At 55.3% G+C, this 70,484-nt stretch overlaps 3 protein-coding genes across 4 annotated transcripts in view; 1 reads left to right on the top strand and 2 right to left on the bottom strand.

Annotated features, from left to right (window-relative positions):
- LOC133344082 (hairy/enhancer-of-split related with YRPW motif protein 1-like) overlaps window positions 1-4,647 on the bottom strand; it is a 9,339-nt gene extending 4,692 nt beyond the window's left edge. The window contains exons 1-3 of the mRNA XM_061554031.1: window positions 3,922-4,647; window positions 1,712-1,790; window positions 1-74 (exon numbers count right to left, since the gene is read on the bottom strand). The exon at window positions 1-74 is cut by the window's left edge and continues 10 nt beyond it. Coding sequence (XP_061410015.1) covers window positions 1-74; window positions 1,712-1,790; window positions 3,922-4,001 — 233 coding nt within the window. The 5' untranslated portion in view covers window positions 4,002-4,647. The remainder of the gene's footprint in view (window positions 75-1,711; window positions 1,791-3,921) is intronic.
- A 24,754-nt stretch (window positions 4,648-29,401) lies between these two features.
- RNF217 (ring finger protein 217) lies at window positions 29,402-45,511 on the bottom strand. Of its 2 annotated transcripts, XM_061554029.1 has the most exons (6): window positions 44,264-45,511; window positions 39,006-39,338; window positions 38,261-38,428; window positions 37,588-37,789; window positions 37,033-37,104; window positions 29,402-35,835 (listed from the first exon to the last, which is right to left on the bottom strand). In XM_061554029.1, exons 1-6 carry the CDS (start codon window positions 45,068-45,070, stop codon window positions 35,765-35,767), a joined length of 1,653 nt encoding a protein of 550 aa, XP_061410013.1. In that variant the 5' UTR covers window positions 45,071-45,511; the 3' UTR covers window positions 29,402-35,764. The 2 variants fall into 2 exon arrangements, with proteins under 2 accessions (XP_061410013.1, XP_061410014.1); XM_061554030.1 differs by lacking the exon at window positions 37,033-37,104.
- A 15,121-nt stretch (window positions 45,512-60,632) lies between these two features.
- The window catches only part of LOC133344080 (circumsporozoite protein-like), a 12,091-nt gene continuing 2,239 nt past the window's right edge, over window positions 60,633-70,484 (top strand). Inside the window, exons 1-4 of the mRNA XM_061554028.1 lie at window positions 60,633-61,192; window positions 62,639-62,806; window positions 66,060-66,164; window positions 69,771-70,484. The exon at window positions 69,771-70,484 is cut by the window's right edge and continues 2,239 nt beyond it. Coding sequence (XP_061410012.1) covers window positions 61,162-61,192; window positions 62,639-62,806; window positions 66,060-66,164; window positions 69,771-70,372 — 906 coding nt within the window. The 5' untranslated portion in view covers window positions 60,633-61,161 and the 3' untranslated portion in view covers window positions 70,373-70,484. The remainder of the gene's footprint in view (window positions 61,193-62,638; window positions 62,807-66,059; window positions 66,165-69,770) is intronic.

Below are 70,484 nucleotides of genomic sequence, written 5' to 3'. Positions count from 1 at the left end.
AGGGCGCTGGGCACGAGGCGTCGCAGCTCGGCAAGGCTGCTGTTGATGCGATCCCTCCTCCTCTTCTCGATGATCTGTGGCGAGCGCCCGCAGAGTCGATTGAGCGTGCGATCCAAGGCCGTGATTATATAATAAATATTGGGGGGGGGGGGAGCCACATTCCCCCCCATATTCAAATATGCTCAAAATGTCCCCCCAGTATATTGCTATAAAACAGATTTCTGTTTATATGATTGTGGTAATGTTTGTACTTCCCTAATCTCTGCCATTACATACAATGAAAGAAGAAAAGGTAAAAAATAAAAAAACAGAGTAATGTAATACAATACACTCTTAGACATTATTGTAAAAAATAAATAAAAAGTCCATCCTAAGTGTTAGTGAATTTTGTAAGATTTTAGACAGGAAATGGCAATAAATTCGTTCGGGGGACAACCAGACCGCCTGGAAGATTTGGTCCCCCCCAATGTTGACTCCATGGCTACGGCCTTGGTGCGAACAAAAGCACAGATCCCCCTTATAGACTCAAAAGACCGTAGGGGCAAGTGCTGCTAGCGAGTAGGACCCATGAGAGTCGGCACGGCACACAAGCGAGCGAGTGGTGTAACACTGGCAGTAGATGGTCATCATGTGAGCGTTCTGTGTAGTGGTGAGTGGGTGAGCTCTGTGTAGTGGTGAGTGAGCTCTGTGTAGCTCTGTGTGGTGGTGAGTGAGCTCTGTGTAGTGGTGAGTGGGTGAGCTCTGTGTAGTGGTGAGTCGGTGAGCTCTGTGTGGTGGTGAGTGAGCTCTGTGTGGTGGTGAGTGAGTGAGTTTTGTGTGGTGGTGAGTGGGTGAGCTCTGTGTGGTGGTGAGTGAGTGAGTTTTGTGTGGTGGTGAGTGAGCTCTGTGTAGTGGTGAGTGAGTGAGCTCTGTGTAGTGGTGAGTCGGTGAGCTCTGTGTGGTGGTGAGTGAGCTCTGTGTGGTGGTGAGTGAGTGAGTTTTGTGTGGTGGTGAGTGGGTGAGCTCTGTGTGGTGGTGAGTGGGTGAGCTCTGTGTGGTGGTGAGTGGGTGAGCTCTGTGTAGTGGTGGTGAGTGAGCTCTGTGTAGTGGTGAGTGGGTGAGCTCTGTGTGGTGGTGAGTGGGTGAGCTCTGTGTGGTGGTGAGTGGGTGAGCTCTGTGTAGTGGTGGTGAGTGAGCTCTGTGTAGTGGTGAGTGGGTGAGCTCTGTGTGGTGGTGAGTGGGTGAGCTCTGTGTGGTGGTGAGTGGGTTAGCTCTGTGTAGTGGTGAGTGGGTGAGCTCTGTGTAGTGGTGAGTGGGTGAGTTCTGTGTGGTGGTGAGTGGGTGAGCTCTGTGTAGTTGTGAGTGGGTGAGTTCTGTGTGGTGGTGAGTGGGTGAGCTCTGTGTGGTGGTGAGTGGGTGAGCTCTGTGTGGTGGTGAGTGGGTGAGCTCTGTGTGGTGGTGAGTGGGTGAGCTCTGTGTAGTTGTGAGTGGGTGAGTTCTGTGTGGTGGTGAGTGGGTGAGCTCTGTGTGGTGGTGAGTGGGTGAGCTCTGTGTAGTGGTGAGTGGGTGAGCTTTGTGTAGTGGTGAGTGGGTGAGCTCTGTGTGGTGGTGAGTGGGTGAGCTCTGTGTGGTGGTGAGTGGGTGAGCTCTGTGTAGTGGTGAGTGGGTGAGCTCTGTGTGGTGGTGAGTGGGTTAGCTCTGTGTAGTGGTGAGTGGTGAGCTCATCCCTCACCCCTCGCCGCCGCTTCCTTGCCATGTGCTGGGTGCTGCAGGAACCGCTCTTGCCAGGGGAGTCGAACTCGTGCTTGGACCTGCGAGATCCGGAGCCACCACGCGGACATCACCATCACTACCCCATCACCCACACCACAACCCCTACCACCACGCGGACATCATCACCACCATCACCACGATCATCAGTACCCTCACCACCACCCCCACGACCACACGGACATCACCACATTCACCACCACCATCACGACCCCCATCACCTCCACCACCATACTCCCAGCATCACGAGCTTCGCCTCCATCAAAACTCATAAACGTAATGTTGACTTGCTCACGCTTGCGTGTGTATGTGTGCAAGAGTGTGACCGTGTGTGTCAGTGTGCGTGACAGTATGTGCAAGTGTGTGTGATAGTGTGTGTCAGTGTGTGTGTCAGTGTGTGTGCAAGTGTGTGTGACAGTGTGTGCAAGTGTGTGACAGTGTGTGTCAGTGTGAGTGACAGTGTGTGCAAGTGTGTGTGATAGTGTGTGTCAGTGTCTGTGTCAGTGTGTGTGCAAGTGTGTGTGACAGTGTGTGCAAGTGTGTGACAGTGTGTGTCAGTGTGTGTGACAGTGTGTGCAAGTGTGTGTGATAGTGTGTGTCACTGTGTGTGTCAGTGTGTGTGCAAGTGTGTGTGACAGTGTGTGCAAGTGTGTGACAGTGTGTGTCAGTGTGTGTGACAGTGTGTGCAAGTGTGTGTGCAAGTGTGGGAAGCGGCAGTGTGGTGGTGAGCGCTACGCTGCGCTACGAACCCGGCGACCCGGGTTCGATTCTCGCTCACGGCCACCACCGGTGACGATTGTCTCGGTCCTCCAGGATGGCTCGACTCAAAATGAGTCCCTGGCGGCGCGGCGTGTAGTAAACATCGCCACTCAGGAGACAAAGGCGGCCGGACGTGGTTTTGGCCACCGACCCCCTCGTGTGCCGTGCCGGCCTTTAGATGCTCGCTAACAGCACTTGCCCCAAAAGTCTTTATATACGGGGGATCTTTGTCCTTGTTTGGAGATGTGATAATGGTAGTAATAGTGGTAGTAGTAGTGGTGGTAGTTGCGGTAGTAGTAGTGGTGGTAGTAGTAGTAGTGGTAGTAGTGGTAGTAGTAGTGGTGGTAGTAGTAGTAGTGGTAGTAGTAGTAGTGGTGGTAGTAGTAGTAGAGGTGGTAGTAGTAGAGGTGGTAGTAGTAGTGGTAGTATTAGTGATGGTAGTTGTGGTGGTAGAAATAGTGGTGGTAGTAGTGGTGGTAGTAGTAGTAGTGATGGTAGTTGTGGTGGTAGAAGTAGTTGTGGTAGTAGTGGTGGTAGTAGTAGTAGTGGTAGTAATGGTGGTAGTAATGGTGGTAGTAGTAGTGGTGGTAGTGGTGGTAGTGGTAGTAGTATTAATGGTAGAAGTAGTAGTAGTAGTGGTGGTAGTAGTAGTGGTGGTAGTAAAAGTGGTGGTAGTGGTGGTAGTAGTGGTGGTAGTATTAGTGGTAGTAGTAGTAGTGGTGGTAGTGGTAGTAGTAGTGGTGGTGGTAGTAGTAGTAGTGGCGGTAGTAGTAGTGGTGGTAGTGGTGGTAGTAGGAGTGGTAGTGGCGGTGGTGGTAGTGGTGGTGGTAGTGGTGGTAGTAGTAGTAGTGGTGGTAGTGGTGGTAGTTGGAGTGGTGGTGGTAGTGGTGGTGGTAGTAGTAGTGGTGGTGGTAGTGGTGGTAGTAGTAGTGGTGGTGGTGGTGGTAGAAGTGGTGGTAGTGGTGGTAGTTGGAGTGGTAGTGGTGGTGGTAGTGGTGGTGGTAGTAATGGTGGTGGTAGTAGTGGTGGTGGTGGTAGTAGTGGTGGTAGTAGGAGTGGTGGGGGTAGTAGCAGTGGTGGTAGTGGTGGTAGTAGTGGTAGTAGTGGTGGTAGTAGTAGTGGTGGTAATAGTAGTAGTGGCGGTAGTAGGAGTGGTGGTGGTGGTAGTGGTGGTGGTAGTGGTGGTGGTAGTAGTAGTGGTAGTAGTAGTGGTGGTGGTAGTGGTGGTAGTAGTAGTGGTGGTGGTGGTGGTAGAAGTGGTGGTAGTGGTGGTAGTAGGAGTGATGGTGTTGGTGGTAGTGGTGGTGGTAGTGGTGGTAGTAGGAGTGATGGTGGTGGTAGTGGTGGTGGTAGTGGTGGTGGTAGTGGTGGTGGTAGTGGTGGTGCTATCCGAGTCGCCCCCCCCCCACTCACTCCAAGTCGTCTCCCTCCACGTCGATGCCCTCCTCGAGGTCGCTCTCAGAGGAGCTTCCTCCATCGCACGTGCGCTTCATCCTGCTCCTCCTGCTGCTGCTCCTCCTCCTCCTTCTCGTCGTCGTCGTCTTCTTCTTCTCGCGACGAGAGCGCTCCTCGTGTCTCTCGTCGCCCTTGCGACTTCCACCCGCTCTCCCTCTCTCGCGTTCTCAATCAACACACCCGTTCATCTCTCTTCATCACCTGTATGTGTTTTGTTTCGCACTTCATCCATGCATCTGCGTATTATGCCCGCGTCTCCGCGAATGTTTATGTCTCTCTGTCTCTCGATATATCTCGCTGTCTTTATTTATCGATCTATCAGTCTATCTAAATTTTCTCTCCGTCAGTTATCTCTTCTCTCAGTCGGCAACATAAACAGCCCAACAAGATACATCCGGCGTGATGAAAAGCTGCAGCAGCAGCAGGAGGAAGCCCTTTCTCTCTCTCTCTCGTTCGGGACTCGCCGCTCGCCCGCGTCTCCTGGCCCCGTCTCGCCTCTCCGAGTCATAAAAATAACAATCCCTGTTCTGTCCCACGCCCACCTAAAACTGCCCGTGCCCGTACCCCCCTCCCCGATCGAAAACAAACAAACGCGCGCTGCTGCCGCTGCTGCTGCGCGCTGTCTCTATTCACTCAAAGTCATCTCGCTCGCGACTCTGCCGCGACTCTGCTCAGGATCACGCGCGGGCCGCCTCTCCTCCTCCTCCTCCTCCCCCCTCTGGCTCCGTCTCGCTTCGTGTCGCTCTCCCCTCCTCCTCCTCCTCTCGCTCAGCCCCGAATCTCAGCCGCTTTCCCACGGAGCTGTCAGCCCCGCGTCCAGCGAGGGGGCAACCCCCAATCCACCCCACCCCCACCTCGTTCTCTCCATCCTCCCTCCATCCCCGTCTCGTCAACCCCTCCCCACACATCGCCGCCCGCCGCCGTAACAGCAAATCCTAACCCCCACCTAGCCCCCCCCCCCGTATCTTAGCTCCCACCTTCACCTAGCCCCCACCTTAACCTAACACCCCCCCCCCCAAAACCTAGCCCCCACCTTAACCTAGCTCCCCCAATAACCTAGCCCCACCTTAACCTAGCCCCCCCAATAACCTAACCCCACCCTAACCTAGCCCCCCCACCCTAACCTAGCCCCCACCCTAACCTAGCCCCCACCCTAACCTAGCCCCCCCACCCTAACCTAGCCCCCCCACCCTAACCTAGCCCCCACCCTAACCTAGCCCCCACCCTTATCCCCTTCACGCGAACTCGTGCTCCCCATTATTTGACACTAAACGCCGCCGCCGTCTCCCCCTCCTCCCCCCCCCCTCCCTCCTCCTCCCCCCACCTCCCTCCTCCCCCTGCGCTCGCTCTCTTGACCCCACCCAGGACTCCCACAGGGGGTGGTGTGCAGCCTCACGCACAAACTGTCACACACTGTCACACGCCACATAAAGACACACGCACACACTGTCACACACACACGCACACGCCACATAAAGACACACGCGCACACACTAAAACACGAGTCAATGATCCCGTTAATGGGTAAGTGCTGACCAATGACCAGTGCACTGCACTCCCTCCCTCCTCCGCCAGAACAGGGAACTTCCCTTCCACCCGAACCCACGCATCCTCTATCCACCCCTCATAAAGACAAAGATCCCCCGTATAGCCTTAATAGACTTTTGGGAAAAGTGCTGTTAGCGAGCACCTATGAAGGCCGGCACGGCACCCACGCGACTACTAATTAGCGTTGCACGGCTGCCGCTGCTGTGGATTATAATCCAGCAGCAGCCGCCGCCGCCGTGCAACGTTCACCACAACTCCTCACCCAGTAGCCCCCCCCACCCCCCACCAGTAGCCCCCCCACCCCCCACCAGCCCACCCACGCCAGCTGAGCGGTGACGTCACCAAGAGGTGCTCGCCGCTCGAGGGCGTGGGAACGCGCGCTGGCGCCGCGCGCCGCGTGCACGGGGGGGGAGGGGGGTACAACCCCCACCCACCCCCACCCACCCCCACCCACCCCCACCCACCCCCACCCTCGGTCACAGGGCCGGGGAGGGAGAGAACGAGCGAGGAGGGAGATGGGGAGGGAGATGGTAGACCTCGGAGGACCCGCAACATTCCAGCTCTTTTGAGAATAAATAAAAGTATCTGTTCGGGGGCCACGCGACGAACATGACTCTCTGTGGCAAGGCGGGTGGGTCGAGTGCTGCTCCCTCCCTGTGTGTGGACCAGGGCGGTCACCTGAAGAGCAATCGGAAGTCGTTGTGTGAGACCCGCGAGGCGCACGGCACTCCAGGTGCCGCGGGAGACGCCGGGCGGCGAGGGTGAGACGCCGGGCGGCGAGGGGGAGGAGGAGGAGGAGTTGTTGCTCCAACGCGGGCACGATCCGCGCTCTCAGCTCAGCCTCGCACCGCCTCCACGCGACGAGTCGCTCCGTGATGATGAATCGTGACCGGTCGTGACCCAACAGTCACCTCTCCTCCCTGCGCTCTACCCCGACACCCCCAACCCCCACCGCCGACCCGTGGCCCCCTCCTCTCCCTCCTCTCCCCCGACTCCCACCACCCGCGCCTGCCTCCCTCCTCTCTCTCGCTCATGCATCCTCTCCCCTCGCTCCCGCCCTCTTTCTTTTCACCCTAATGCCCTTCACCCCCCCCCCCCCACCATGCTCAACGCTTAGACCCCCCCCGTCTCGTGGTTGAATGTGGGGGCTCTAGGGGGAGCTTGGCTCACGCCGTGGGAGGCTGCGGGGGCTGAATCGAGCGGGAGCCGCCCGGGCTGCGTCCCTCCCGCAGAGAGGAGCGGGAGCAGCCCCGTCTCGGGCTGCTCGCCGCCTCCCCCTCCGCCCCCTCCTCTCCCTCCTCCTCCTGCTGCTGCTGCCCCCACGCCCGTCTAGGCGCGGCTGTCTGCTGTTTGTAATAATAATAAATAAGTTAAACGCACAAGCGATAAACAATTAACCGCAATGTGTTACTGCACTGCTGGATGAAGGCCTCCCGGCCCATGTTGTGTGTGGTGCCGGGTCCTAGCGGCGGCTTGCGGCGGAGGGCGGGTTGTTTGACCATACTTCTCCACGCTGGTCATGTGGCAATGTTACCATGATTGGGGTTGCACGCAGCAGCAGTCATCATCACCCTGACTGTGACAACTGGGAATGACGCTCCTGCAACAGTCACGAGAATCTGGTGGCGAATTGGTGGATGAGCGAGTTTGCGTGGATAGCGGCCTCCACTTCCAGAGGGTCGCCCACGGAACTCGGAGCTTCCGTCGTGACCCCAGACCATCACGAGTTGCCCTTCCATTTCACGATCACTCCTCCTCCACCACCTCGCCACCAACAGCTCCCACGGTTCGCCACTCAGTAGCGGCGAAGTCACCTCGGCACGTGTGCCATCCTAGGCGCACTTTGAGGCCACATGAGGTGTCGAAGGGTCGCTGGCAGGAGGTCACGGAACTGACCCAAATATCATGGGTGGACTGACTAATAAGACTGGCAGATGCACCAACTGTGCTTCCTACTGTATCACCACCGACATCCACACCAACATCACATCTATACTAGACGGTACTACCTCCACCACACCACGATTACACCACTAAAACAATGACCCGCCTTATAGCCTCAACAGACTGTTGGGGCAAGTACTGAAATAGCGAGGAGCACCTTTGAACGCCGGCGCGGCACATGAGGAGGTGGGTGGCCAGCACCACGCCCGGCCGCATGCACCCCCTCCTCCACCGCCACCACCCTACCCCCCTGACCACCCCCAAACCATCCCCCATGCACTCCCCATTCACTCTCCTAACCGCACTCCCACCGCTCCCCTCGCCCCCCGCCCCGCGCGCCGCTGTCCCTGGGTGACGGGAAGGAAGTCATCTTTGCTTTCTCACGCTCACTCTGTTTGTCTCGCGTGTGTTTGTTTGTTTATAGCCAGCGTGAGTGCGTGTGTGTGTGTGCGCGTGTGTGTGTGCGCGTGTGTGTGTGTGCGCTTGTGTGAGTGTGTGTGTGCGCGTGTGTGTGTGTGCGCGTGTGTGTGTGTGAGCGTGTGTGTGTGTGCGCGTGTGTGTGTGTGAGTGTGTGTGTGTGCTTGTGTGAGTGTGTGTGTGCGCGTGTGTGTGTGTGTGTGCGCTTGTGTGAGTGTGTGTGTGCGCGTGTGTGTGTGTGCGCGTGTGTGTGTGTGTGCGCGTGTGTGTGTGTGAGTGTGTGTGTGTGCTTGTGTGAGTGTGTGTGTGCGCGTATGTGTGAGTGTGGGTGCTGGCCACCCACTCCCTCGTGTGCCGTGACGGCATTCACAGGTGCTCGCAAACAGCACTTGCCCCTAAAGTCTGTTGAGGCTATACTGGGGATCTTTGTGTTTGTGTGCTTGCGCGTGTGAGCATGCGAGCGTGTGGGGGGATGTTTGTGTGTGTGTGAGAGAACATGTGAGCGTGTATGTGCGTGTGTGGTGTCTTTGTGTGTGTAAGTGAGATCTTTGTTGCGTCGTGAACCAGTGTGTGTGTGTGTGTGAGTCGGAGAGTGAGTGAGTTGGTGGATGAGCGAGTTTGCGTGTGTGAGTACGTGAATAGGTGCGTGAATGTGTACCTGTATGTGTGAGAGATAGTGCGTCTGAGTGAATGAGTGGGTGAGTGTGAGTTAGTGAGTGCGCGTGTGAGTGAGTGTCTGACGAGTGAGTAGGTGAGTGTGAGTGGGTGGGTGAGTGGTGTGTAACGAACGTGTTAGTGAGTTCGTATGTGAGCAAGTGAGTGGGTGACAAGTGAGTGAGTATGGGCGACTCATCCATCAATCTTCACTCTGACTACAACACTCCTCCCCCGACCGCCCTCCCCCACCCCCCTTGGAGCACCCTTCAACTGCAGTCACGCTCCGTCTCACGCCTGTTGACACAGCCTCCTCCTCCTCGAGAGAGAGAGAGAGCTCCACCCGCCGCACGCACCACCAAGCGGGGTTACGGGCAGGTGAATGGCCGGGGCAGTCAACACGCCTACGCGGGCCTCGCTCTGCTGATGAGACGCGTTGACTTGCGCTGAACTAACTGCTCCTCAAAATTGTGCGGCTGATGGGATGTGTAAAGCAATACTTGACACATATTCATAGACGGACAGATACATGAAGGGCACGTATCGTCTGCCTATTTCTTTCTTGTTTTGTATTCCCCACAACGACAGGAATGATTATAATCAAAATCATTATTTCTGTGATCGAGAGCTTTGCGTCGTCGAACTAGGACACACATCTAACAGCTCTGGTTTGGCAGCAGTGGTCTCCCTCCAAATCAGCCGAGCGGCATTGTCTTCACACCAGCCGCGTCGCGCTGTGTGGAAGCGACCTGGCTTGTCGCTCCACACGAAACGTCGGGTCTTTCTAGCCACAGTCATACCCTCATGTATCTACGCTTGCAAAACGTGGACCCCACTAGTTGAACATCTGCGCAGATTTTAAATATTCAGTCTGGCCTGCGTACGATCCATCCTGGGTTTAATCAAGCTGGCTTGTGTGACGGGCTCACAGAAGATTGAAAGGTCTCGACACAGACCCATCGGTGAGCGCCTCCGACAGGCAAGGCTGATTTGGCTGGATCATGTAGCCCGCATGCCCAGCCACCGCATGCCCAGCCACCGCATGCCCAAACAGCTTCTCTTCGGCAGGAGAGAGGGGGATAAACGGGCGTGGCACGGTCTGGAGAAGAGATGGACTGACGTGGTACAGGAGGATGTGGAGCTGAGTGGAATTGCTGATCACTGGTGGCAGCGGATGTTGCTGTGTGAGTGGATGAGTGAGGTGTGTGTGTGTGAGTGGTTCTGCGAGTGAGTGGCAGTGCGTGGTGTTGGCCACACCACCCGCCTTGTGCACCGTACCCGCCTTAATAGGTGCTCGCTACTAAGAGCACGTGTCCCGGTAGTCGTTGTGGCTACACTGGGTGGGGGGGGTGTCTATATTGTATGAAGCCGAGCGGAGTCTCCGGACACTGAAACGCCATCCGCACAAGTCAGGAAGGGAGGGGGGAGAGTGGGAACATCGCCGCGAGGCCAGGATCGGTGTCTTCTGCGGGGCCGACGATGTGAACTCGCCACCCGCATTTGTATGTGCGTGTGTGTTTATGTGCGTGTGTGTGTACGTGTGTGTGTGTGTATGTGCGTGTGTATGTGCGTGTGTGTGTGTATGCGCGTGTGTGTGTATGTGTGTGTATGTGCGTGTGTGTGTGTGTATGTGCGTGTGTGCATGTGCGTGTGTGTATGTGCGCGTATGTGTGTATGTGCGTGTGTGTGTGTATGTGCGTGTGTGTGTGTATGTGCGTGTGTGTGTGCGTGTGTGTGTATGTGCGTGTGTAGGTACGTGTGTGTGTGTATGTGCGTGTGTGTATGTGCGTATGTAGGTGCGTGTGTGTGTATGTGCGTGTGTAGGTGCGTGTGTGTGTATGTGCGTGTGTGTATGTGCGTGTGTAGATGCGTGTGTGTGTGTGTTTGGAGCGGTAGCGTATTGATTAGCAAACTGCACTAGGAACGCGGCGACCCAAATTCGATTCCTGCTCACGACCAACAACAGTTACGATTATCTGAACTGGTCCTGGGCCTCCCCTACGTAGGCTCAGCCTCAAATGAGTACCTGCTACGGTGTGTAATAAACATCGCCACTAGGGAGACAATAGCGGCCGAATGAGGTGTTGGCCACCCACCTCCTCGTCTGCCGTGCCGGCCTTCATAGGTGCTCGCTAGCAGCACTTGCCCCAACAGCTCGTTAAGGTTACACGTGGGATCACTGTGTGTGTGGAGTGGTAGTTTAGTGGTTAGCGCGCTTCGCTACGAACCCGGGGAACCCGAGGCAAATATTTCATAGGTCGACTCAGTCTCAACTTAGTATTTGGCGCGGTTTGTACAGTACAGTACCAACACAAGGGAGACAAAGGCGGTCGGGCGTGATGTCGGCCAGCCACCCCCTCGTATGCTAAGAGCACTTGCCCCAACAGTTTGTTATATACAGGGGATATTTTACTTTGGAGAGCGTTAGTGCAGTAGGTAGCGTACTGAGTTTTGAACTCGGAGAAACGAGTTTTATTTTCGCCCACAGTCAATATCGGTGACGAACACCCCCCATGTCGACTCAGCCTTAAATTAGCACCCGGCGCGGTGTGTAAACATCGGCGATGGGGCGATAACGGCGGCCGGGCGCCGCGCCGACTTTTACAGGTGCTCGCCAACAGGCAGCACTTGTCCCGACTACTTGTTAAGTCTATTCGGGGGATCTTTGTCTTTGTGTGCGAGTGTGAGAAACACGCGAGGGGCGCCGCGCCTCCAGTGCAAGCCGCCTCGTAAATTCCTCCGCGTTTAACGTCTCATTGGGCCCTTTCACAGAGACCGACGCGACAGCTCAGCTCGAATTCCCATAACAACCCCACTGGCTCTCCACGGCACCCACCCACCACCCACAAAGTAATCCACCCACCTACCAATCCACCCATCCACTAATCCAGCCACCCACCTACCAATCCACCCATCCACTAATCCAGCCACCCACTACCCAGACACCAATCCACCCATCCACCAGCCCACCATTCAGCCATCCACCCATCCACTAATCCACACACCCACCAATCCACTCATCTACTAATACCCCACCTATCCACTAACCCACACACCAATCCGCTAATAAACCCACTAATCCACCCATTCGACCAACCTAACAATCTATACACCCACCTACTGTACTAATACCTTGATGTACCAAATCACCCACCCGCCAATCCACCCACCCACACATCTACGAATCCATCTACCTACCAACCAATATATTCACCAGTGAGTTCACTCATACATAAACCTAGCATGTCCAACAGCACTGAATTGTGGTTCTCTTGTTTTAGGGTCACCATCACAATACGTGTCCGGACTACCAGCAGCAGCAGTAGTGATGTAGTGAGAGGCGACTGTGGGCCGGTCTCGTCCTCATTAGGACTCATCAGTAATGCGTGCCATAAATGCCACCCATCCACTACTCCACCCACCTACAAATCACAAATTCCCTCATCTCAACAATCTACCCACCAATACATTAATTATCCCACCTCATAACCAATGCACCAGCCCATCACCCATCCACAAAAGACAAAGACAAAATCCCCCGTATAGCCTTTACAGACTGTTAGGGCAAGTGCTGTGAGCGAGCACACCCATCATACATACATACACATTCATCAGATAGAATGACGCGCACATACACACAGAACAATCTCTTTCAACGCCTGGACACCGACTGAACCACACACGCAAGGCAGAGAGTTCACGTCCCCACACCTCACGACGATCGCAGACCATATTTATTTATTTGTTGTTATTCATCGATGCCTCTGCGCACTGCTGGGTGGACAGAGACGGCGGGATAAACAAAAACACTGCCCCATTGTTTCGAACGGCCGCGCCGGCTGATGGACTCGAACCGGCGACCTCTGCATTGCAAGTCCAGCGGTGCTGCTGACCACTACTCCACCACCACCACTGTGGCAGCGACAAATTTGTGTTTGATTAGCAGAATAGATGGAGTAGGTGCCAGGCTGTCATCATCATCGCCAGCCATAATCATCAGTCCACTGCTAGAAGAAGACCTCCTCAAGTGGCGCGTCCTTGCGTGTACACATCTGGCAGTTACCCAGCATCGGTTGAAGTAAGTCTGACTCCGAATGTCGAAACAGGCTCTCAGGTGACTTTCGTTGAACCCATGGCGAGTGAGTGGTTGAGCGCGTGTGCTGTTGTAACCTGCAGCTCAGTGTCTGTCTGATAGCACGGCCGTCCATCGCGGGGTGCACGCGTACGACCTGCAGGTTGAATAGCTGAGGTCAGGGGCCCTCCATCGAGTGGGGAGGGGGTGGGGGCCCCTGGCGCCTTCAAACTAAACCGGAAGTATTCCATCTGACAGCGTGGCGGCTCTCCCAAAGCGCCGGGGCCCCGGGCGGTCGCCCCGATTCTTCTCACCCTCGGGACGGCTCTGTGACTGCTCGTGTCCTCAACGTGGGTGCGCGTGAAACGATAGGAAGGGGTGGCGGGGTGGCGTCCCGCCCCTGGGGAAACTTCTGAGGGACCCCCCCCCACCTCTCCTCCCCCCCACGTCTCGCCGGAAGCCATCACCGCGTGGCGAGATGAACAATGGGGGAGCTCAGAGGTAATGGCGCGTGACGCCACGGGCTCGCGGCGCGGCGGTGGACGCGGATTAACCCGAGGAGTCAACTCGCGACACCAGAGAGTTGGAGTTTATGCAATTGCGTGCGTGTGTGTGACCTGGGTGTTGTGAAACACAAAGACAAAGAGCCCCCGTATAGACTCGAGCAGACTTTTGAGGCAAGTGCTGTGAGCGAGTAGCACCTATGCAGGTTGGCACGGCACACGGGGGGTATTTGACCGGCACCACGCCCGGCCGTCGTTATTGTCTTTGATGATTTCTCACCGCACCTGAGTCGACCTAGGGGAGGCCCATGACCATTTTCAAATGTAAACGGGAACAGTGGCGCAGTTGTTTGCGCAGTGCGCTCCAAACCTGGCCACTCGAGTTCGATTCCCGTCAAGGGCCGAAAGCACCTGCATATTTTTTAATTGATCATGGACCTCCCCTAGATCGACTCAGCCTTAAACGAGTAATTGGAGCGATGTGTAAACATTTCCACTTGGGATACAAAGGCGGCCGGGCGTGGTGGCTTCTGGCCATCTGTGCCGACGCTCATGGGTGCTCGCTAACAGCACTTGCCCCAACAGCCTGTTGAGGGCTACACGGGGGACCTTTGTATTCTTTGAGCAATGCCACTTAGTGGAGTATCAGCTCGCGATCTTCACAGAACCATAAACACAGCCGCCCCGTCACCATTCTCACGCCCGCGGAACCCAACTCTCGTGTCTGGGACCAAGGTTTATGCGGTGAATTCTTCTGGGATGGATGGTGGTGGGAGTCCCTCATCAAAACTCTACACCATATAGCTCGATGCATCACCTAGGCAGTGAACTGGAACACGTACACCAAGCTCTCAAGATGAATGGATATTCAGACCACACAATCCGTAAAGCTATCACCCCAACCGTTGGGAAAGAACCATCTGAGGACCCAATCAAAACCATCACCTTGCCATACATAGCAGGGGTCACTAAAATATTAAAAAATCATGAACAAACACAAGATCCAGGTTCGATTTAACACAGTACATACAATTCCTGATCTGATCCCATCTGTGAAGGATGTGATCCCTGACATACAATACCCCGGCGTCTACAAACTAAGCTGTGTTTGCGGCAGTAGTTACATTGGGGAAACTAAGCGACACGTCTCGGACCGTGTTCGTGAACACAAGGCAGATCTGAAACACGGTAGGACCAATACCTCGGCCGTGGCTGATCATTGTTTTAATGCGGTGGGCTCACGCGAAATTGATTTCTCTAAGACGAAGGTACTTTGCAAACCCACTGGCTATCAACAAAGATTCGTTCATGAAGTCATCCATATATATAGACACAGACACACTTTTAACCGAGAAGATGGGTACACATTTCGCAATCATTGGAAGGACGTTATCAACCAAATCTCGACTTAAAACTTTCGTGACTGCAGGAATTCGCATCGTCGTCAGGATGACGACCGCTTGTGTTGTGATCGAAACGTCATAGTTCTTGTTTATTTTATTTGAACCATCTACGTGACTTTACCGAAAGACCCAAGGAATATAAACGTAAGCACTGCTAACGCATTTGCGTGGGATGCACCGCCGGGTGGAAGGTGGATGGCGGGGGCGTGACGTCAGCACGCACGAACCCGGATCAACGCTGTGGGATGCGGGTGACGTCATCACGCAGACGCACGCGATGACGTCACTGCCGCGCACTTGAGAGCCCGCGCGCCAGCCAGCAAAGCATTTCTAATACCGTACAAATTAAGTACTCTTCAATTAATTCGCGAATATGGATGGCGATAATTGATCGATTCGCCAGGAATTTGTATGACAGCACTCGTAAGTAAGAATACTCGCTCGGATCGTTCCCGTAAACTCGCTGCGTGACGGTGGCTGGGATGAGCGCTTTAGTGGGGTTGTCATGGCCGCTGGGAAGAGTGGGAAGGGAATTGGAGTGAGGAGGAGAGAGGGAAATCGTCCCCCCCCCGCTCCCTCCCCCGCTCCCTTTCCCCGTTCCCTTCCCCCGTTCCCTCCCCCCCGCTCCCTCCCCCCCGCTCCCTCCCCCCCGCTCCCTCCCCCCCGCTCCCTCCCCCCCGCACCCTCCCCCCCGCTCCCTCCCCCCCGCTCCCTCCCCCCCGCACCCTCCCCCCCGCTCCCTTCCCCCCGCTCCCTCCCCCCCGCTCCCTCCCCCCCGCTCCCTCCCCCGCCCCTCCCCCCGCTCCCTCCCCCCCGCTCCCTCCCCCCCGCTCCCTCCCCCGCCCCTCCCCCCGCTCCCCCCGCCCCCCCCCGCACGGTGAGCCCTGTCCCGACTGCGAGACGCCCCGAGGAGACGCAGAGGCCACGGCATCACGTGACTCTATCCCGAGCCCAAACTCTGTGAGTACTTAGACGACGAACCCGAACTCCGAATCACTATCACGAAACATAACTCGTATTACTAAGCTCACAGTAACCACAGCCCGATTACTAACCCTACCTCCATCACTAACCACAACCGTATTACTACTAACACTATCACTGACCTGAACACGATCCCTTAGCATAACTCAATCATTAATCAGAAATCTATCACCAACCCTCACACTCGCCTCATTCATATGACTAACCCCAACCCTAATTATATCCTTAACCCCGAACCCTGTTTCCTACCCGTGACCCTAACCCATCCCTTCAACCCGACTCCACCACTCGTCCCAACTCGAACCCAAATCCTCCGTGTCCGCGTGTTCCCACGCGTGGTCACGTGGTGCCCATTGTCTCGCTCCACGTGATCCTCTCCCCCGTGACCGGGAATAACAACCCCGGCGGGGAGAAGCCACCAGGTGTTCGGCCAGGGACACGTGTCAGAGGTCGGGTGGTTCGGGCTGGTGGGCAGTGGGGGGAGAGTGTGCGTGCCTACGTGGCTAGATGGCTCCAGCGAGTATTAGAACCCATATCTCCGCAGCGACGCGAATGATTATTATTTAGAGGTGTGGGCTGTGTAGTTTGCATAGAACTCGGGACCGAATGCTGTCAAGAGAGAGGGGGCCATTGCCTGTAAACATCTGGCAATTAATCTGCGTTGGTTCAAGCTATCCTGGCTCTGCTCATGAGACAATGAATGTCGAAACTGGTTAAGACTTTTGCTCGTATGAAACCCAAACTGTTAAACATAAATAACTTGCAATAGACCGTTAACCTGATGGGGTGTGTTAATGTGGAGAGACAGACATGCATTGGCCTATACTCCAGCACTGTGGAGGAGCTGTACCCTGCCTGTCCCTACTGTATGGGATCGAGTGTTACCCCTCGCATGCGCGGGGTTTCTCCCACATGTGAATACGAATCAAATGGCCGACAACACCTTAACACAGAGCTTGGGGGGCATTGGTGGGTGTCGCCGGCTGCTCGCCACCGCGTGGCCGCTGCTGCTGCTGCCCCCCTCCCGCTCCCCGTCCGAGCTTCCTGCTCCTGGCGACTCTGAGTTGCCCCCCCCCCCCCCCAGGTGCTGTTCGTTCGTGCCGGTATGTTGCATGAGAGGGTAGATGTGGTCGATGCCACGCACGGCCGCATTTGTCTCCCCAGTGCTGATGTTGAATTGTTTGGGTTCGCGTGAGGGTCAGCGTCAGAGGTGGGTCTGGAATCTTCTCATTGACGGTGCAGTATGGTGGGCTGGCAGGGTGGTGGCGCAGTGGTAGCACGCGCGGTTCACAGCAACAACCAGCACCTGGGTTCGATTCCCGACTCGGGTGTCTCTCTGTGTGGAGTTTGTATTCCCCCGCCCCCCCCCGTTCTTCATCGATCTTCAGCGGTGCTCACGGTCCACGACTGTGGTCATCCAGGAGAGACCGTGACAACACGTAACGACGCAATGCCCCAACCCACAGCTACGAAGGAGACATCACAGCGATGACACACGAACTCGGCTGCTCCTGACGCGGTTATCTGGCTTCACCACCATCAACATCATCAGCCAGACGATACAAAACGAAGGGTTCATCCGTGTCCTGCTTTCGTCCCGTAGCGAACACTAAAAACATGCACAATACCACTGGTGTTGGCTAAGCAGACGTCCGAATGCTGAAAAATAACTTGCAAATTACTCCATTGGGATCACACAGTAGCAGCAGCAACATCGCACCCCCACTGCGAACACTTGGCAGGACCCTCCTGAGCAAGAGCGGAATGGGTCTCGCGTGACAACTCGGCTCCGCTTCGCTGCTGTTACCACGAGGAGTCACGTGGTGGGGGAGTCACGTGGTGGGGGAGTCACGTTGAGCCACGGGGAGGGGGAGTCACGTGGTGGGGGAGTCAGACACAGGGCGAGGGTCTCCGAGCGTGAGAGGGGTCGAGGGGTTCACGCTACCGCCCGCGGGGAGGCCCCGAGGGCACAGAGGCCGTCCCGCGTCATCAATCGACGCTCAGCTCCGCACCCGCGTGGAGGACTGCACCTGCCAGACACGGATTGTGTCGTCTCAACCACCACCATCACCACCACACTGTGTGCAACCACCACACTGTGTTCCACCACCACCACACTGTGTGCAACCACCACACTGTGTTCCACCACCACCACACTGTGTTCAACCACCACACAGTGTTCAACCACCACCTCACTGCAGGACGCAACAACACATTCGCCCACTCACCCATTTACCTATTCTCACATTCACCCACTCACTCACTCACTCACCCACTTTACTTACACATCCTACTCACCCACTGACTCACTCACTCACTCCTTGATAGCCAGACACTGTGTCGTCTTACTCCACACGTGGTGTTCGTGGTGATCCAAGAAGCTAAGCGGAATTGAGCCTGGGTAGCAGAGAGAGATCAGTGCAGCAACATCAACGGTTGTACTGCACTTCCGTGCTCCCGCGTCTGTGCTACCCGCGTTCACCAACATGCACTGTGACCATCGTGGTGAAGTATGGTCAAATAACCCACACGATCCGCACCGCGTGGCGAGGTTTTCATCCAGAAGTGGATTGACAATGGGCCATGATAAAACGATTAATACAAATAACGACTAGCAACGCGCACGTCCTTTGGACGTGACCGTCCTTCCCTCCAGCCAGCCAAACTTTTTTTAAAAATAATGGGAGTATGATTCGGTGACTATTGTGAATCTGTGACACAGCCGAATTATCGCAGCGAGCGCAATTCGCTTCTCATGCTCAGCATCGACACCATCATCAGCATAATCTCCATCATCACCATCATCTTCACCACCATCCCATCATCACTACCCATCCCATCATGATCACCACCATCACCTCCATTATCACGCGTAAGCGTCGCGTAAGCCAACACCCAGCAGCACACACGGCGCATTGTGTGCCCTTGCCTTGCGCGCGCGGCACGCACGGGCAGGCTTGGGTCCCCCCCTCCTCCACACCCCCCCCCCCCCCCCCGTTAGCACGGGGGGGGGGGTGTTTTTTCCCATAACCCTCACCCTGCCCTAATCTCCGTGTAACGCGATCGGCGTGTGAGCGGCGCGCTCAGAGCGCGGCTCTTGAGACGCGGGGGCAGCTGACGGCAGGAGCTCCCCGCCCTCTCTGCATCTCTCTCCCCTCGCTCTCTCTCTCAAACGCTTAATCTCTCTCCCCTCGCGCTCTCAAACGCTTCATCTCTCTCCCTGCGCTCTCTCAATCGCACTCTCTACGTTCTCTCCATCTCTCTCGACGCTCCATCTCTCACTCTCGGATTGCTCTCTTCCGTGCCTCTTCCCACGCTCTCCCTCTCCACGCCCTCACCCTCTGCACGCACTTCCCACCTCTCCACGCTCTCTATCTCTCTCTGCCTATCTCCCCCGCACCCCCTCCTGCCCTCTAACGTCTTCCCCATAGTTTTCATTCTCACGCACGCGCGCCTGTGCAATGCGCACGGTCTGCAACAGATGGACGTAGGACTCATTCATTCGCTCGGACTAAAACGGGCCAGAGGGATGTCCTGCTGCTGCTGTTGCTGTTGCTGCTGCTGTTGCTGCTGTTGCTGTTGCTGCTTCTGCTCACAGCTCTGTAGAGCCAGTGGTTGAAATTCCACATTCCAACCGCTTTTGATCTTGCCCACAAGGTTGTAATCATTTTATCGACCCCGAAGAGATGATGGGTCAAGTAACCCCACATCCAGGATATTGGTAGATGCCAAGGCACACAATGCACACATACATACCTCGGGCTTCATTTCCCACTGAATCTTTTCCGGGTCGCTAGCGAGAGGCATAGGGGCAGCAGCTACGATGGATGTGGCGTGCCGTGTGTGGGAATGTGTTTTGTGCCAGATACCCGAACTCTTTGTCTCCCCAGTACTCTTGATGTTTACACACTTATGTAGTCATTTACGGCTGAGTCAATCTAGGGGAGGCCCGTGATCAGTTCAAATATCCACCACTGTTATTGGTCGTGAGCGAGAATCGAAATCTGGGCGTCGGGTTCACAGTGCGTTAACCACTGCGCCACCGCTCTCCACACCGATACACAATGACACGCTTGTCGCATAGCTATGCGGTGGAGACTGTGACCGCAGCAATGATACCTTGGGGAGGCGAGGGAAGAGGGATTACCCCCCCCCGCCCTTACCCCCTCGCCCCCCACACCCCAAGAGCGAAGGAACATCCCGATATTCACATGCACTGCGAACACGCGCGCTCATGTACATTGTCGGGCAAGGTGCTGTGAGCGAGCACAAATTGGGGAGGGGAGAGGCGCACGAGGGTGCCCGATACCACGCTCAGTCGCCACTCAGTGGCGGCGACGTTACCACGGCGCTTGTGCCATACGAGGTGCACCTTGAGGCCACGTGAAGTGTCCAAGTCTCGCTGGCAGGAAGTCCGGGGCAGACCCAAGTGCCATGGGTTGACTGACTGAGATGACTGGCAAATGCACAAACTGTGCTCCCTAATGTGCGACATTGCTGTATTTTAGCTGCTCGGCGCTCTGCGCATTGTTGTGAGCGTTGCTCATCCACCCTCCGCTGTTGTTGGAGGGCAACTGCTTCCAACTGACGAGTAGCAGCGTCCTTCACGAGCAAGTACACTCAGCTGCACATCATCCTGTACCGCATCACTCCATCTCTTCTCTCGGCCATGTCGTGCCCGTTTAGCCCCCTTTACCCAGCAAAATAGAGCTGCTTGGACAACGCTTCAGGTTCCGTGGTAGCGTCTCCAAATCTGTCTTTGAGTGAGCAGCAATTACCAAATGATTAGCATAGGTAACATGGTTTGACCCTTAGGGAGCCATCCCTTGACAGCACCCGGCCATCGATCAGTCTCCTGTTGTATCTGTACCAGATGGAAATTCCTCTGGTACAGCCGTGAAAATATTTTGGAACCTGGTGAAATTATTTTTACTAATATAGGAGCCGGAGCACATTCCTGTCGCACCCCAATGTGAACAGGAAATGGCTCCAACTCCTGGCCACGCAGCTTTATCTGGGCCTGCCCATCATCATTAAGGTCCTGAATGATTCTGATCAGAGGGTCAGGGACCCCGAAAGTACGAAGAATAACCCAGAGCCCTGGCCTATTGATGGTATTATAGGCCTTGGCCAGGTTAATAAAGCAAAGATGTAGGTCCTGTTGACATGGCGTATTTGAAGTACCACCCAGGCCTGAAACCATATTGGGGCTCGATATGACTCTCTTAGTGCGCAAGGTGATGTTGAATACTCCTTGCCAGGACCTTTCCCGACACAAAAGACGGACAACGATCCTCCGTATAGCCTTTAACAGCCTGTAGGGGCAAATGCTGTTCTTGGGTATCTATAAAGACCGGAATGGTACACGAGGGGGTGAGTGGCCATCACCATGCTTAACCGCCTTTGTCTCCTCTGTAGCGATGTTTACATAACGCACCGAGTATTCATGTGAGGCTGAGTCTACCTAGGGGAGGCCCATGACAGGTTCAGATAATTGTCACTCGTGTTGGCTGTGAGCGGGAATCGAACTCAGGTCGCCGTGTTCGCAGCACAGCGCGCTAACCATTACATTACCGCTCCCCACAGCACACACACACACACAGACTCAGACACACAGACACACAGACTCAGACACACAGACACACAGACCCACAGACACACAGACTCAGACATACAGACACACAGACCCACAGACACACAGACTCAGACACACAGACACACTCGCACACACACGCACGAGAGAAGCCGTCTGCCCCCACTCCACTCGCGCCGCACTCCTGCGCGTCCGAGCGACGCGTCAGCGACTCACAGAGGCAGCGTTCCCACGCCTCGAGGGGGAGGGGGGCTCTCTGGGAGGGGGGATGAGAAGAGGGTGGTTGTCCGAGTGGCTGAGTGACTGACTGAGAGGGAGTCTGGTTAGGAGGGAGGATGGCTGGGAGGGAGGGAGGCTGACTGGGAGGGAGACGGTGATGGAGGCTGACTCTGAGTGAGGCTGGCAGGGAGGCTGGTTGTCTGGCTGTCTGACCGAGTGGCTGAGTGACTGAGAGGGATGTTGTTGCCTGGCTGAGATGCTGGAAGGCTGGATGGGTGGGAAGCTGGGAAGAAGGGGCTGGACGGCTTATGCGGCCCGTGATGTATTAATAACGGGAGCGGCCTGCAAAGCGTCATCGAATTCTTCGCATGCCCGTGCCATAGCACTCATTAGAGCGCCAACCGTGCGTGGAGTCGCGGGTTCGACTCAAGAGTCTGGGTCTGCATTGCATAAAACTCTTTCCAGCTCTCAACTGCAAAACCAAAATAGACGGTTGAGAAGAGAATCAGCGAGTTTCTGAAAGACGTCGTTTAATAATAACGATACTCATGGCGACGTTTATCCAGGAGAACCTCACTGAGTCTGAAGACTCTTTTTCAGTTGCATCCTGGCGCTACGTTGAGGTGTTTATTTGTAAGATGTTTTCCGCCCAATTACTGACGAGGCGTGTTTATTATTCACGTGGGAGGAGGAAACCGGAGCACCCAGAGACAACCCACGCCTTGTGCGGTGGGGCAACACTCTATCCCCCCCGCACGGATGGAACAGATGGAGATAGTCCACTTGCTATGCCGCCTGGCAAGCCAGCTCCTGCCTCGACGCCCATCCCCGGTTCGGAAGGGAGTCCCACGACATTGGTGTGCTGATCCACCAACCCTCGCTGCTGCCTCGACAGGACTTGAGTTGCTTGTGACGGCCAGGGACACTGTTGGGTCGTTGTGGATGATGGGAAGTCGTTGTCGCTGGCAGGACACCACGCGCGTCAACTTTGCGTGCGTAATCGGTGACACGGACACAACGTGGCCAATTAACCTTGATGATCAAGCAAGCGTCTGTCATTTGTAGGGACCGGTAATTGGCTCGCAATTAACGTGCCCGGACACCCAATTAGGCGCCATCGCCTGACGACGAAGACTTAAGTAGGCGAAGGCTCAGCTCCTATTCCATCTCTCGTACCCCGTGACATCTGAACTCGTGTCAATCATCAAGCCATCATCATCACTTAATCATTACATCATCACTTAATAATATCATTATCATCATCATCATCACTTCATCATCGCTTCATCGAGTTGACGTCCTGGTTTAGGATTGACTCAGCCCATCATCTTTCCGGGGTCTAGAAAACGAGTACCACAGCGGTTGTCCGATACATATACGGTACTTATACGATACTTGCCCCCGCCATAGGAATGTGAACGTTTCCATGACGGCTCTGCATGATACCTCCGATTATAATCCTGCACCTTCGATGATCACGGCTGGCTGCGCGCGGTGCGAAGCACGTTCAGCACGCATGCGTACAGACGGGCATCGAAGCTTCAATGCTCGTTTGAGCAGGAAATTGCGTTTTGAAGATAACATCCACTCTACCTCTGTGGCCTCTCCATGTGCTATGAAGAAGGAACGTCACTAATGATATGTTTTTCTTTTAAGGCCACACAAAGTGCAATTATTGTCGAACATGTTGCGTTTGTTTTGTTATTTGTGCGTGTACACCATTGCTAGCGCAGCAGCAGCACTGTCACAAAATAATCTGGTTAATCTTAAACGTAAAATTGTTATGGATAAGGCGTGGCTTGTACTCTAGTAGTAGTGCCTTACGCCGATAATCCCTACTCCAGGCCAACCAAGGCAGCGTTCCGCAAGGCACCTCGTGAGACGCGAAACCATTGCTGGCGGCTGTGACTATTTATAAATGTGCTCGGTGGCGGTGATGGCTATGCACGTGGCCTGTACTCCCGCACTGTGGAGGCGAAGATTGATGGATCACCACACAGATGGCTGTGAAACTCGTGAATAGCCGTTCCCTGGCTCGCCAGGAGAAGGCGGTGCCGCAAAGTGTGGACTCATCTCCATCTGTTTCCATCTGTACGGGAAGGGATAGAGCGTTGCCCCCTCTCGCAAGGCGTCGGGCTTCTTCGGGTGCTCCGTTTTCCTTCCCAGGTGAATGATAAACAAAACGCTCAGCATCAAATGGGCTGAAAACATCTTAAGATACAAATCCAATGAAAAAGAGTCATACGACTCGGCGTGGCTGGGTAAATAACAGTCATTGTTATCCATTGTACAGCCGCTAACTTCGGAAATTGGAGGGAAATATGTTTGTGAACAAAATAAATAACATCGCGTGAGCGTGAGGAGCTCCTCCCGGGGAAATCGATTTCCACGGCGTCGATGGAACTCTCGGCCGCCGAGTTCCGCGTGGGCCGGGAGCCGTGGCCGGGCCTCGCCGAGGCGGCTCAGCGCCGAGCGTGGGAACCGGGTGAGTCACGGGGTGGAGGAGAGAGAGAGGCACGTGAACAGCCGGGCTGCCTAACCCCCCTCCATCCTTCCCACTCTCCCCCCCCCCCGTGTAGTTTAGCGGTTAGCGCGCTGCACTACGAACCCCGTGACCCGATTTCGATTCTCGCTCACGGCCAACACCAGTGATGACGATGATCTGAGCCGGTCCTGGGCCTCCCCTAGGTCGCCTCAGCCTCAAATGAGTACCATGGTGCTGTGTGTAAACATCGTCACTGGGGAGACAAAGGCGGCTACCTACCCCCTCGTGTGCCCTGCCGGCTGTCATAGCTTCTCCCTAATAGCACTTGCCCGAGCAGTCTGTTAAAGGGTACACTAGGGGTCTTTGTGTGACCGTGAGAAGAGATGTGGCACATAAGGATGTGGAGCTGATTGGACTTACCGATGACTGGTACCATTAGTATAAAGATTGGCCTCTGTGGAGGAGGTTCGTGAAGGGCGCTGCTGGGAAGTTGGAGCCAGTCGCCCTCTAGCAACAACGGAGACAGAGGAGAGACGCTCACAACAACGAGCGGAGCACCGTGCAGATAAAACTCATACATTTGTCACAGTGGGGAGCACAGATGGGGCATCTGCCAGTCAGTCATCTCAGTCAGTCAACCCATGGCGCCTGGGTTGTTCCGTGACGCGCTGTCAACGATCCTGCGATACTTCACTTGGCCACCGCCACTGAGTGGTGAACGGCGGTGATTGTTGTGGCCAGGCCCCATCTCTAACACAGGCGTCCTTGCCTATCACATCTGGCACATGATGTGGCGATGCTCCTGCTGCGTTGGCAGCAGTGGTGCACAAGCACAACCGTAATTCGTCAATGGCACTGCACATATTTCCTATGACGAAGGATCACTGGCCGAAACGTCGCCTATTATATAAACCGACTCTGTTGAACAAAATATCTCCCAGAATGAAGGGTGGTGTGGCTGATGGGATGTCTAAAAAACAAAGCTGAGATGTCGCCATGCGGAGAGCACGACATGGGAAGTGGGCTCGTGCGCCCTGCCGCGTGCCTTGGGAGTGGTGGGACGCGGAGGCGGCCTCCTCACACAGAAGAAGTCTCCGCCATGGCTCCGTGCTCATTTATCGGAGCGGTGACGCAGTGATCAGCGCTGAAAACCGGGCAACCCGAGTGGCGAGTGATTTGTAAACCAATGTTGCCCACCCCCCCCTTCCCACAGCCTCACAAACCCGTGACCAGCGTGGTGAAGTATGGGTATGAAACCTTCACAACGGACGTGGCACGCATGTGGAGGCGATTACGGAAGGGTTATTATTGTTAGACAGAAAATAAACAACACGAGCGGCAGAGGAAGGCGCCGGGCGCCGTCCTCGCGGCGGTGCCAACAATGCCCCCTGCTCCTCCACTTGCTCCCCCTCCTCCCCCTGCTCCTCCTCCTGCTCCTCCTGCTCCTACTCCCCCTGATCCCGCTGCTCCCCCTGGCCATGCCCACCCAGCCCCAGCCCCCCGTCCCGCCCCAGGCTAATCTCTGCGCTGGCGCCGGGGGCTGTGGGAGCCACCGCCGCCACCACCACCACCGCCACCACAACCGCCACCGCCACCACCACCGCCACCACCACCGCCACCACCACCACCACCGCCACCACCACCACCACCGCCACCACCACGCACTCGGATCACTATCGCCGCTCTCGTTGTGTGCTCCACGCCGGTCCTGTGACACTCGCCGCTGCTGTTGTTGCTGCTGCTGTTGTTGCTATTGTCACTGCTGCTGCTGCTGTTGTTGTTGTTGTTTGTTGTTGCTGCTGTTGTTGTTGCTGTTATCACTGCTGCTGTCGTTGTCTGTGTGACAGCTGCCCTGCCCCGCGCGTCTCGTGGTGGCGATGCGGAGGCGACTCACAGGCGGCGACGGTGGCCGCGAGCAGTGCACCACCTGGTGTGGAAGGAGGACCCCCCCCCACTCGGCCATTCAGAACCCCCCTCCCCACCCGCGTGCCCCCCACACCTCCTCGGATCCCAAGGGCGGTGGGGGACGGCCCCGATAGTCATGTTTGTCAAACAGCCCCCCCACTCATTCACGTCAATACCACCGCCCATTGTCTCTGCTAGATATTGTTGTTGTTGTTATTGTTGTTGTTATTGCTGTTGCTATGGTTACCCTTCTTAGGAGGGTTTTTACCCCTCCTGTGCCGTGCCGGCCTTCATACGCGTTACTCGCTCACACCACTTGCTCCAAGAGTGTTGGAGGCTACACGGGGGACCTTTGTCTTTTGTGTGTGTGTTGTGTTTATACGTGTGTGTGTGTTGTGTTTAGACGTGTGTGTGTGTTGTGTTTTGATGTGTGTGTGTTGTGTTTAGACGTGTGTGTGTGTTGTGTTTAGATGTGTGTATGTGTTGTGTTTAGATGTGTGTGTGTGTTGTGTTTAGATGTGTGTATGTGTTGTGTTTAGACGTGTGTGTGTGTTGTGTTTAGATGTGTGTGTGTGTTGTGTTTAGATGTGTGTATGTGTTGTGTTTAGATGTGTGTATGTGTTGTGTTTAGATGTGTGTGTGTGTGTTGTGTTTAGATGTGTGTGTTGTGTTTAGATGTGTGTGTGTTGTGTTTAGATGTGTGTGTGTGTTGTGTTTAGATGTGTGTGTGTGTTGTGTTTAGATGTGTGTGTTGTGTTTAGACGTGTGTGTGTGTTGTGTTTAGACGTGTGTATGTGTTGTGTTTAGATGTGTGTATGTGTTGTGTTTAGATGTGTATGTGTGTTGTGTTTAGATGTGTGTGTGTTGTGTTTAGATGTGTGTGTGTGTGTTGTGTTTAGATGTGTGTGTGTGTTGTGTTTAGATGTGTGTATGTGTTGTGTTTAGATGTGTGTATGTGTTGTGTTTAGACGTGTGTGTGTTGTGTTTAGACGTGTGTGTGTGTTGTGTTTAGATGTGTGTGTGTGTTGTGTTTAGATGTGTGTATGTGTTGTGTTTAGATGTGTGTGTGTTGTGTTTAGATGTGTGTATTGTGTTTAGATGTGTGTGTGTTGTGTTTAGATGTGTGTGTGTTGTGTTTAGATGTGTGTGTGTGTTGTGTTTAGATGTGTGTGTGTGTTGTGTTTAGACGTGTGTGTGTGTTGTGTTTAGACGTGTGTATGTGTTGTGTTTAGATGTGTGTATGTGTTGTGTTTAGATGTGTGTGTGTGTTGTGTTTAGATGTGTGTGTGTGTGTTGTGTGTCTGTGTTTGTGCCGTACCGCTCGCAATCACAAGGTTCACGAGTTCAAGCCTTGTTTGGGTACGGGACGGGTTAACTCAGACCTCTCCCCGTGGTCGATAAAATAGGTACCACTCTGTGGGGACGTCACTGGTGGTTATCTTATGGGTAGAATCTTCCCATCCATGGGAATGTGGAATGGTCACCACTCTGGCTCTGCAGGGGATGTCAGCAGCAGATGCGCACCAATGGCTCAGTGCCCGTGAGGCGTGCTCTGTGGGACTGACGGAGGGGAGGGGGGGCAACGATGTGATGGTCACGTGGTAACACTGACCCCCCCCCCTGCCCAAACAGCCCCTAGCGTGGGTCAGAGTTCACGCATCCCACAGGGAGCGAGCGTCGGGGGTCGTTCGCTCACGCGCGTGAGCCGAGGGGAGGGGTGATGGGGGGGGGGCTGCGGGGTGGGGGCCGGGAGATGTGTGGGAGTGGCCGGACACGAGGACATTATAATAGGTGCTCGCTAACAGCGATTCTTCAACAGACGACCTCAACTCGACTCAGGAATGTGTTTCGTGCCTCCCTCCCATATCCCTCTCTGCACAATTATGAGCGCAGTGTGTTTTGTCCACATCCCATCAGCCACGCGGCCTCCTCCTGGGCGGGCATATTTGCAGCAGCATTGGTTCCAACACAAGCAAAACAACTCTGGACCGGTGTCGACATCCAGTGACTCATCAGCAGAGTCGGGCTCGCTTCAACTAACGCCGTTGAAGTGCCAGATCTTTGTCGAGAAGGGCCCTGTCGCCGGGCCAACCTGCCCCAGGGCAACACCTTGGGGCCGATGGTTGACACGTGGCGTGGTGAAGTATGGCAAGCAGCAGAGACAAGGTAAACTCTGCCGGCGATGACGGCCGGGAGGGCGGCAGGACGCACGCGGCGGGTCTCGTGCGCAATGTCGCACCGCCACCTGGCGGCGAGTTGCCGCAAACAGCCAAAGGCGCGACAGCCTGCACAGACTGTTGGGGCAAGACCTGTTAGCGAGCAGCACCTTTGACGGGGCTCGTCTGTCAGCAATGCGGCTAAGATGAGGCACTCCCTGCAGGGTGCTGCTCGTGGGTTGTGCAAGACATCGTTTGCGTAGAAGAGCTCACGGTGCATTGCGCTAACCACTGCGCCACCGCTCCCCAAATACAGACCCACGCACACAGAGATAGGAAAAACAAACCACGTAATATTGACATCCTCACAAAACACACACACGCGCACACACACGTGTGTGTGTGTGCGCGTGTGGAGTGTATGGGTTAGCGCGCTACTCAACGAACCCGGCGACACCAATTATGATTATCTGAATCGGTTTTGTGGCTCTCCGAGGTCGACTCAGCCTTAAATGTGTATCTAGAGCGATGTGTGAACATCGCCACTGGGGAGACAAAGGCGGCCTGGGTGGTGTTGGTCACCCACCCCCTCGTGTGCCATGGCGGCCTGAATAGGTGCCCGCTAACATCCCCTGCCCCAACAGCCCGTGTCGGCTACACGGGGCACCTTTGTCTTTGTTGTGTTTGTGCGAGTGGAGCGCCCGAGGGGCTGACGTCAGCTGCCCAGACGAGGTGTGGCCTCCCCTCTTCCCTTCACGCAGTGGGTCGCAGGCTGCGGCACGGATACAGTGCAGGAGGCATTTCCAAAAATGCGCTCGGGGCGACGGAAAAGGTTACCGTTACACCCCGGGGCTCTTTTCGGGATTATAAGACGCTGCGGAAAGTAAGACGCAGGCAAAACACACCTGTGCCAGGTGTCAACACAAACACACCGGATTTTAAGACGCCGCGGAAAGTAAGACGCAGGCAAAACACACCTGTGCCAGGTGTCAACACACCGGATTATAAGCACCCCCGAACTTAGTTTTAGAATAAACGGGGGAAAGAGTCGGGGAGTGGCAGGGGAAGTGCGTCTTATAATACGGTCTTGTTTGCGTGTGGGCCGTGGGGGGCGGGTGATTGGGGATGCAGCTTTGGTCGCGTGGTGGCACGAGACCATGTGACCGTCTGCACACAAGGGGCCTGCAGCCACGTGGACGCGCAATGCATCAGGCGCACGAAGAGAACAGCAGATTGTTATTGTAAGACGTCATCAGCCAATGTAATTATGAGGGTGTGTCGTACAATGTGGAGGATACCGGAGCACGCGTAGAACACTCACGCGTGCGAGGGCGCAACACTCTGACCCATGCAAGAGGGTCACGTGGAGATTAGTCCACACTTGCCGCTGCGCCTTCTCTTGGGGAGTTTCACAACATGTCTGTGTGAGCCACCAACCGTCGCTGCTGCCTCGAGTGCTGGATCACATGCAGCCACGTGCAGTGCAACCACCGCCGCCACCACCCGACACAACCGACACCGCAAAAAATCACTAGAACGGACACCAGATCGGGGGTCAGGGCCGCATATTTTTGGCGGTTTATTTATTTAAATATTTCACCTTCACGACGCAACCGTGGCGACACTTTCCTCCACTGGGGCGCACCACGGGCAGCGGCTTCGTGGCACGGAGTCCCCGCGCGACGACTGAAGGTCATTCCGCATCTCGGCTCGATTGAGCCTCGCTCGTCACACGCATCCTCGCTATCCCGGCGCGACGGCAGCACGAGACGGCGGTGTGAACAATCGCGGTTGCACGAGCGTCCGGAGCTTGCTGGCCAGAGGGTGGAGTTGAGTTGTGCTCTGCAGGTATCCTGGGAGCAGAGGTTTCAATCGGACCCTGCGCGTATGGCCAGGGATGCCCTTACTTAGCATCGTAGACTTGGTTACGGCTCGTATCAAGACCGGCTCTGGCTCAAATGAGCCATGCGCTTAACTTGAACTGGCTCTGAGCAACGGCCCCAGCCGCGCTGAGGATTTCCGTGAGCCTGGGACCAGCCACGGCTGAGCCGCTCGCTCAAGCGATCTTTGGAAGCAGTTGAGGGTCTCGAGTCTGAGCCGAGCCGTGACTATGAGCACGGCTCTTTAGTGTTTCAAGTTAGCCTCGGCATCCAGTGTTAATCATTGTCTTGCATTGAAGTTTGTACCCTGAGGCTGAGAGGGTCACTCAGTCCGCGCCGTGACTGTTACCGACAGCAAAACAAAAGATTGAATCACCCACAACCTCGAGCTCACGGATGCAATCGATGGCCAAGATGCGTTACGTTCGCATACATAGACAGACATACGCACATACACGTACACGCATGCCGTATATACAGCGACAGAGATGCCCCGCGCAGCCTCCCACAGACTGCAGGGGCAGGTATGGTTAGCGAGCACACATTATTTAGGCTTGCACGAGCCGGTGGAATGGCCATCACCACGCCCGGCCACCCTTGTCTTCCCAATACCGATGTTTACACAGGCAACCAGCTACTCATTTGAGACTGAGTTGACCTAGGGGAGGCCCAGGACCGGTTCAAATAATCGTCACTGGTGTTGGCCGTGAGTGGGAATGGAAGTCAAGTGATCAGGTTCGTAGCGTAGCGCTAACTTCTACAAATAATCACACACAGACACACACATACGTACTATACACCCCAGTCCGATCTTTAATTCAGTGCAAAAAATGCTTGGCGGTGCTTATTAATATACACATACAGCCCTTGCGATTTCTAGTGCAAAACTTAGTCTAAAAAACAACACAGATACGAATAATAACATAGCAGGCAACCCGCATACAGACACCGAAGAATGGCAGCAGAGGCAGCCAGTGTCCCCTCGCCCGGCTCTGGCATCGACCCCAGGCGGCTCCACGCGTCGGGGCTCTCGGCTCACCCCCCCCCCCCTCCCGCGTGGCTCGCTTCGTGTTCCACGACGGAGACGCCCACACGGGAGGGAAGCGGCGGCGGCGCTGTGCGCACAACGCGTGAGCCTCACGACAAGAAGCCCCTGGGTTCGACTCTCGACTCGGGCGCCGAGCTGTACGGAGTTTGCATGTTCTCCCCCCCTGTTACGCATCGGTTTCCTCCGTGTTATTCTGCTTCCGCGAATCGCTAAAATGGCAAAGTAACCGGTATTGGCCAAACCTGTCCAATGTAGGATTCTCTTGAAAAAAGTAGTCCAGATTCAGTGTGGCTTTCTTGGTTAAATAAATAATTACTTGGAACATTACAGAACGGTCCGGCCAGCGTCTGCAGTTCCAAAGACGCGGCAGTGACGCGTGGTCTTTGTGGGGGGCTAACATCAACCATTTAGAGGCTGGATCACTTCATAAGAAAAGAAAATGCAGAAAACGAATGTGAGAAAACGACAGGGCAATCCTGCTATGAGGTGCAGGGCACCTCAGAAACCCAGGCGGCCAAGAGCGCGGGATCACCCGTTCGGCTTTTAAGACATTGTCCCAGCCCTAGTAGGGACACAGACCCGGACAGCAGGTTACGATGAGAGCCACAGTGAGATGCAGGGCTACGGGGAGGACTATGGCTACATGGTCAGGGATAGAGATGTTGGGTGAGCGTTAATTTTAAGACTGGTTACAGCTATGGTTACGGATAGGGCGAGTTCAGGTGCGGGGGCTGGGCTCGAGCCGGGTGTGAGAGGCCAGGTTCGGCGTAGAGCTTTGGCAAGTCTCCAGCCAGGGCGAGAGGCGGGTGTTCGAGCTGAGATGAGACCTTGCCACAGCGTAGAACCGCGAGTCCGGATATAACGTTTTGGAAAGAAAGCGCCGTATCCCTACGCGGCCTCCTCAAGCCTTGCCTACTAAAGCTAGCCAGGTGTGCGTGTGTGAGCGCGCATTATAATAAGTGTCAATTATTTATCCAGAAAAACCTCAGACTCGCTTTCAAGAGGGTGCTGCTAAAATTGGGATGCTTGGCCACGAATTCCATTGGTGAGAGTTTGGCCTCCCGCGGGCGGCAACCGCAGAAGCCGGAGACAACCCACGCTGCTTGTACGAGGGGGTACCACTCATCAGCTCCGCGTCTACAACACCTGGCAAGCCCTGCTTGGCTTTCCAGACGGGGTAAGCTGCGCGGCACGAGGGGAGATTTGCCCAGCCACGAGGGCAGTGCTGCCCACTGCCCGCTGCGCCTTGCCGCACGTGCTATTAGCTGGATGACAAAGGCACAGATCGGTGCTATTCACACATCTCAAATAATTATAATCATCAATAATAATAATGCACTTATAACCAACGCGATATAAAACCGAGCCGCTGAGGTTTGCTTGCTTAAGCTGTCTCTTAAACGTCAGCCCTCCCCACCACTCTCACAACCCCCTTCCCATCCCCCCAATGTTTACGAACTTCTTGTCCAGTTACATATTCTACAAGATCGTTACACGCTGCCCACACCAGATGGTTGGTGAACTCCAATAGCTCACATTCCCATCAAGATGTATCCCACCCATGTGAGTCCAGCGTGACACGAGGAGCGGTGGCACGGCGGTTAGCGCACTACGATACGAGCCCGTGAGGTGGCCATAGATAAGATCAGTGGCGAGTGATATATTGACCGCATTAGGGCCTCCCCTAGGTCGACTCGGCCTTAAACAATTGCCCGATGGCGATGTGTGAACACATGTAAACACCAGCACCAGGGAGACAAAGGGATGCGAGCGTGGTGCTCACCACACCATCCCCTCGAGTGTCATTACGGCCTTAATAGGTGCTCGCTAACTGCACTTGCAACGACACTGTCGTCCCATGGGCCGTAGAGGGCGCTTCTACGGTACTTGAATGCACACTCTCTGTAGGCCGCGTGGGGGTTTGCTTCTCAATCATCAGGCACGTGTAGCGTGCAGCCACTGAACTGTCCATTGGAGAGGAGAGGTTTGGTCAACGTGGACAGGCGACCCGCGGAGTCGCGAGGCCTGGCTGTGAGAACACTGCAGCCCAAGACGTCTCGCCAGGTTGGGTCAGTGTAGAGCACGGCACACCACATTCAACATTCCTCTTGCTACGGGCTGAGGCTTCTAACAGTCACGTGCCACCTGTTCCAGTCCACCAGCGACCGAGGATAATATTCGAGGACCCGGCACACTGCATCCAGTATGCCTCTCGCTTTTTGCTATGGCTTCTAAGTCAGCAACCCAGAGAAATATTCCGGTTTGCGATTCATCATCCCTGCTCTCCAAATGCAAATTCCCCCCACCAACCCTGCTCCAACCACCTCCCCCCACCCTCCCTGCTCCCAACCCCACCATCCACAGCCACAATAAGTATTGGTTAATCGCAGTGAAAATCGATTCTTACAGCTCGCCACGCTTTCATCACATGCAGCACTGGAGAGTAACGATGTCACCCTGTGACGCCGCATTGCCACCGCCACACAGGAGAGGGGACGGCTCAGAGGCACCAGGATGAACCACGGGCGAGGAGTGTGGAGGCAGCAGCAGCAGCAGCAGCCACACGGTGGTGACGAGCCGGCGATACCAACAACTGCCCAAGCTCTGCGGTCCTCTATATATGAAGGTAGAATTGGCCAATACAAATTCATACACGTGAGATGATAACGGAGCAACCTCAGAAAACCCACACGTGCGAGCGAGGGGGACATACGATCTCATACCGATGGAACAGGTGGAGATTAGTCCACACTTTGCTGGTACATGCGTCAATCATGCACGATCAATTCCTTCGCACACACGCAGTTAGATAGACGTCGTGGGTGTTGGAATTATAATGTTGATGATTTGTGTAAATGGTAATTGGACAAACCAAAAACTGAACTAAACAATTATTAAACCGTAGCCGCCTTAGCATGACTGATCCAATTTCTGTTTGAGCGACTGTTTGCTGGCAAAGCCTGGTCCCTGCTAATGAGACGCTGATCGTTCACTCGTGTGACTCACGAGGCCGCTGTGGCCGATGGGACGTGTGGGGACAGATGGTGGATGGAGGTGAATGATGGTCTGCCAAGTTAAGAAACTTTCTTTTCATTTATCGTGATTTGTTTAGCTTTTCTCTATTTTTCACACCTATCGTTGTTGTTTTGCATTGTTTGTTGTTGTAACTCGTTGACCCGCCCCTACTGGATATCACCACGACGATGAATCGTTACACCCCCACGTTAGAACCACGGCCACCCAATCCCGAGCAGCGTTGCGGGTCAAACACAGGGGTCAAGGCACAGTCGCGTTCGTCACGGTGACGACAGTGATTATCAAGCACACCCTCGCCATTGCTCCTTTCCTTCCGCCAGATCCCACGGCATCATCATTGTCATCATCGTCGACGGGTCTTATGTCTTCTCTTCCCCTTAGTCACTGAACTCTGGGTTACACTGCAATGCTCCTCTTGGTGATCTGCCCCACTTACGCCACCTTGCAAACAACCAACCACGTGTCCCACCCATCACTACCACCACCTCCTCTTCCAGTAACAATAATAATAAAAAAACAATACAAGAGCTGTCATCGAGGCCCGAAGTTCAAAAGAAACTCTCCAGTGCTGCGGACTTCTCATCTGTACCAGTGTTGACTCCAAAGTCAAGTGCAAGAGGAGAATTGAGCTCCTGTTGGCAGGGCTCGAGGCAAGTACGGCGGTCGGCTGGCAGCAGCAGCAGCCCGCTCCCATGGCATGGCTCTCCTCCTGGATACCGCGCCTTCGCACGCTCACTGATAGCGGCGGCACCGCGACCTCGGCGCGACGGGTGGTCGCGAATCGTGACGGCGGAGCGGTTGGCGGGGGAAGAGTCGAGGCTCTTTCACCGCAGGGTCGTCAACGCGAGAGGCGGTGGCGGCGGTGTTTTGGGAAGGAGTCCTTCATCTGGCAGTAGCAGCAGCAGAAGCAGGGGACTGATCAAGGATGATGGTGGTGGTAGCGGCGGTGGCGGTGATATCAGAGAGCCCTTTAAAGTGTTTCTGTTTCCAAGGCCCTTTTGCTGCTCGCTGCCCGCGTGGCTGCTCCTGGGCTCCACAGGAAGAGGCTTCTTCTTCCGGTGTCAAGGGCATCTTCCTGAGCCCCCCACAATGGCCACCACCCACCCTCACAGAGTGATCAAAACACTTAACCGATGTTAATGATAACGCTGCAACCGGTGCGGTTTGTTTAGCTACTTACCTGGAGCTTCACCGAGTCTCAGGGCTTGTTGTTCAGGAGGGTGCTGCTACGTGGGGAGGTTTGGCCGTGATCCCTTGAGTGGTGAGAGTTTGGCGTGGAAGAACCCCGGAGAACACTCAGCGCCGGGCGTACGGTTGGCTCACGAGGCTCCGCACAGATAGATTCAAGAATTCATTAATGCGCTGCCGTCTGCTGCCCTTTAGTAGTGTGCACACGGTCAAAGCGACCCTCTACCCTCATCTCCACTCGGGTCCACGAGCCAGTGGTGGAAATTCCACATTTCCATGATGAGGGCAGTTCATTAATACCACCAGCGCTGTTGATACAGCATCATAGAGTGATGCTGCTCGTGATATCGATGAGTCGGTATGATGATGGGTATAGATGATAGTGATGATATGTGAGACGATAGGAATGGAAATGATGATGGTGTTGATGATGATTGGATGATGATGATCACAGTGATGATGGTAATGATGATCCTGGGTGAAGATGATGAGAGTGATGATGATGAGGCTCAATTTTAGCTGAGTCCAATCCACAAAACATGTCTGTACTCGGCACATCACATCTATCAGACCTCTTGCTATTCGCTGCGGCTTTTACTAAGTCACCTACCATCTACCCCGAGTCTACCAGCGACTCGGAAATTGTTTCTGCCCCCGACACACCACATCCAGTATACCGATCCTTGGATGTGATGGTGCAGCGGTGCAGGACTGAGCGTGAAGGGGGGTAAGAGGAGCGGTGGTGCCGCAATCGGGCCTGCAGATGTCACACGTACATCTCCACGGGCGTTTGGCGCCGAGACTTGCAGAGCAGGTAGATAGGACCCGCGAAGATCCCTGCACGAGGGAGAGGGAGGGGAGAGAGGGATGGAAAAGGAGGGAAAGAGAGGAATGTAAAAGGGGGGTGGGAGAGACGAAGACAGAGAGAGCGAGGGGGGAGTGGGAATGAGTGATGTCTGTCAGACAGCGAGAACCCACACAGCACACATGGCGCCACACAGCACGCGGACGCGCATCGACACACGCGGACACACACGCGGACACACAAGGGCACGGACACACACAACGACACACAAACAAAAGACACACACACAAGAAGACACACACAACGACACACAAACAAAAGACACACACACGGACATACACGGATAGGGAAGTGGGGGCAGGGTGGTGGCAGTCCCTGAATTTAGGGCACCCCCCCCATGTAAAAACATCGTCACGATGGGGCCTCGTCACATGGTCACATCGTTACGATGGGCCCTCATCGTCATGGTTACATCGTTGCAGTGGGTCCTTATCGTCATGGTTACATCGTTGCGGTGGGCCCTCGTCGTCATGGTTACATCATTGCGGTGGGCCCTCGTCGTCATGGTTATAGTTACAATGGGCCCTCGTCATCATGGTTACGTTGTTGCGGTAGGCCCTCGTCGTCATGGTTATAGTTACAATGGGCCCTCGTCGTCATGGTTACATCATTGCGGTGGTCCCTCGTCGTCATGGTTATAGTTACAATGGGCCCTCGTCGTCATGGTTACATCGTTGCGGTAGGCCCTCGTCGTCATAGTTACATGGCTACAATGGGCCCTCGTCGTCATGGTTACATAGTTACAATGGGCCCTCGTCGTCATGGTCACATCGTTACAATGGGCCCTCGTCGTCATGGTCACATCGTTGCGTTGGGCCCTCGTCGTCATGGTTACATCGTTACAATGGGCCCTCGTCGTCATGGCTACATCGTTGCATTGGGCCCTCGTCGTCATGGTTACATTGTTACAAAGGACCCTCGTCATCATGGTCACATCGTTGCGTTGGGCCCTCGTCGTCATGGTTACATCGTTACAATGGGCCCTCGTCGTCATGGCTACATCGTTGCATTGGGCCCTCGTCGTCATGGTTACATTGTTACAAAGGACCCTCGTCATCATGGTCACATCGTTGCGTTGGGCCCTCGTCGTCATGGTTACATCGTTACAATGGGCCCTCGTCGTCATGGTTACATCATTGCGTTGGGCCCTCGTCGTCTGTGCCACTCACCGACGAGCAGCGCGAGGATTCCGAATATGACAATGGCGACCAGCAGCAGGGGGGTGGCACAGAGTTTGGCACCTGGGATGAGGCAGCGAGACGCACAGACACGGCGAACGGATGAGCGGGAATGAGTGAATCCGTGAGTGAATAAGTGAATCAATGAGCGAGAAAGAGCGAGTGAATCGGTAAGCAAGAATGAATGAGACTGAGTGAGAATGTGTAAATGAATGTGCGAATCAGTAAGAATGAGTGAATGAATGAGTGAATCAGTGAGTGAGAATGAGTGAATCAGTGAGTGAGAATGAGTGAATGGGTAAATGATGTGGAAATGAGCGGATAAATGAGGTTGAATTAATGAGCAAATGAGGGTAAATGTAATGAGTGAAAATTGAATCACTCACACTTATGTGGCTATTGCTGATTATGATGATGGTGATAATAACGATCATGACAATGATGAAGATGAAGGTGACGACGTTGATGAGAAAGATAATATCAACAATGCTGACATCGATGACACTGCAGGCAACTACACATGACGCTGGTTGAGATGGGCCCCACCACAGAGCGCGCCGCGGACGAGGCGCCGCAGGTTGGGCCGCTCGGGGTAGTAGATGAAGCGGCAGCCGAAGACGCTGTGCTTGGTGTTGTGGTCTCCAAAGAAGCGCAGCTCCCGGTAGCGCTCGCCGCAGCGGTAGCAGAAGTTGGTCTCACACTGCGAGCAGATCATGTGGTTGCAGCCTTCCGTCTTCTGGATGTGAACCTAGAGGCAACTTGCCCCGCACAGAGAAAGACAGAGAGACAGAGAGAGACACAGAGAGAGACAGAGAGAGACACAGAGAGAGAGAGACAGAGAGAGACACAGAGAGAGAGAGAGACACAGAGAGACACAGAGAGAGAGACAGAGAGAGACACAGAGAGGCAAGGATGAAGCACGAACGAATAGAAACCGGAGCAGAGACGAGCAAAGAGATGTTGGCACAAAAGGCGGTACTGGAGGTGGCTGTGGTGGCAGTGATGTCTCTGGCAGGGGCGTTTGTGGTGGCAGTGGTGATGGTGGTAGTGGTGATGGTGGTGGCGCTAGTGGCGGTAATTGTGGCAGTGGTTCTGGTGGAGGTGGTGGATGTAGCATTCATGGTGGCGTTGGTGGTGATAGCAGTGGTGGTGGTGGTTGTGGTGGTTGTGGCAGTGGTGGCGTTTGTGGTGGCGGGGCCCGCTGCTGGGCGGCGGGCACCTTGCAGCGAGGGCACTTCTGCGCGTTGCGCTGCCCCTGCACGTTCACTTGCCCAGCCCAGCGCTGCAGCAGCTTGTCCCCTCCGCGGTAATCCTTGCAGCTGACACCCTCGTGCCAGGGTGCGTGGCACGCGAAGCACCACAGCACGTGGCACTTGGGGCACTGCACCTGTGCCGGCGAGGGAGTGGGGGCGGGCAGCGTCGAGAGAGAGCCACGACGCACGACACAAAACGAGTTTTATACAAAAATACTTTTTGCTCCTTTTCCGTGAATGCTACCCACCAACAGAAACGAAGGTGACGATGGCCAGCGGTGGTCGAGACTAACCATGGAGCGGCAGCTGAAGGAGCGGGGAGATGGAACAGTCCATCGTGGAGATGGAGCCGTGAAATTAGCTTGTGTGCAGCTGCTTGGATGGATTGTTGATCATAATAGATCGTAATAGATGGTGTCGGCCTGGGGGAGGCCTTCATCCAGCAGTGGATGGATTATGACCCATGCTGATGACGACGACCACGATGATGCTATCTGTGTCATGCAACGAGATGAAGAATCCGTTGGGAAATTGGCATGGGGTTTCCCTCCGTGTACTCCGGTTCCCTCCCGTAGCTAAACTCACACACAGACAATGTCAACATTGCTAGCCAAACATCCCAACGTGGCAGGACCCTGAGAATGAGCCTTCAGACTCGGTGCGGCTTTCTCCCGGGTGTGCGGTAGTAAAGTTAAACAAGAAGAGACTCGCCTTGCCGGGGGGCCGGTCCTTGCGCTTCCTGCTGCCGCGCTTGGCCAACTTGCCGTGGGGGGCCGGCAGGGAGCCCCCCTCCACCGCGTCGCCCCCGTCGGAGGAGGTCCCGTCGCCGGCGCGGGCGGCGGTGGCCGGGCCCCCTCCCCCCGGCGTGAGGAGGTGGCCGCAGCCCGGGCAGGGCCTCGTGCGCGAGCCGGCGCGGCTCAGCGCAAGCAGGTAGCAGAAGCGCGCGGCCTGCTCGGCGCCCAGGTGCGTGAGCACCACGCGCTCGCTCAGCGCGCCGGGGCACTCGGGGGTCGGGCAGCGCACGCGCGCGCGGCCCAGCTGCACCTGCGCCCGCACACAGATCCCCCGTGGGGCCTTTAACAAACTGTCGGGAACATGCTGTTGGCGAGTAGCACCTGCGAAGGTTGACATGGCACACAAAGGTGGTGGTGTGGTTCACGCCACACACGGCCGCCAGCCCGTGTCTCCCCGGTGGTGATGTTTACACACGCCAAACACCAGGTACTCGTTGAAGGTCGAGTCAACATAGCTGATGCAAAGGAGACGACGGCCGGTTTAAACAATTGTCGCTGATGTTGGTCATGAGCAGGAAACCAACTCGAGTCGCCGGGTTCATAGCAGTGCGCGAACCACTGCACTTTTGCTCTTCGTGTGTGTGCAATCCTCTATGCATTGCGGTGTACACCACTGGGTGGACAGAAGTGCCGGAAGGGGGGGGGGTAAGAAACTTCCTCTGTAGTTCCAACTGCCGCACCAGGAGATGGAATTAAACCGGCGACCTCTGGATTACATGTCACAGTGTGACACCAAATCTACCCCGCCGTGGTAGCTGTCTCCGTCTCAGTGAATAATCCAAACACGCCGTGTTTGTTGCTAGACATGAGATGTGTGGTAAAAACCGGAACGAATCGTTTGCTTTTTGTTGCGGTTGCCAATAATGTAATAAATAAAACCTTCTCAGCTGGGCCTCATCTCATGACGCTGTGCCCGCATGTTCCTAAGTCGCGTGGGGGTCTACGGGGAGTGACACGGGGGTCAGGGCCTAGTGGGTTGGGTTTAAATAACACAGGCGGCAGTCAAACAGGGACAGGCACAACCGGTTGGGCGACCGTTTCATACGCGACTTTTTTTCACAAGGTTAGGGAAACTGGCGAACACGCGTGGATTGACGCTCCACAACTCTCGAACGAGCGTCTTCATACATGTGGAAGAAGTGACACGGGGACCGACATGAGCTAGATGAGAGGGCTAAACGCTTGGTCTATACCGGACGTCTGCTGCACATACCACGTCTCGGCAGGGCATTCCTAGCATCCGTCTCAGACACCTGTGTATCTTCACCATCGCCCTAATATCTTTGGAACGGGAGATCGTAATCAGAGTCCAGTCAATACTTTGAGGGCGAGGGCCAAGCACTGGCGGAGCCAGTGGGGGGGGGGGGCACGTGCCCCCCAATAATCCGATCAAATCCCTAATTTAGATCGGATCATTGGGGTTTATTAGTATCTAGTGACAACGAATTAGCTGTGTCGCCATGCGCCATTTTTGTCTTCAGTCTTTAAATAGAAGTTGAGTGCGCATCTCTTAAATGTTTATTCATATACTACTAATACTGTTCTTATTTCTGTGAGTATATTGTAAACAATTCATAGTTATTTTTGCGATAACAGTATAATACTACAGTGTTCTTGGTGATTTCCGCGATTATAAAACACGTGTACAGTATTCATACTGTGCTTATTTTTGTGACCACTGTGAAATACGTAATTTTGTGCTTTCATATATTCATAACGAGGGGGTGGGTGGCCAGCACCACGCCCGGCCGCCTTTGTCTCCCCAGTGGCGATGTTCACACACCAGACCAGTTAATTGTTTGAGGTTGAGTCGACCTAGGGGAGGCCCAGGACCGGTTCAAATAATCGTCACCGGCGGTGGCCGTGAGCGGGAATCGAACTCGAGTCGCCGGGTTCGCAGCTACACTACAATGCGTTACGCTTCCACATGCGCGGGTCACGTGACAGATTTGACGTCACAGCTCACTTGCCGTGCAAAAAATAAATGCATTATTCAGCTCCCCCCCCCCCCCCCCTCAAAAGTGTATTTTATAATTTGTGCATGGTGTACAGTCTGGAAAGTACCCGCATGGCAAATTTACAGTTTGTTGCATGTCGGGAAGTACGCTAAACATTTTGAACAGACACACATTCACAACTTTGCCTTTTATATACATGGAGATATATATGGAGATAAATCAGCATTTGGCGACCCCCACTGCCACTGTATAGCATATGATTATATGCCAGGGACCCTATGAGATAATAGGACAATATTCTGAGTCCATAATTGGCAATAAGTAACGGCAAAGCAGTTATAAGTGACTCACATAATTGTGCGCAGTTGTGTATACAGCACACGACTTCCCTGAAGGCATCAACGCCTCCATTGAGTGCGATGCCGATCACACAACGCGGTTCGGATTCGACCCTCGATCGATGGCTGCGCCATCGCCGCACATGCGTCGAATAAAAAGCAAGGGACAAGTCCTTACTCACTAACAACTCCTTACTCACTAACAACTTCTTACTTACGAACAACTCCTCTATCGTTTTTCATTGCTGGAGGGGGTGCCCCCCTACCTGAAAATCCTGGCTCCGCCACTGGGGCTAAGGGCAGCAGTGAGACTCCTCCCTGTGAGCTGCCCCCTGTGAGCTGCCCGCTGTGGTGGCAATGCTCCGGGATGGAGACGCTCTCGGGATTGTATCGAAGTCCGGGCCACCACCCGGAGCGACGTTTCCATTCTCACCGGGGGGGCAGGAATTCCACTTGTTGGCACACGGCGCTGCCGACGGGGCTCTCTCTCCATGTGAACCACTCTCGCCAGCACTGAGACATTCGCCGCACCGTACAGACCCGGCCAACGCAGCCCTCGCTGGAATAAAGACCACCTTCCGGATGAGCCCCCGAATGTCAACAATCGCTCCGGCGTATTGCTTGTGTTGAATCAGCGCCGCTAAAAGTACTAACTCCCAGAAGGGAGGCCACGTGACTGACGTGATGTGTAAAAACAATCTTTTAATTTGTTTTCCATGGAGGGATGGATATAGGGAGGAGGCGTATCATCTGCCTGTTTATTTTGTTATTTATATTCTCCGCAGCGACGGTGCTGGTGATCGTGTTGTGACGTTGGTTTTGTTAAGCGATCGCTGCGGCTACTGCTTCTGCGCTGTCCGCCCACTCGGGACCCCCACGAACCCGCACCAGAAGATCACTCCGTTGGCACACACGGGGCGATCATCTGGTTAGTGGCCAAACATGCCAAGGCAGAAACATCCACGCTTCAAACTTACTCAGCAGAGATATACGCACGGCAGAGATATATACACGGCAGCAACATCAGCCTCACTGCTGCTGAGAAAACACAACACAGGTTTGTACGTGTGAAAAACTGGGAACAGTTTTGAACCAAATGGTTATGAGAATAACGCATGTTTACCCGGACAAGCTCGCCGAGTCTCCGCTCTTCTCAAAGAGGTTTCTGCCAAATCTTGGCAGGCGCGGGGGCGATGTGACTGCTGCTGTGGGTCATCCCAATGGAATAGTTCACAGGTTCTTTTCCAGAATAAGGATGTTGGGCCAAAACCAATTCCACTGTGTGTTGGTGTGTTTAGCTGTGGGGGGAAACCGGCGAACCCAGGAGAAACCCTCTCTCCCCATGCAAAACATTGGGAGAGAGGGTTAAACTCCACAGAGAACGACACTCAAGTCAGTGAGGCTCATGTATGTTCTGTATGTACGTAGTCAACCGTGTTAATCGGAGGTGCTGGGTAAGGACAACAAACTAAACACAAAAAGAAAGCAGTTCTAAGGAAATGCACGCTGTCGGATAAGTGCCCTGGGGTGCGTGACTGAGTCAAGCCCCCCCCCCATTCTGTTCATGCAAGTCACGTGTCCCACCTGCCTCACCTGTATTACCTGCTCCCCCATCACAACCACCACCGCTCTTGACCCTCTCCGTGTCGGCATTCACAAACAGCAAGTGGGCCCGCCTAGGCAGGGCCCATCGTCGTCATCGTCGTCATCAATCACCATCATGCCCGATGGTCGAGTCTATCGACAGGCACGCAGCCGAAGGAGGCCATGAGCGGGCACACGGTGAAGAGGGCGTCTCCCGCCGAGAAGGAACACTGGAATCAGAATCAGCTCGCGTGCAGGAGCTGGACGGATCGCCACATCGCGTAGACCATGAGAGATGGCGAGACAACTTGTGGTGGCGAGGGGGAAATCGTTCATCCAGCGGTGGATAGAACACGGCTGATGGTGATTATGAAAGCCACCCCCACCAGCCATAGTATGTCTCAAGTCAGCATGGGCGGGGGGGGGGTCTGTGTGCTGTTTGTGTTGAGGTCACGGTCGTTATTACCTTGGTTATGGCTCAGGCTCGCAGAGTCTCAGGACTCGCCAGGAGGGTGCTGCTCAACGGGGGGAAAACCCGCGGATCTCGTCACCACACTTTCTACTTACGAACCTACAACACCTGGCAAGCCCTTGTTGGCATACCCACACACGCGTTTACAGGAACAGATCGAGAGCCCACGTTTCCTTGCAGAGAGTTGAGGCAATGCTGTTTGCGAGTAGCACATAAACTATAAACTAAAAACACTCAAACTTTTTAATTTACCAGGTAAGGCCCTCTAAGCTATAAAGTGCTTTTTCAGAAGCGACCTGGCCACAAATACCTCAAAGAAGTGGATTATACCTCTGATGCACGTTTCTAAATGTGGAGGCTAAACCCGGAGGAAACGGTAGAAAAATCCACGCGACCACGGGGAGAGAGACACGCAAACTCCCGCGGGCTCCTGTATACCAGGCGAGGTAGTCAACATCTCGCCACAGTGGCACCGATGAAGGCCGGCACGACACATGAGGTGACGAGGCGGCGAGTGGCCAGCACCACGCCGGGCCGCCTTTGTCTCCCTCGTGGCTACTCATCGGAGTCGAAGCGAGGAGAGTCCATCACGCACCTGCGTGGAGCAGTAGGCGCGCATGCACTCCCCGCACACGGGCTCCTGTATACCAGGCGAGGTAGTCAACATCTCGCCACATGAGGTGACGAGGAGGGAGAGGCCATCACGCACCTGCGTGGAGCAGTAGGCGCGCATGCACTCCCCGCACACGGGCTCCTGTATACCAGGCGAGGTAGTCAACATCTCGCCACATGAGGTGACGAGGAGGGAGAGGCCATCACGCACCTGCGTGGAGCAGTAGGCGCGCATGCACTCCCCGCACACGGGCTCCGCGCAGCAGCCCAAGGGGTCGCACACGGCGGGCAGGAGGCACACGCGGCACGGCGCGAACACCAGCGGCTCGGGGAGGTGGCGCGGGGCGCTCTCCCAGCCGCGCGCAGACCAGCCGCACTCTCCACCACCATCACCACCACCATCATCACCGCCACCACCGTCGTCGCTGTCGCTGTCCACCGGCTCCACCTCGTGCCCGTGGCCGGCTGAGGCGATGACTTCTCCCGGCTCGTTCCGTCTCCCCGCTGCGTCCTTCATCTCGCCAGGAGACTCCCCGAGGTGCTGCAGGTCGCCCATGGAGCTCGCGGAGTCGTAGCCGGTCTCCAGGCTGAGCGCGGAGAGGTGGGCGGCTGCGTGCGGCTCAACGCGGCTCTCCACATCATCGCGGCTCGCCACATCGCCGCGTACGGGCGCACAGGAGTTGGCCACTTCCTCGCGGAGCCGCGCCGCGGCCGCCACGTTACCGCGGCGCAGTTTCACTTCGGCTGTGGCGGAGTGATCGCGGCCAGAGCTCACATCATCAACATCATCAACATCGTTACCACCACCACCATCATCATCATCACGCTCATCACCGGGTGCCGTGAGCTCTCCCCCCGCCGTGGTCCTCCACACGCCGGCCTCGCGGGCGATGGTGGAGATGACGCAGCGACGCAGCCTTCCTCTCCTCTCCTCCTCGTCGTCGCCGCCGCCTTCGTCCTCGTCCTCGTCCACCTCCTCGTCACCCCGCGTCTTGCCGGAGGCGAGGCGCCCTGCCATTGCTTCCCCGAGCGATGGCGGAGGAGGAGGAAGCGAGCGAGCGAGCAGGTTGTGGAGGAGGAGGGTGATGGAGGAGGTGGGGGATGGTGGTGGTGGTGGTGGTGATGTGAAAGGAGCTCCGAGTCCGAGTGTTCAAACTTTGCTCCGGCCGCGGCTTGCGACTGCGGACGACTCGGCGTCAACTCGTGCCGGGACTGACCAACAGCTGCTGACCGCCGCTCGCTGCCCTCTGGGCAATGAACCCGCGTGCTCACGAGGCGGACAGGCGGGCGGCACTGCCGCCAGCACCGCCCGCTGTCTCCCCTCGTCCACACGGCGTCTCGGCGACTAACGCGACCACAGCAGCAGCAGCAACGGCAACATTGCGGACGAGGAGGACGAGGAGGCGGCGGCGGCGCTGGTGTCAGCGCCTCGTGACTCCTTCCGTGCGAGTCGCGCCGCCTTTCGTATCCGCCTCTCGAGAGCTCCGCGAGCGCGCAACTTCCTGCAACCTTTAGCGACGGATGTGACGAGGGAGCCAGGGACGTGGGGGCCCGGTCACACCCAGGTGTGGGGGGCCCGGGGGTGGGGGGCCCGGTCACACCCGGGTGTGGGGGGCCCGGGGGTGGGGAGCCCGGTCACACCCAGGTTTGGGGGGCCTGGACGCCCCCCAATCCCGTGCGCCCCCCACACCCGTGCGCGACCGGGCGGGTGAATTCCGTGGCGAGTGTCACCGTGAACCGACCCTAACATCCTTGCACTGAGCAGCGTGGGGAAGTATGGTCACACAACCCACGTGACCCACACGGCGAGACGAGGGATGAATAATAACGATGACAAGAGTGAATGTTGTTGTTGTGTGGTCGAGGTGAACAGCTGTGTGTGTTGTTGTGTGGTCGAGGTGAAGAGCTGTGTGTTGTTGTGTGGTCGAGATGAACAGCTGTGTGTGTTGTTGTGTGGTCGAGGTGAACGGCTGTGTGTGTTGTTGTGTGGTCGAGGTGAACAGCTGTGTGTGTGTGATGCTGTTGTTGTTGTTGTGTGGTCGAGATGAACGGCTGTGTGTGTTGTTGTGTGGTCGAGATGAACGGCTGTGTGTTGTTGTGTGGTCGAGGTGAACGGCTGTTTGTGTTGTTGTGTGGTCGAGGTGAACAGCTGTGTGTGTGATGCTGTTGTTGTTTGGTCGAGATGAACGGCTGTGTGTGTTGTTGTTGTGTAGTCGAGATGAACGGCTGTGTGTTGTTGTGTGGTCGAGATGAACGGCTGTGTGTGTTGTTGTGTGGTCGAGGTGAACGGCTGTGTGTGCTGTTGTGTGGTCGAGGTGAACGGCTGTGTGTGCTGTTGTTGTGTGGTCGAGATGAACAGCTGTGTGTGTGATGATGTTGTTGTTGTGTGGTCGAGATGAACGGCTGTGTGTGTGATGCTGTTGTTGTGTGGTCGAGATGAACGGCTGTGTGTGTGATGCTGTTGTTGTTGTGTGGTTGAGGTGAACGGCTGTGTGTGTTGTTGTTGTTGTTGTGTGGTCGAGGTGAACAGCTGTGTGTGTGATGCTGTTGTTGTTGTGTGGTCGAGATGAACGGCTGTGTGTGTTGTTGTTGTGTGGTCGAGATGAACGGCTGTGTGTTGTTGTTGTGTGGTCGAGGTGAACAGCTGTGTGTGTGATGCTGTTGTTGTTGTGTGGTCGAGATTAACGGCTGTGTGTGTTGTTGTGTGGTCGAGGTGAACGGCTGTGTGTGTTGTTGTGTGGTCGAGGTGAACAGCTGTGTGTGTGATGCTGTTGTTGTTGTTGTGTGGTCGAGATGAACGGCTGTGTGTGTTGTTGTGTGGTCGAGATGAACGGCTGTGTGTGTTGTTGTTGTTGTTGTTGTGTGGTCGAGGTGAACAGCTGTGTGTGTGATGCTGTTGTTGTTGTGTGGTCGAGATGAACGGCTGTGTGTGTTGTTGTTGTGTGGTCGAGATGAACGGCTGTGTGTTGTTGTTGTGTGGTCGAGGTGAACAGCTGTGTGTGTGATGCTGTTGTTGTTGTGTGGTCGAGATTAACGGCTGTGTGTGTTGTTGTGTGGTCGAGGTGAACGGCTGTGTGTGTTGTTGTGTGGTCGAGGTGAACAGCTGTGTGTGTGATGCTGTTGTTGTTGTTGTGTGGTCGAGATGAACGGCTGTGTGTGTTGTTGTGTGGTCGAGGTGAACGGCTGTGTGTGTTGTTGTGTGGTCGAGGTGAACAGCTGTGTGTGTGATGCTGTTGTTGTTGTTTGGTCGAGATGAACGGCTGTGTGTGTTGTTGTTGTGTAGTCGAGATGAACGGCTGTGTGTTGTTGTGTGGTCGAGATGAACGGCTGTGTGTGTTGTTGTGTGGTCGAGGTGAACGGCTGTGTGTGCTGTTGTGTGGTCGAGGTGAACGGCTGTGTGTGCTGTTGTTGTGTGGTCGAGATGAACAGCTGTGTGTGTGATGATGTTGTTGTGTGGTCGAGATGAACGGCTGTGTGTGTGATGCTGTTGTTGTGTGGTCGAGATGAACGGCTGTGTGTGTGATGCTGTTGTTGTTGTGTGGTTGAGGTGAACGGCTGTGTGTGTTGTTGTTGTTGTTGTGTGGTCGAGGTGAACAGCTGTGTGTGTGATGCTGTTGTTGTTGTGTGGTCGAGATGAACGGCTGTGTGTGTTGTTGTTGTGTGGTCGAGATGAACGGCTGTGTGTGTTGTTGTTGTGTGGTCGAGGTGAACGGCTGTGTGTGTTGTTGTTGTGTGGTCGAGGTGAACAGCTGTGTGTGTGATGCTGTTGTTGTTGTGTGGTCGAGGTGAACGGCTGTGTGTGTGATGCTGTTGTTGTTGTGTGGTCGAGATTAACGGCTGTGTGTGTTGTTGTTGTGTGGTCGAGATGAACGGCTGTGTGTGTTGTTGTTGTGTGGTCGAGATGAACGGCTGTGTGTTGTTGTTGTGTGGTCGAGGTGAACAGCTGTGTGTGTGATGCTGTTGTTGTTGTGTGGTCGAGATTAACGGCTGTGTGTGTTGTTGTTGTGTGGTCGAGATGAACGGCTGTGTGTGTTGTTGTTGTGTGGTCGAGGTGAACGGCTGTGTGTGTTGTTGTTGTGTGGTCGAGGTGAACAGCTGTGTGTGTGATGCTGTTGTTGTTGTGTGGTCGAGGTGAACGGCTGTGTGTTGTTGTTGTTGTGTGGTCGAGATGAACGGCTGTGTGTGTTGTTGTTGTTGTGTGGTCGAGATGAACGGCTGTGTGATGCTGTTGTTGTGTGGTCGAGGTGAACAGCTGTGTGTGCTGTGCACCTACCATAGGGTGTGATGACGATGATCTTGACAGCTGCCCGAGGGGGGGGGGTTGGCATAGTTTTTTTCTGGGTTAATATAGCGGCCCCCTATTTATGTAGGGTGTTCGATTTAATTAGAATTCCATTCTTGACTCCCCCCCCCCCCCCCCCACAGTGGGAAGTTTCGAGAACAGCAGAGGGGGTCGGGTTCGAGATAGGGGCAGAGTTTGGGTTGGGATCGGGTTCGAGATAGGGGCAGAGTTTGGGTTGGGATCGGGTTCGAGATAGGGGCAGAGTTTGGGTTGGGATCGGGTTCGAGATAGGGGCAGAGTTTGGGTTGGGATCGGGTTCGAGATAGGGGCAGAGTTTGGGTTGGGATCGGGTTCGAGATGGGGGCAGAGTTTGGGTTGGGATCGGGTTCGAGATAGGGGCAGAGTCAAGGAGTTATGGTTGAATTAAACGTAGCGCCTGTTAAGAGACGGCTCTAAGGTAAGAGTTACAGTTGATGTTAGAGATAGAAGTAGGTTATATATAGAGTTAGCATAAGAGCTACTGTAGAGAGATAGGGTTAGCGTTCGCGTTAAGAAGCACAGATCCAGCATGTGTGAGAGGGCCTGTGTGTAGTGTGTGTATGAGGGGGTGGAGTTGGTGCCTCTGCCAGTCATCTCAGTCAACCCATGGCACCTGGGTCTGTTCCGTGACCTGCCAGCGGGCCGTCGACAATTCACGTGGCCTCAACGTGCACCCAGCGTGGCACAAGCGCCGTGGTGACGTCCACGCTGCTAGTCATGGACGGAGTTTGTTGTTGTGGTGAGCCGCGTGACACGCAAGCTGCATTTAGAGAGCACGTGGCGTGTGGCTCATTGTCTGGAACTCCCTTCCCCCTGCAGTCCGTGCTGTCGGCTCCCTGCCCCTCTTCAAGTCCAGCCTCGACCTTCCCCCCTTCTGTTCTACCTATGACTGACCGCCCCTCAGTCTCCCTCTCCCATAGACTCACACAGAGACACACAGACTCACACAGAGACACAGAGACTCCGACAGAGACACAGAGACTCACAGACACCGATACACTCACAGAGACACAGACTCAGAGAGACACACATTGACTCCCACAGAGACCCATGCTCTCACATAGACACAGACTCACACAGAGACCCATAAGCATCCGATAGAGACCCATAGACTGACAAAGAGCCCTATAACTGCCTTTTTTCTATAAAATAACTGTGCCCACTGTTGTCAGATCTGGTCCCACTTAGATGCTAAATACATCCACACCACACTTTGTTGAATCTCAGAGTTAAAAAATCCAAGCCCAACTTGATTTTCATGTTTCATAAAAAAAATATCCATGGCTCAGCTCAATAACCTGGCAGAGCTTGTAAATGGTGGCGTGGAGTGGCTTTGCTCATTGCCAAAGAGTATTTAAATTACGCATTATTAGTTAAACTACACATCATCATCTTCCGCTTGTTAGGCTCAAGGTGAAACGATGCGCCCTACGTTCTACTAACAGTAATGTCAGCTGGCATCAGTGCGCCGCTACGACCGCACCGTGGTCCCTCGTTCTCGGCGCTACCAACAATTGTCCAAGCTCTACCATCCTCTATCTATTTTCAGCTACTTCACGTATCCAGAGACACCCCACGCATACGAGACGACGACACTCATCCATAGCGAGGGGACAGGTGGATACGAGTCCACACTTTGCCTGTACCGCCTTCTCCTTGTGAGCCAGGGAATGGCTACTCCTCGTCGCCCACGAGAAAGGCGTTTAACAACATCTGTGTGCGATTCACCAACCCTCGCTGCGTCGACAGTGCTGGGGCACACCCAGCCGCGTGCGTAGCCACCACCGCCCGGCGACTGGCTATGGGTGCGCGACGTTGAGTTTCCTTCCCGACGGCGGCTCACATCAGTGGCGAGTGGTGAAAGTTCAATTGTGTTTGTTTAACAAGATGAGATATCAAGAGAACATGACAAACTCACTTGCAAGTGACCTGGTAAATGCGCAGCATTGTCTAGAACAGTTTCGTGTCGAACTTGCGAACATTCTAACAGACAAGCTGCTTGCAGCCACTCCCAGAAGGCCGCGTGGAGACTGGCGGGATGTGTAGACACAATCCTTTCATTTAAATCTAGAATCCTTTCATTGTTTTACATTGAGGGACAGACGATGCTGCTGCTGCTGCTGCGTTGGCAGTGGTGGACACGCACAGCCAACAGCAACGGCACGCCGCTCCGTGTCAATAACGCTGTGCGTGGCCTTAAAACAATATATACCAGATGACGTTTCGGGCAATGACCCTTCTTCATAGCACATACAATGTGCGATGCCAGGCGACGTTTCGGGCAATGTCCAAAATGTGCGATGAAGGGCCATTCCCTGTAACGTCGCCAGTTATATATATATTTCTCTTGTGTTGAGTTGAGTTTGTGTTTTTTAGATTTATTGTAGCACACGAAACAAAGACAACGATCACATGTATAGCCTCAACAAACTATTGGGGTAATTACTGTGAGCGAGCACCTATTAAGGCCTGTTGGGCACACGAGGGGGTGGGTGGCCAGCACCACGCCCAGCCGCATTTTACTCCGCAGTGGCGATGTTTACACACCGCACCAGCCACTAATTTGAGATGGAGTCGACCTAGGGGAGGCCCAGGATCGGTTCAGATAATTGTCACCAGTGCTGGCCGTGAGCAGGAGTCGAACTCGGGTAACAGGCTTTGTAGCGCAGCGCGCTAACCGCTACATTACCGCTCCCCACTGAGACACACACGCACCCACGTCTGTCTGGTCACAATACAACCGGCGCGAGTCCACGTGTCAGCCAATTAATAATGAGTGGGGAGGCAGTGGAGACAGCGAAAGAGAGAGAGTCATAAGCTGGGCGTTAATATTTAATGACCTTTATCCGGATGGCCGGCGCTGTTTTGCCTGCAGGTTATGGTGAGTGTGCCTTTGTTTGCCTTAGCGATTCACAGTCAAAGCTACGTCCTGTTCCATTGAGCCACATTGAGGCATTGGTGCTCACCTCCCGTTAACAGCCCTGCATAGTCGGGGGCGAGTTTATAAGATCAACCGTGAACGATCACGGTTGATCTTTTCCACAAGGTGGTACCAATTTTATCGACTCCCGAGGGAGAGATGATGGGCTGAGGCAATTGTGGGGGTCGCTAGCCCCCGAGATCCCTCCCTCGATAACGCTAACGGCCGGGCTAGCATCATCAATCGCCCCCCCGCTGCTAAGCGAACCGCTGCTAAGTTCCTCACCTATGGTGTGGGAGCCGTCGCCCGCGGATTCCCCTCCACCGCGGGTCCGCGTAATGGGCATGGTTAATTACCGATTAGTATTCTGCCCCTCTCTATTATGATACTTCCCTTTCCTAATCGCGCGCCTGCAACCCACGCGGGGCGAACGCACGCACGCCCACACACACGCCGCTCCGCGCACTCCAACTCAACTCACGTTATACTCGCGCACCTGTATCACACACGGAGCGAACACACGCGACACCCACTCTCGCACCGCTCTGCGCAGCGCTCCCCCGAGGCGAGCCGCAGCACCACAGAATCACTGCGTACCCACGCGCAACCCGCGCGCTCAGCTCCGCGCAGCGCTCACTCACGTGGCGAACCACGGTGCACACAGCGCACCCACACGCTCACACCGCACGACAAGATCACGCGAGACCACGCTTCGCTATTAATGATTTATTATATGCTACCTGCGAATTGATGTGGAATCAGTGAGTCGACGAGGCTGGCCTATTCCACTAAACCTGTACCTATTCCCTATTTATCGGCTTACGATACCCTACTTCACCTCCCCACTCACTGCTTGGTGCCCGCGGAGGTTCGCTGCTCTCTGCGCTAACAGCGTACCTCGATGCGTCGCACGGACGTCCGGGTCGCTGGCTGGAAGTCCTGCTGGTCCGCTGGCCTGGAGAGAAGGGAGCTATTTTCCCTCTGCGCCCCTCTATTTATCCTCCCTACCTTCAAGGGGATGCTGCGCTAAACAATGGGCTCGCGATCCTCTGGCACGCGCACGGCGGTTCTGGGTGCTGTTGATTTGCTAATCAGTGTGCCGCGTGCAAGGCGTAAATCCTACTTAATCCCTTACCCTCCCTAACAATGGGGCCTGCGCGCTCAAGCGCAATTATCCCAACCCTCCATGACTATGCGCAACAGCCCCTGTGACCCCGCTATTCATGCTGTCCCGTGCCTCCCCTGCTCGCCCCGTCGACCCGTGGGAGTGTGTGTGGGGGGAAATGCGCCTCAACCGCGGTGGCCGAATGCCCCACGCCACGACCTACCATATTAAGGCCGGCCGCAGCGCCGCGGTGCCACGTAGCACGGGGAGGTCATCCAATTCCCTGATCGCCGGAGACCGTGAGAATTAATCCCGATAAGGGTCTCTCGGATAAAAACCGGTCGATCAGGTGACCTTCCCTTCCAGCTCTATGGGGGGGGGGAATGCGTGCGGGTGTGTGCTTATGTGGGGCGGGTGATGGGGGGCAGTGCGGTGGGGGAAGCCGGGCGGCTCCCTGGTTCGGCAGAGCGGCCCCGTCGTTGTGGCACCACATAGCCCCCCGGGGTGCCAGTCCCCGTCCCGGGTTGACTGGAGCACCTCGCCTGGGTTGCCCCCACGAGGTATCGCCGCGGGGTCCGCGGGATTCGCCCGGCCCTTGTGGCTGGCCTCGGGGGTGGCGGCTCCGTCTCCTGGGGCTCCGGCGGTGGTCTCCTCCTCCATTCCAACGGCTCCCCTCGGCCTCTGGCACCTGCGGGCTGGGGAACAAACTCAGAGGCGGTGGGGTTTAAGGGTCGCCGTCCTCGTCGCCCCCGGCCCCGCCCGGGGCCCCTCGGAGCCCGGGGCTCCGTGGGGCCCATGTACTGCGCGAGGCCCCCGGGCACGGGGGGTGGGGGGACCCCGGGGTTTCGGGGTACTTGGACGGCGGGGCTCCCCCCCTCGGGGGCTGCTCGCCACGGCTTCAGTCGGCGGATGTTGACCACCATCTCCCGGCCCCTCTCTCCTCCCTGAATCAGCACCGTCCATGGTGAGATCTGCCGTCTCACAATCCAGGGTCCTCGCCAGTAGGTGGTCAGCTTCCCCACCTGTCCGGCACCGACGCGGGGAGTGTACAGCCACACCTCGGAGCCCGCAGTGTAGAAGGGGGGCTCCATACGGGGTCGGGCGCCCTGCTCTTGCCGCTGGTGCGCGGCCTCTCCGTGCGGGCCGGCTCGGCCCCTGGCCCCTCGCAGGGTCTCCAGCAAGTGCTCCACGGGGTGGCTCCCTTCCTCCCGTTGCGGCGGAGGAACACCGAACAGCAGATCTGCGGGCAGGCGAGACTCGCGACCAAACATCATTAGGAACGGGGTCTGTCCTGTAGAGGTGTGAACGGCGGTGGTGTAGGCGAACAGGGCATAGGGAAGGTGTTCGTCCCAGTCCTGTTGATTCGCGGCCGCCATGCGTTTAAGCTTCCCGGCCAGAGTCTGGTTCATCCTCTCTACCATCCCGTTCGCCTGGGGGTGATACGCCGTGGTTTGGTCCTTCTGGATCCCGAACTCTCGGCACAGCGCCTGAAATAGTTCGGCCTCGAATTCACTACCCTGGTCGGTAATGACTCGTTCGGGGATCCCGCACTTAAGTACGTAGTTTTCCACGAAGGCCCGGGCCACTACAAGGGCTGTTTTATCCGGGATAGCCACCGCCACGGGGTAGCGGGTGAAGTATTCCACCGCTACGAGAATATATCGGTTGCCCCGGTGGGATCGTGGAAAGGGCCCCTGCAGGTCGATTCCGACCAACTGATTCGTCCGACTGACTCGGAACGGCCTCAGGGGTACCTGGTACCTCGCCGGCTTTTGCCCACACTGCTGACAGGCCCGGCAGCCCTGCACCCAGGCGGCCACATCTTGTGCCAATTTGGGCCAGAGATACTGGCGACGCAGGGTCTCTCGAGTGCGTCGTTCCCCATCGTGGCCCCCGAGTGGGTGGTCATGCACCAGCCGTAGCAGCTGGGGTCGCACCTGGGCAGGAACACAGATGCACCCCGGCTGGCCGGCCTCGGTTAACTCTCGTACCACTCCGTTCCGCACACACAACCGGGCATACAAACCGCTCCAGGGTCCTGGTAGGGCGCTCTTTTCCTCCCGCAGTGCCGCCTCCACTGCCGCCAGATCCGGATCTCGCTGCTGGGTCTGTCTCAGCTGCTCGTCGTTTAGGCCCGGGAAGGCGCAGCCGACGTCCTCCTGGATCCGTCCGATCGGGTCCCGAGCCGCGGGTCCCGCGCTTGCCGGGCGGTCGACGGGATCCTCAGTGCCACCTGTGAGGGTTTCTGTGGCGCACACTGCACTCTCCCTCGCTGGGGGGGGGTCAGTGGCCGCGGCCTCTCGGGGGTCCGTTGCCTGCCGGCAGCGTCCCCCCGTGAAACACGGGCAGGCCTCCTCCGCCCTCGTCTCGGCGTACACCGTGGGTCGCCTCGACAAGGCGTCCGCGTTTGCATGCGTCCGGCCAGCCCGATACTCGATTTGCAGGTTGTACTCCTGCAACTGCGCCAACCACCGGGCCATCTGCCCCCGCGGCTCCTTGAATGTAAGAAGAAACTGCAGAGCATAATGGTCAGTGCGTACGCGACATCTCCTGCCGTACAAATACGGCCGGAACTGCTTACATGCGAAAATCACGGCGTACAACTCTTGGCGGGTCACGCAATAGTTCAGCTCGGCCCCACTCAAGGTCCGGCTGGCGTACGCGATGACTCGTTCCGTCCCATCCTGTACCTGTGACAACACCGCGCCCAGCCCGCTGCTGCAGGCGTCGGTGTCCAAAATAAAATCGGTGGTAAAATCGGGGAAAGCAAGGGTGGGGGCGTGGGTGAGGTGGTCTTTGAGAGTGGTGAAGGCCGTCTGGCAGGCCCCCGTCCACTGATAGGGGTGCTTAGGGGAAGTGAGTTGGGTGAGGGGGCGTGCAATCTCGCTGAATCCCTTTACAAATCGACGATAATAGGTGGCAAGCCCCAAAAATGATCTGATCTCCGTCAGATTCCTTGGCCGTGGCCACTCCACTACGGCGCGCACCTTCTCCGGATCGGTGTGCACGCCTGCCTCGCTGACGCGATGCCCGAGGTACCCCACCTCGCGTTGTGCGATGTAACACTTACGTGGCTTGAGCTTGAGATGAGCCGCTCGCAGTCGCTGGAACACCTCTCGAAGCCTGGACCAATGCTCAGACAAAGATCTACTGAACACTATCACATCGTCCAAGTAAATCAGGCACTGTTCCCATTGCAAGCCCCGCATCACCAACTCCATCAGCCGCTGGAACGTCGCGGGCGCATTGGTGAGTCCGAACGGCAACACTCGAAACTCAAACAGGCCCATCGGGGTGGTGAATGCTGTTTTTGGCCGATCCTCCTCCGTCATCTCCACCAGCCAGTAACCGGATGCCAGATCGAGGGTGGAAAAATACCGCGCTCCTGCGAGACTGTCGAAGGTGTCGTCGATGCGAGGTATGGGGAAGGCATCGCCGAGCGTGACTGCGTTTAGTTTACGGTAATCGACGCAGAACCGGGTTGACCCATCCTTTTTCGTTACTAGTACCACCGGGGCTGACCAGGGGCTCGCCGAGGGCTGAATTATGTTATCGCGAAGCATGTCCCCAACTGCCTCTTTGATTTGGGCGCGTTCGGGTGCGCCCACTCGGTACGCAGGGAGTTTGATGGGTCGGGCTGCACCGGTGTCAATTTGATGCTTAACAAGGTCGGTCCGACCCACGTCCGAGTCGTGTTCGCTGAACACGTCGGCATACTCCCGCAGTAACTCGCGCAGCCGATCGGCCTCTCCCTTAGGTAAGTCCGCCCATGGTACATGTAACGCGTCGAGCAGGGGAACGACCTCGGCTCGGGGAGTCGGGCCGACTCGCCAGGCCAGGTCCTGCTCACCCTCAGGACGACCGGGGTCCTCAGCCCAGAGTGCGAACACCGAGTCGTTAGAGTGGCGTGCGTGCAGGGGGTGTACTGTGGCTATCGGGGTGCGCCGTCGCAGTATCGCGGGGGTATTGTGGGGGTTAAACATCCGCATAAACAATCGGTCCCCATCTGCGTTTACCAACGTGGCGGATCCCACAACCCCATACCGTTTTGCCAACTCCGGGTGAGGAGTTAGCATTACCTCCCCTGATGGTCGGAGCGCGGGGTCGGTGGGGGATGTTGCCACCGGCACCAGCATCTCGGTGAGCGGGCCGATGGTGACTGCCGTCGCCAGGATAGCGGCCACAGGTGCAAAGCGGCGGCGCGTTGGTTCTCGTCCCAGGAACGGTATCCGCTCGCCGTTGCTCTCCATGGTGGCGCATCGCTGGCGGGGTTGCACGTTGAGTCCCAACCGTTCTAGGAGGTCGGTGCCTGCGATACACTCGTGACACAACGCACTCGACACGTAGAACTCCTGCGTGCACACCTGGCTGCCTATGCGGACCTCTAGGGTGGCTTTCCCCAGCAGCCCCATTCCGGCTCCGCTCGCAGTGTGCAGCGCGCGGTCCGGGGCCTGCAGGTGACGCACGTCGACCCCGATCGCGCTGCAGTGCGCTGCGCTCACGAGCGAGGCCACCGCCCCCGTGTCCAGTAGGATGCGGGTACGCACTCCGTTTACCTCCCCTTCCACCAGCGACGTGGCCCCCGTGATCCCCGCCACCAGCTCCCGCAGCCAGTCGCCAGGAGTCACCGTTTCCGTGGGCGTTGTTGCTGGAACCTGTGTGGAGATCACTCGCTCGCCATTATTCTCATTATCGTCTATCTGTATCGGGACCGCGTCGATTGCACCCCTAGTTGGTCCGCTCTCTAGGGGGCGTTGGAGTTTAACCCCCGCGTCTGTCTAGCTCGGGTGATTTCCGGACAATCCCTCACTAGATGCCCTCGGCGATCGCACATATAACATGCCCGGGGAGGGGGGGCGGTTCCGTAGCGGGTCCCCTGTCCGCTCCCTCCCCCCCCATTACGCCGCTGTCCACCCTCCGCCTCTAGTCGGGCTACCCTCCCAGATAACCCTCCCACCGTGGCGCGTAGGTCCCCCATTTCGGATCGGATGGTCTCAACGGAGGATTGCAGTTGGGTCATATTTTTATTCGTTTCCTCGCGTACCTGGGTTACCTGGCCGGAGACATCCTTTATACCCATTTGTATACCGGCAACCCATCCCGGGGTTGTCTCGCGGGACACTGGAGGCTCTCTTTCCCGGCCCCTTACCGTCCTCGCGAGCTCCTGTTCCTCCTCCTCGTCTTCCGAGAGCAGGCTCGCAATGGCGCGCTCTCGTCCCAGCCCCCGGAGCTGCGCGCGTTCGCTGTGAATTCTTTCACACTTACGTGCGCGCTCGACAAGGGTGTTAAAGGGAAGACGTGGGCAGCTCATGTCTGGCTGCCACCACGCCGTGCGAGACAAGTACCGCTGGATTTTCTCGGCGGCCAGTTCCTCAATAACATCAGTTGCGTACCCCGGGCGTGCGATCTTTGTTAACTCGCGCACATCCTCGGCGTAATCACGTAGATCTTCGCCAGGTTGGCGCCGGCGCGCCTCTAAGGCCGATTTTGCTTCCTCCTCGTCACGCGTGCCAAAACGCTGATCGAGTCGGCGCATCAGCTCCTCTAGCTGTGTCTGTGCGCTCGCGGGTAACGCTTCTACAAAATCGGCTGCCCGCCCATCAAGATTCATATTAAGTTGACGTACTGCCTGCGCGTCCGTCCATCCATTAATTTCCTTGGCCCCTAAGAGATTGCGGGCGAATGCCTTCCACGAAGGGGCCCCCCGGCCGGTAAATATTAGTCTTATTTTAGCGTGAGGTAACGCGGGGGTCCGTACCGCTTCCGACACCAATTTGTGGGGGTCGCTAGCCCCCGAGATCCCTCCCTCGATAACGCTAACGGCCGGGCTAGCATCATCAATCGCCCCCCCGCTGCTAAGCGAACCACTGCTAAGTTCCTCACCTATGGTGTGGGAGCCGTCGCCCGCGGATTCCCCTCCACCGCGGGTCCGCGTAATGGGCATGGTTAATTACCGATTAGTATTCTGCCCCTCTCTATTATGATACTTCCCTTTCCTAATCGCGCGCCTGCAACCCACGCGGGGCGAACGCACGCACGCCCACACACACGCCGCTCCGCGCACTCCAACTCAACTCACGTTATACTCGCGCACCTGTATCACACACGGAGCGAACACACGCGACACCCACTCTCGCACCGCTCTGCGCAGCGCTCCCCCGAGGCGAGCCGCAGCACCACAGAATCACTGCGTACCCACGCGCAACCCGCGCGCTCAGCTCCGCGCAGCGCTCACTCACGTGGCGAACCACGGTGCACACAGCGCACCCACACGCTCACACCGCACGACAAGATCACGCGAGACCACGCTTCGCTATTAATGATTTATTATATGCTACCTGCGAATTGATGTGGAATCAGTGAGTCGACGAGGCTGGCCTATTCCACTAAACCTGTACCTATTCCCTATTTATCGGCTTACGATACCCTACTTCACCTCCCCACTCACTGCTTGGTGCCCGCGGAGGTTCGCTGCTCTCTGCGCTAACAGCGTACCTCGATGCGTCGCACGGACGTCCGGGTCGCTGGCTGGAAGTCCTGCTGGTCCGCTGGCCTGGAGAGAAGGGAGCTATTTTCCCTCTGCGCCCCTCTATTTATCCTCCCTACCTTCAAGGGGATGCTGCGCTAAACAATGGGCTCGCGATCCTCTGGCACGCGCACGGCGGTTCTGGGTGCTGTTGATATGCTAATCAGTGTGCCGCGTGCAAGGCGTAAATCCTACTTAATCCCTTACCCTCCCTAACAATGGGGCCTGCGCGCTCAAGCGCAATTATCCCAACCCTCCATGACTATGCGCAACAGCCCCTGTGACCCCGCTATTCATGCTGTCCCGTGCCTCCCCTGCTCGCCCCGTCGACCCGTGGGAGTGTGTGTGGGGGGAAATGCGCCTCAACCGCGGTGGCCGAATGCCCCACGCCACGACCTACCATATTAAGGCCGGCCGCAGCGCCGCGGTGCCACGTAGCACGGGGAGGTCATCCAATTCCCTGATCGCCGGAGACCGTGAGAATTAATCCCGATAAGGGTCTCTCGGATAAAAACCGGTCGATCAGGTGACCTTCCCTTCCAGCTCTATGGGGGAGGGGGGAATGCGTGCGGGTGTGTGCTTATGTGGGGCGGGTGATGGGGGGCAGTGCGGTGGGGGAAGCCGGGCGGCTCCCTGGTTCGGCAGAGCGGCCCAGTCGTTGTGGCACCACACAATCCACCCCGTCCAATAATTAAACTGAAACGTATTTGTATTTATTTATATAGCAAGAATACAGAAAGGCGTTTGATCGACGTGTGGGACATCTCTGCTGAGCAGCGGAGCATCGTGAAGACGGGGAGAATAGGCGGTGGACCAAAGTACAGTACAATAACAGGTTTTATCTGCACCGCCCTTTGCTGACAAAGCAGTGCATTGTGGTCGCCCTGCCAAGCGCTATCCAGGCCCAGCCAGCTTAGCTTCCGAGCGCATTGCGTGTGATTTGGCCATGAAATAATAACAATAAATACTAACAATGATGTCACCTTGAAACGCGCCGCTCCACACAGGAGTCGCTCATCGCCCTTGTAGAGAGAGAGGGAGAGGACGACTCGGAGGCGCCAGGAGGAGGGACCACCGACGAGGAGCGCCAAGGCAGAAGCAGCAGCAGTGGCCACGCGGCGAGCAGCCGGCGTCAGGTTCCCCCAAAGCTCTGCGGTCCTCTATATATCAAGGCGTTATGTTTGCACCTGGAGAAACCCCACGCATGCAAGGGTGCAACTCTCTCTTCCATACAGATGTAACCGATGGAGATTAGTCCACATTTGCTGATGGCACCTCCTCGACGCTCACGGCAAGGGGTGTTTCGCAGCGTTTCTGTGATCCGCCAACCCTTGACGCTGCCTGCACAGTGACAGGCCGCGTGCATAGCCATCGCCGTGCGTGCAACTGAGGTCACCAGCTGCTCGATGCATGACGAGACACACAGCCGGCGGGAGTGATTTGTACTGCACTGTTTACAGATCCTGTGACGATCGACCCTGGGACTGGTCTATATCGAGGTGTACAGTATACATCGGTGGGTATATACAGGATCATAAGCTGCCATGGTTCATCCACTGTTGGATGAAGGCCTCCCAAACCGTCTCCACCCCTCCCACGGTCCGCATCTTATAACTGTGGAACTCATCAGACCAGCTGTTGTGCATTTGACGAAATGTTTACACGGATATAAATAGCACAGAAGACACCAAAGGCCCCCGAATAGGATGGCATACTGTTGGGGCGAGTGCTGTTAGCAAGCGCCTATGAATGCCAGCACGGTGCATGAGGTGCGCGTCGATAAAACACGCACACTTACGTTCGTGTAAGTGTCTCTATGAGTGTGGGTGAGCGTGCGCGACTGCCGTGCCAGGCTAGGTGCACGTTTAAATCAGCGCCCAGCCAGTTGGTCGCTGCTCGCTCCGTGCCCTTGGCGCCGCCGCGCCCGCGAGGTTATAAACGGCGCCAGAAAGCGGACACCGCGACTATTTTGGGCCGTGGGGTCCACGGGGGCCACATTGGGGCCACACCGAAGCCATCTTCCGTCCGACGCTGAGACAAACAGACTTTCCTGCGGCCTCAACAAAGACCCCCAGAGCCGAAGGGGACCGCACACGGAGCTCACCGCAGGGGCCACGCAGAGAGAAGGGACAGGCCCTTTGGCTCGTGCACGGGATTTGTGTGAAGAGGTGCGAGGTGCGAGGAGGAGGAGGAGGAGGGAGCGCCGCGTCTGATTAAGTGCAGGAGCAACCTTTCTGATGGGAGACCCCGGAGAAGACACCCATGAAGGTACGGAGCTGAATCACCACGCATTCCACTCCTCGTATCCCTGTGATTTTCTCCCTCTCACTCGCGTCCTGACTCTCACTTAGATTTCAGCTTCGTGAGACCGGGGAGTCCTATATCTATGCATATTTTACAGAATATTCAATGTCACTGTGGCCTTAAGATGAAAATAAAAAATATGGTAGGCGACATTTTGGGCAATTTCCTTCGCAGCACCAATTCCCTTAAATGAGTTGTTATGTGTGCTTATTCACCACTACCAAAGCAATATAAACACATTATACACAGTATACAGTATATACATACGCACACATCGTTTCCAAAACACGAGCAAGTGCTGCTAATGTGTTGCATTGCTGCCCGTTTGGATGGCCACATTCTCTCAAAATGTCTTGAGTCGATTATTCTAGAAAGACAAAAAGGCCACGTGTGCAGTTCTTAGTGAGCTGGTGGTCTAGATAAGGCTGATAGCGTTTGCCCTTGCGATGCGGCACACCTGTGTGTCGTTACCTCTCTGTGGGCAAATCACCCAGAGTGCACCCGGGCTCGTCAGATCTCGGAAACTAAGCGGGATTTCAGCCTAGATAGTGCATAACAAGGTGATATAGGCTGCTGCGGGACTTCGTTCTGGGCAGCAGAGAGCAGTGCAGCAACATCCACGGTTGTACTGCACTGCTGTGCTCCCGCGCCTGTGCTGCCCGCATTCACCAACCTGCACTATGACTACCGCGTAGCGAGGCGCTCATCCAGAAGTGGATTGACACGAGGGCTGTGCATGTGCGGCTCTTCACATCTGCGATGAGTAAAACACTTTCACTCACTCACTCACACATCCAGGAACGTCACCCCGAGTCCCAAGGCTAAGTTTCAGGAGGGCCCTTCCAAGTCTGTTTTCACAGCAGAGGGGTTGATGTCGCTCCGGCTGCCGCTGCTGTGTTTGTGTTGATCCCAGTTGAGTAATGTGCAAGATATTTCTCAGCATTGGGATGTTTGGCCAATACCAGTCACACTGTGTGTACGGGTTCGGCAAATCTCTGGCTGTTACAATCGGGTTTCTGGAATTATCGATATCCGCAAGAGATACGCACACGGCTAATACCGGTCTGCCACGTAACGCTGTCTCGAGCAGTATTTGGCTCTGTGACTCAGGCACGGAGGCATCTGCCACAGCAATGGCGTAAGGATTGGTGTCACTCATGGAGCAACTGCGATCCAGAGGTCGCCAGCTCCACCTCATCTCCCGGAGTGGGAGCTGAAAAATGGGGTGCATGTATGCGTATTTGTGTGTCTTCGTATGTCTGTGTCTGCATGTGTACGTGAGTGTCAGCGTGTATGTATGCGTCTGCGTGTGTCTCGGTGTCTGTATGGGTATTTGTGTCTCTCTGCGTCTGTGCGTGTCTCCATGTGTGTCTCTCTGTATACCTGCCTGTGTCTCTGCGCGCGTCTCAGCCGGGCCTGCCGAGGACTCCCCCGAGCTGTGCGCTCCCTCCCCGGCTTCTGCCTCCTCCTCGAAGCCTCCTGTGGCTCTGGGCACGTGGATCGTGCTCGGCTCTCTGCTGGTTCTGTGGCTCGCAGCCTCCGTGGTGGCTCTGGGATGGGTCAACTCGCAGTCCGTCGGTGAGGCTGCGGGCCGGCCCGCTAGGCTGTAACCACGGCTGATTTACAATGCACGGGGCAGACAAATGCCGCGTTTCCACCACCACCACCTCGTGCTTGCTTAGGGTCTCGCCCGTTCCAGGGGCTAAGCCCCACCGACCACGGAGCCCCACGACCGGGTCCTCAACACGGTTGGAGGAATCGATGAGTTAAGTTCTTTGAAAACTTCACGTTGACCACGATAGCAGTCAACGTGAAGTGATGAGAAGGCGAGCGAGTGACTGGAGTGACTTCGTGAGTCTCGTGAGCTACATCTCACCGCCCCCACCCCCTTTCTGGGCCCCCAGAGATTGCATTTGCAGGTCATAAGAGAGCATTGCATTTCTCACACTTTTTTGAACCAGGAATGTAGGGCAGTTCAATTCCTTTTACTGAGACGGCGGTGAATTGGCCCAGAATGCATTGCTCAGTCGGTCATGCTTTGTCCTCACAAGAACACATCTTCCCACAATGCAGTGTCCTAGCAGTGTTTTATTATTTTACTTATCAGATATATGCGTTTGTTTAGTGACAGTGATACTTTGTGATTATTGAAGGGGTGGTCTGTTAATCACTACCTGCTGTTGGGTAACTTTTCATATGCCTATTTAAAAAGAGGTAATCAGAAATTTTAAAAAATGAAATTCTGATCAGGCCGCATGGTGCAAGCAATTGCGGTCTCCAACTCTTATCATCCACTCTGTCTCTCTACTGCATCTCTATTCATGTGCTATGACGAAGGACCATTGCCCGAAACGTCACCTATTATATATGTGTGATTCCATTCAAGGCCACGCAGTGTGGTTGTTGACGAACGTGTTGAGTGTTCTTGTTGGCTGTGCTTGTGCACCGCTGCCAACGCAGCAGCAGCAGGAAATCCGATTGACCAGAGGGCCACTGATTACCACCCCGCCCTTGTTCCGAGTTGTCCCCTGGGACACTCGAGCCCGGTTCTGAATGGGCTGCGAGTGAAAGCGGGCCCGGTTAGAGGCCCTGCAGTCACTGGCGACAGGGCAGAGACCATCGACTCGCTCGACGAATTGAGAAGCCCGTGGGAGTGATGCACTTGGCCTGCCACCCAGAATTATCAAGGTGGGGTTGTCGGACCACACAAATGTCGCAAAACTCTTTCCCGTGAGCGTCGACGAGGTGCCGTACCCTGACTTGCCAGGAGAGGCGGTACAGCAAAGTGTGAACTACTTTCCATCTGTTCCCTCTGCGTGGAATATAGTGTTGCGCCCTCGCATGCGAAGCTTACTCCTACGTATGTAAACACGTATTAATCGGTTGAAAACTTCTTAAAATATAGAGGACTGCAGAACTTGGGCAAATGTTGGCAGCGCCAGTTCACCGCCTGGCTGCTGCTGCTACCTTCCAGCTCGTGGTTGTGGTTCCTACTCGGCGACTGTGAGAGGTGCACTTTGAATGAGCGGCGCTAAATTAAAACGCCACGTTATTAATCTCGGGCAGCTGAAACCGGATCCCAACGCGCATGGTGCCCACTGAGTAATAATATAATCCTTGGGCACCTCTGCCAAGTGCCCTTATACGTGCAGATGCATCCTCGCGTCTCCTGCAGTGCTGCGAGCTTCAGTTACAGAGGAGGCAGCCCTCCCGCCCCGTCTCCCCCTCTCGAATGAATCGCAGACGAACCGCCCCGACCTGCGCGCTCCAGCGGCCCTCCCGAGCCTCCGCGCCGGTGGCCGTGCGTGGTTGGTGCGCGCCGAGGCGCAAAACAATGAAACGGGGCCCCCTGACCCCAAATCTCCTCTTGGTGAGCCCGGAACCTGGGCCCCCTGACCCCTGGGCCCCAGTGCAATTGCGCAGCATGCACACTCGAGTCAAGTCCGTTTGATGGTAATTAGCCTGTGGCGCTGTTTTGACACAGGGCTCCCATCTAAGGCCCCATCGCATCGAACACGCAAACAGAATACAGCAAAGATAATTTTAGAAAGTAGATGACATCCGTTTTTTTTATCCAAAGAAAAATCGCGAAACAATTCTTAAGTTCTGAAAACAATTCCCCACCATCACCACCACCCTCGCAATCACCACGGTCACCGCACAAGAGATGTGGTTGTGCGGTAATGGCTGGAGGCGAGCGAGAGCTGCGCCGCTGCCGGTCGCGGCTCCCTGGCCCCGCCACCACGAGCAGGGCGCCCTCAATGCGCCCTGCGCCGCTGGTATCCAGAAGCCAAGCTGGGGCCGAACCCGGGGAGTAATTGCACGTGGGACTGTTGGGGATAGCAAGCGTGGTAAGCTCCGGTTGCGATCTGGACAGGATATGGCCGTTCTAGCAGTGGACTTGTGAATCTATCTGTGCGGAGCGTTAACTGTCGCCCCCGCCCCCGTGTGCGTGCTGGGGTTTCTCCGCGTTCTCCGGGTTGCTCTCCATGCGAAGCCAAACTCGCATTGCCAAGGAATTGGCCAAGCATTCCAAAGTAGCAGCACCCTCATGAAAATAGTCTTGAGGCTCAGTGAGGCTTTCCTAAGTAAATGCCAATGTTATGAAAGAGAACACAGGCGGCATGCGTTCTCTGTAGGATGAAGCTTCAATCGCCGTGTGCCACCATTATCCCCATCCCTTAGCTGTCCACTCTTCCAGGAAATTGCCATTGTCCGTCATATGTCACTGAGGGGCTCCTGGCTTTTCTACATCTGGCAGTTCTGCAGTGATCGTTCAGGCGAGCCTCACTCTGCTGTTGAGACATTGTTCAGAGTTTGCTTGGATTGAACCAATGGTGCTGAAATGTTGCACTCTCCGAGAAAAGGCGGTGTGGCTGACGGGATGTTTATACAATACCTGTATATTGCATTTAGAGGAACAGATGTGTGAATGAGGTGGATTGCTGATGTGTTACTTCACTCACAGGAGCGGTGACATGGCCACGCAGACAGCGCCAGCAACTGAGCCCCAAACCGCAGTTCGATTCCCTGCACCGCCTTGAGCTCTGTGATTGTGTGAAGGCTCTCGAGTGGCAGTGAGCCCATCTTCCCTTCACGTGCAACAATCAGCTCTCGAGCTCATCTGCCGCTGGATTGGGGGCGGCCCGTGGAGATCAGGGTTACTTGAACATACTTCACCACGCTGGTCAGATCAGTGCATGTTGGTGAAGAGGAATGGGGGCCCAGGAATTGGTTGGACACAGGGTTAGAGTTCACGAACGTGTGGAGATGGCGCGGTTGTAATCGGGCGTACAGCGAGGGGCATGACGGGCGTGTGGCGATGTTGCAGGGCACGTCGCGACGGGACGCGCGGACGTGGACGAGGAAGCGGGGCTGGGCTACTCTTTCCTCACCTTCTTCTTTGATGCCTTTGAACCCGAGTCGGCAAAGCCAGGTGAGGTCCACTCCTCCCGTCGTCTGCACGTTTCGTGCCGTGTGAAATGTGTACTGTGTGCAGGTTATTGTTCTCCATATGGGAGTGCGCGGCTGTAGATGCGTGTGTGGGGAGCGGTGGTGCCGGGTTTAGCGGCGCCGCGCTACGAAACACCGGTGGGTGGGTGCATTGTGCGCCTGTTGAGAGCGGGAGTGCAATGGTTAGTGCGCTGTGCTACGAATCCGGTCACCTGAGTTAGATTCCCGCTAACGTCCAACACCAGTGACGATTATATTAATAGGTACTGGGCCTCCCCTAGGTCGACTCAGCCTCAAATGAGTAACTGGTGCGATGTGTAAAACATCGCTACTGAGTAGACAAAGGCGACCGGGCACGGTCCTGTCCACTCAGCCCCTCGTGTGCCGTGACATCTGTTAAGGCTATACGGAGGATCTTTATCATGGTGTGTGTGTACATGGTGTGTGTGTGTGCATGGTGTGTACATGGTGTGTGTGTACATGGTGTGTGTGTGTGCATGGTGTGTGTGTGTGCATGGTGTGTACATGGTGTGTGTGTGTGTTGTGTACATGGTGTGTGTGTAGATGGTGTGTACATGGTGTGTGTGTACATGGTGTGTACATGGTGTGTGTGTACATGGTGTGTGTGTACATGGTGTGTACATGGTGTGTGTGTACATGGTGTGTGTACATGGTGTGTGTGTACATGGTGTGTGTACATGGTGTGTGTGTACATGGTGTGTACATGGTGTGTACATGGTGTGTGTGTACATGGTGTGTACATGGTGTGTGTGTACATGGTGTGTGTACATGGTGTGTGTTTACATGGTGTGTGTACATGGTGTGTGTGTACATGGTGTGTACATGGTGTCTGTGTACATGGTGTGTACATGGTGTGTGTGTACATGGTGTGTGTGTGTGTTGTGTACATGGTGTGTGTGTGTACATGGTGTGTGTGTACATGATGTGTACATGGTGTGTGTGTACATGGTGTGTGTGTACATGATGTGTACATGGTGTGTGTGTACATGGTGTGTGTGTACATGATGTGTACATGGTGTGTGTGTACATGGTGTGTGTGTACATGATGTGTGTACATGATGTGTGTACATGGTGTGTGTGTGTACATGATGTGTACATGGTGTGTGTGTACATGGTGTGTGTGTACATGGTGTGTGCATGGTGTGTGTGTGTGTGTGTACATGGTGTGTGTACATGGTGTGTGTGGTGTGTACATGGTGTGTGTGTGTACATGGTGTGTACATGGTGTGTGTGTGTGTACATGGTGTGTGTGTGTGTACATGGTGTGTGTGTGTACATGGTGTGTGTATACATGGTATGTGTGTGCATGGTGTGTGTGGTGTGTACATGGTGTGTGTGTGTACATGGTGTGTGTGTATGTGTACATGGTGTGTGTGTACATAGTGTGTGTGTACATGGTGTGTGTGTGTGGTGTGTGTGCATGGTGTGTGTATGTGTACATGGTGTGTGTGGTGTGTACATGGTGTGTGTGTACATGGTGTGTGTGTACATGGTGTGTGTGTGTGCATGGTGTGTGTATACATGGTGTGTGTGTACATGGGGTGTGTGTACATGGTGTGTGTGTGTGTACATGGTGTGTGTGTACATGATGTGTACATGGTGTGTGTGTACATGGTGTGTGTGTGTACATGGTGTGTGTGTGTTGTGTGTGTACATGATGTGTACATGGTGTGTGTGTACATGGTGTGTGTGTACATGGTGTGTGTGGTGTGTGTGTGTACATGGTGTGTACATGGTGTGTGTGTACATGATGTGTACATGGTGTGTGTGTACATGGTGTGTGTGTGTACATGGTGTGTGTGGTGTGTGTGTGTGTACATGGTGTGTACATGGTGTGTGTGTACATGATGTGTACATGGTGTGTACATGGTGTGTGTGTGGTGTGTGTGTACATGATGTGTACATGGTGTGTGTGTGTACATGGTGTGTGTGTGTACATGGTGTGTGTGTGTGTACATGGTGTGTGTAGTGTGTGTACATGGTGTGTGTGTACATGGTGTGTGTGTACATGGTGTGTGTGTACATGGTGTGTGTGTGGGGTGTGTGTACATGATGTGTACATGGTGTGTGTGTACATGGTGTGTGTGTGTACATGGTGTGTGTGTACATGGTGTGTGTGTACATGGTGTGTACATGGTGTGTGTGTACATGGTGTGTGTGTGTACATGGTGTGTGTGTACATGGTGTGTACATGGTGTGTGTGTACATGGTGTGTGTGTACATGGTGTGTATGTACATGGTGTGTACATGGTGTGTGTGTACATGGTGTGTACATGGTGTGTGTGTACATGGTGTGTGTGTGTGGTGTGTGTGTGTACATGGTGTGTGTGGTGTGTACATGGTGTGTGTGTACATGGTGTGTGTGGTGTGTACATGGTGTGTGTGTACATGGTGTGTACATGGTGTGTGTGTACATGATGTGTACATGGTGTGTGTGTACATGGTGTGTGTGTACATGGTGTGTGTGTACATGGTGTGTGTGTGTACATGATGTGTACATGGTGTGTGTACATGATGTGTACATGGTGTGTGTGTACATGGTGTGTGTGTGTACATGGTGTGTGTGTACATGGTGTGTGTGTACATGGTGTGTGTGTGTACATGATGTGTGTACATGGTTTGTGTGTGTACATGGTGTGTGTGTACATGCTGTGTGTGTACATGGTGTGTGTGTACATGGTGTGTGTGTGTACATGATGTGTGTACATGGTGTGTGTGTGTGTACATGGTGTGTGTGTGTGTGGTGTATACATGGTGTGTGTGTACATGGTGTGTGTGTGGTGTATACATGGTGTGTGTACATGGTGTGTGTGTGTACATGGTGTGTACATGGTGTGTGTGTACATGGTGTGTGTGTACATGGTGTGTGTGTACATGGTGTGTGTGTGTGGTGTGTGTGTGTGCATGGTGTGTGTGTATGTGTACATGGTGTGTGTGTACATGGTGTGTGTAGTGTGTACATGGTGTGTGTGTACATGGTGTGTGTGTACATGGTGTGTACATGGTGTGTGTGTACATGGTGTCTGTGTACATGGTGTGTACATGGTGTGTGTGTACATGGTGTGTACATGGTGTGTGTGGTGTGTACATGGTGTGTGTGTACATGGTGTGTGTGTGTACATGATGTGTGTGTGTGGTGTGTACATGGTGTCTGTGTACATGGTGTGTACATGGTGTGTGTGTGTGGTGTGTACATGGTGTCTGTGTACATGGTGTGTACATGGTGTCTGTGTACATGGTGTGTGTGTGTGTACATGATGTGTGTGTGTGGTGTGTACATGGTGTCTGTGTACATGGTGTCTGTGTACATGGTGTGTACATGGTGTGTGTGTACATGGTGTGTACATGGTGTGTGTGTACATGGTGTGTGTGTGTTGTGTACATGGTGTGTGTGTGTACATGGTGTGTGTGTGTGTACATGGTGTGTGTGTGTACATGGTGTAGTGTGTACATGATGTGTGTGTACATGGTGTGTGTGGTGTGTACATGGTGTGTGTGTACATGGTGTGTGTGTGTACATGGGGTGTGTGTACATGGTGTGTGTGTGTATCTGTTATGATGCCCACAGAGGAACCCGCAGTGAAGTCCGCCGGTGATGAAGCCAAGAAAGCCAAAAAGAAGCGAGCAGAGAAGGTGGTGGAGGCGGAAAAACCCAGCAAGAAGAGACCTCTCAAAGAGGTGAAGGAAGTCGAGGAGAAACTGTTGAAGAAGAGTAAGAGGGAAGACAAAGACGAGAAGGTAGCCCACAAGCCCGACAAGGGCCGGGACGCAGGGAGAGAGGGGCAGGCCGGCGGCTCAGCGGGCGGCGTGAAGTCGGGGAAGAGGAAGGAGGAGGAGGAGGGGAAGAAGAAGGAGGAGGAGAAGGTGAGTAGCGGCGGCGGCGCGGGCAAGAGAGAGGGCGGCGCTCGGGACGAGGGAGCGGAGAAGAGGCGAGACAAAGGCAGCGGCGCGGGCAGCCAGAAAGGGGCGAAGCGGGAGGAGAAGGGCAGCGCGACAGACGACAAGGCGGCGACGCGAGGAGCAAAGGGCAGCGGCCATGCCGATGAGAAGGCTGGGGCGAAGCCGGCCAAGAAGGGCGGCAACAACGGAGACGGAGGAAAGGGAAAACATCCCAAGGACAAAAATGACAGCGACCAGGAGAACAAGAGCCACGGGAAAAAGTCCAAGTGAGCGGTGGAGCGGAGTGTGGATCAGCGGTGGCTGACATCTGAGGTTTGCACTGCGGGTGATGATGTATGGCCCAAGTGGAGGGCGCTCTCCCCACACACACTCACACTCAGCT

The sequence above is a fragment of the Lethenteron reissneri genome, chromosome 19 (genome assembly GCF_015708825.2).
Source record: "Lethenteron reissneri isolate LAM-NWPU_2019-01 chromosome 19, ASM1570882v1, whole genome shotgun sequence".
NCBI lineage: Eukaryota > Metazoa > Chordata > Hyperoartia > Petromyzontiformes > Petromyzontidae > Lethenteron > Lethenteron reissneri.
The sequence above is the reverse complement of the archived record's forward strand: the minus strand, read 5'-3'. Positions and strand labels throughout refer to the sequence as shown.

What these genes read in the sequence shown, in the direction of transcription:
- RNF217 (XM_061554029.1), bottom strand. Translation starts at nt 45,070, where the DNA reads ATGGCAGGGCGCCTCGCCTCCGGCAAGACGCGGGGTGACGAGGAGGTG. An exon ending in GCGCCTACTGCTCCACGCAG is followed by an intron (nt 39,339 to 44,263) that starts GTGCGTGATGGC and finishes GTGCGGGCGCAG; the next exon opens with GTGCAGCTGGGCCGCGCGCG. An exon ending in AGAAGTGCCCTCGCTGCAAG is followed by an intron (nt 37,790 to 38,260) that starts GTGCCCGCCGCC and finishes AGTTGCCTCTAG; the next exon opens with GTTCACATCCAGAAGACGGA.